We start from the raw sequence: 72,089 nt of genomic DNA on the forward strand, positions 1-72,089 counted from the left end.
TACAATGCAGCGCTAGTAATCAGAGCGCGATTATATACTGGCGAGGGGTGGGCGTGGCCAACAGGAGTGGGCGTGTCCCGTGGCTCCTCGAGGTCAGTGATGGCGGCATGCAAGCGATTCCTGCCCCTGACAGCGTTTAGATCGGCTGTTTGGGGACTAAGAGGTGCGCGCTAAGGAGTAGGTGCAGAGTGAATTAAAATACACAAATACAGTTTTTAAAAGCAGTGAATTTCAGTTTTTGGCAAGCAAGACTCCCGGCTTCCGCCTCAGGAGGATCAGGTACAATGCAGCGCTAGTAATCAGAGCGCGATTATATACTGGCGAGGGGTGGGCGTGGCCAACAGGAGTGGGCGTGTCCCGTGGCTCCTCGAGGTCAGTGATGGCGGCGTGCAAGCGATTCCTGCCCCTGACAGCGTTTAGATCGGCTGTTTGGGGACTAAGAGGTGAGCGCTAAGGAGTAGGTGCAGAGTGAATTAAAATACACAAATACAGTTTTTAAAAGCAGTGAATTTCAGTTTTTGGCAAGCAAGACTCCCGGCTTCCGCCTCAGGAGGATCATGTACAATGCAGCGCTAGTAATCAGAGCGCGATTATATACTGGCGAGGGGTGGGCGTGGCCAACAGGAGTGGGCGTGTCCCGTGGCTCCTCGAGGTCAGTGATGGCAGCGTGCAAGCGATTCCTGCCCCTGACAGCGTTTAGATCGGCTGTTTGGGGACTAAGAGGTGAGCGCTAAGGAGTAGGTGCAGAGTGAATTAAAATACACAAATACAGTTTTTAAAAGCAGTGAATTTCAGTTTTTGGCAAGCAAGACTCCCGGCTTCCGCCTCAGGAGGATCAGGTACAATGCAGCGCTAGTAATCAGAGCGCGATTATATACTGGCGAGGGGTGGGCGTGGCCAACAGGAGTGGGCGTGTCCCGTGGCTCCTTGAGGTCAGTGATGGCGGCGTGCAAGCGATTCCTGCCCCTGACAGCGTTTAGATCGGCTGTTTGGGGACTAAGAGGTGTGCGCTAAGGAGTAGGTGCAGAGTGAATTAAAATACACAAATATAGTTTTTAAAAGCAGTGAATTTCAGTTTTTGGCAAGCAAGACTCCCGGCTTCCGCCTCAGGAGGATCAGGTACATTGCAGCGCTAGTAATCAGAGCGCGATTATATACTGGCGAGGGGTGGGCGTGGCCAACAGGAGTGGGCGTGTCCCGTGGCTCCTCGAGGTCAGTGATGGCGGCGTGCAAGCGATTCCTGCCCCTGACAGCGTTTAGATCGGCTGTTTGGGGACTAAGAGGTGAGCGCTAAGGAGTAGGTGCAGAGTGAATTAAAATACACAAATACAGTTTTTAAAAGCAGTGAATTTCAGTTTTTGGCAAGCAAGACTCCCGGCTTCCGCCTCCTATCTTCACTCTCCCCGCTCTCCCTACTCTCCCCTCTCACCACTCTCACCACTCTCCCCACTCTTCCCACTCTTCCCACTCTCCCTACTCTCCCCACTCTCCCCACTCCCCACTCTCACCACTCTTCCCACTCTCCCCTCTCACCACTCACACCACTCACCACTCACACCATTCACCACTCTCCCCACTTTCACCGCTCTCCCCAATCACCACCCTTCCCTCTCCCCTCTCACCACTCGCCCATCTCACCACTCGCTCCTCTCACCACTCCCCTCTCACCACTCTCCTCTCTCCCCCCTCTCCCCTCTCACCACTCTCACCACTCTACCCTCTTACCACTATCTCTCCCCTCTCACCCCTCTCCCCTCTCACCCCTTGCCCCTCTCAGCACTCCCCCCTCTCTCCCCTCTCACCCCTCTACCCACTACCCACTCTACCCTCTCACCACTCTACCCTCTCACCACTCTACCCTTTCACCATTCTACACTCTACCCTCTCAACACTCTACCCTCCCAACACTCTTCCCTTTCAACACTCTACCCTCTCAACACTCTCCTCTCTCAACACTCTCCCCTCTCACCCCTCTCCCCTCTCACCCCTCTCCCCACTCTCCCCCTCTCACCACTCTCCCCTCTCACCACTCTCCCCTCTCACCACACTCCCCTTTCACCACTCTGCCCTGTCACCACTCCTCCTCTCACCACTCTCCCCTCTCACCACTCTTCCCTCTCACCACTCTCCTCTCTTACCACTTTCCCCTTTCTTCTCCTCTCCTTCCTCTCCCCTCTATTCACTTTCCCCCTCCTCTCTACCCTCTCTCCTCTACCCTCTCTCCTCTCCCCTCTCTCCTCTCTCCTTCTCTCCTCAGTCTCCCCACTCTCCCCACTCTCCCCACTCTCCCCACTCCCCACTCTCCCCACTCTCCCCACTCTCCCCACTCTCCCCACTCTCCCCACTCACCTCTCTCCCCACTCTCCCCAATCACCACCCTCCCCTCTCCCCTCTCACCACTCCCCCCTCTCACCACTCTCCCCTCTCATCACTCTCCCCTCTCACCACTCTCCCCTCTACTCTCTTACCATTCTACCCTCTCACCACTCTCTCTCTCCTCTCACCCCTCTCTCTCCCCTCTCACCCCTCTCCCCTTTCACCCCTCTCACCACTCTCCCCTCTCACCACTCTATCCTCTCACCACTCTACCCTCTCACCACTCTCCCCTCTCACCACTCTTCCCTCTCACCACTCCCCTCTTACCACTCTACCCTCTCACCACTCTACCCTCTCACCACTCTACCCACTCTACCCTCTCACCACACTCCCATCTCACCACTCTACCCTCTCACACTCTCCCCTCTCATGCCACTCTCCCCTCTCACACTACTCTCCCCTCTCACACCACTCTCTCCCCTCTCACACCACTCTCTCCCCTCTCACACCACTCTCTACCCTCTCACCACTCTCCCCTCTCACCACTCTCTTCTCTGTCCCCTCTTCCCTCTCTCCCCTCTCCTCACTCTCCTCACTCTCCTCACTCTCCTCTCTCTCCTCTCTTCACTCTCCCCACTCTCCCTACTCTCCCCACTCACCACTCTCACCACTCTCCCCACTCTTCCCACTCTCCCTACTCTCCCCACTCACCACTCTCACCACTCTCCACACTCTCCCCTCTCACCACTCACACCACTCACACCACTCACCACTCACACCACTCACCACTCTCCCCACTCTCACCGCTCTCCCCAATCCCCACCCTCCCCTCTCCCCTTTCACCACTCACCCCTCTCATCACTCTCACCACTCCCCTCTCACCACTCCCCTCTCACCACTCTCCCCACTCTCCCCTCTCACCACTCTCACCACTCTACCCTCTCACTACTATCTCTACCCTCTCACCCCTCTCCACTCTCACCCCTTGCCCCTCTCACCACTCTCCCCTCTCACCTCTCTACTCTCTACCCACTCTACCCTCTCACCACTCTACCCTCTCACCACTCTACCCTCTCACCACTCTACCCTCTCAACACTCCACCCTCCAAACACTCTACCCTCTCAACACTCTTCCCTCTCAACACTCTACTCTCTCAACACTCTCCTCTCTCAATACTCTCCCCTCTAACCCCTCTCCCCTCTCACCCCACTCACCACTCTCCCCTGTCACCACTCTCCCCTGTCACCACTCCTCCTCTCACCACTCTCCCCTCTTACCACTCTTCCCTCTCACCACTCTCCTCTCTTACCACTTTCCCCTCTCTTCTCCTCTCCTTCCTCGCCCCTCTATTCACTTTCCCCCTCCTCTCTACCCTCTCTCCTCTACCCTCTCTCCTCTCCCCTCTCTCCTCTCTCCTTCTCTCCTCAGTCTCCCCACTCTACCCACTCTTCCCACTCACCACTCTCCCCACTCTCCCCACTCTCCCCACTCTCACCACTCTCCCCAATCACCACCCTCCCCTCTCTCCTCTCATCACTCTCCCCACTCTCCCCCCTCTCACCAGGGCCGGACTGATAACAGAAACCGGCCTGGCAAACTGCTCAGCTGCCTCCCCTGGGGTGAGGGGGAGTGCAGCCGAGCAGTTTGCGAGGGCCGTTTTCGGGCAATTTTGGTACCGGGGGCCGATATTGCCGACCCCCGGTAACAAAAACGGCCGCCAAGGGCTCAAAACCGGCCCCCACCCTAGCGGCCTACCAGGGAAACGCCTGGTGCCCGCTATGGCCAATCCGGCCCTGCCTCTCACCACTCACCACTTTGCCCTCTCACCACTCTCCCCTCTCACCACTCTCCCCTTTCACCCCTCTAACCACTCTACCATTTCATCATTCTTCCCTTTCACCACTCTGCCCTATCACCACTATCCTTTCACCCCTCTGCCCTTTCACCACTCTCCCCTCTCACCACTCTCCCCTATCACCACTCTCCCCTCTCACCACTCTCCACTCTCACCTCTCTCACCCCTCTCACCACTCTCCCCACTCTCCCCACTCAATACTCTCCCCACACTCACCACTCTCCCCAATCACCACCCTCCCCTCTCCCCTCTCACCACTCGCCCCTCTCACCACTCTACCCTCTCATCACTCTCCCCTCTCACCACTCTCCCCTCTCACCACTCTACTCTCTTACCATTCTACCCTATCACCCCTCTCTCTCTCCTCTCACCCCTCTCTCCCCCCTCTCACCCCTCTAACCCCTCTCCCCTCTCACCCCTCTCACCACTCTTCCCTCTCACCACTCCCTTCTCACCACTCTACCCTCTCACCACTTTACCCTCTCACCACTCTACCCACTCTACCCTCTCACCTCTCTTCCCACTCTACCCTCTCACCACTCAACCTTCTCCCCACTCAACCGTCTCACCACTCTACCCTCTCACCACTCTACCCTCTCAACACTCTACCCTCTCAACACTCTATCCTCTCAACACTCTACTCTCTCAACACTCTCCCCTCTAACCCCTCTCTCCTCTCACCCCTCTCCCCACTCTCCTCCCTCTCACCAGGGCCGAACTGATAACAGAAACCGGCCCTGGCAAACTGCTCAGCTGCCTCCCCTGGGGTGAGGGGGAGTGCAGCCGAGCAGTTTGCGAGGGCCGTTTTCGGGCAATTTTGGTACCGGGGGCCGATATTGCTGACCCCCGGTAACAAAAACGGCCCCCAAGGGCTCAAAACTGGCCCCCATCCTAGCGGCCTTCCAGGGAAACGCCTGGCGCCCGCTATGGCCAGTCCGGCCCTGCCTCTCACCACTCACCACTTTCCCCTCTCACCACTCTCCCCTCTCACCACTCTCCCCTCTCACCACTCTCCCCTTTCACCCCTCTAACCACTCTACCATTTCATCACTCTCCCCTTTCACCACTCACCCCTCTCACCACTCTCCCCTCTCACCACTCTCCCCTCTCACCACTCTCCACTCTCCACTCTCACCTCTCTATCCCCTCTCACCACTCTCCCCACTCAACACTCTCCCCTCTACACTATCACCACCCTCCCCTCTCACCACTCTCCCCTCTCACCACTCTCCCCTCTCACCACTCTCCTCTCTTACCACTTTCCCCTCTCTTCTCCTCTCCTTCCTCTCTCTCCTTCCTCTCCCCTCTACTCACTCTCCCCTCTCCTCTCTACCCTCTCTCCTCTCTCCTCTCCCCTCTCTCCTCTCCCCTCTCCCCTCTCCCCTCTCTCCTCCCCCCTCTCTCCTCTCCCCTCTCTCCTCTCTCCTCTCCCCTCTCTCCTCTCTCCTCTCCCCGCTCTCCTCTCTCCTCCCCTCTCTCCCTCTCTCCTCACTCTCCCTTCTCTCCCCTTCCCTCTCCCATCTCTCTCCTCTCTCCTCACTCTCCCTTCTCTCCCCTCTCCTCTCCCATCTCTCCTCAAGTGCACACAATTGTCAATGAGCAATTACACTGCACTCTATGCGACATACACTCCAAATACAACTCAGTGCCACATATTTACATGCTACATATTTACACTGTGGTCAACGCAACATACACTCCAAATACCACTCAGTGCCACATAATTACACTGCACTCAATGCAACATACACTCCAAGTACCACTCAGTGCCACATAATTACAGGCCACATAATTACACTGCCCTCAATGCAACATACACTCAAAATACCACATAGTTCCACATAGTTACACGCCACATAATTACACTGCACTCAATGCAACATACACTCCAAATACCACTCAGTTCCACATAACTACATGCCATATAATTACACTGCACTCAATCCAACATGCACTCCAAATAGCACTCAGTGACACATAATTACAGGCCACATAATTACACTATACTGAATATACTATACACTCCAGAAAATACTACTCAGTGCCACATATTTATATGCTACATAATTACACTGCGCTCAATGCAACATACACTCCAAATACCACTCAGTGCCACATAATTACACACCCCATAATTACACTGCACTCAATGCCACATACACTCCAAATACCACTCAGTGCCGCCACATAATTACATGCCATATAATTACACTCTACTGAATGCAACACACACTCCACACAATACCACTCAGTGCCACATAATTATATGCTACATAATTACACTGCACTCAATGTAACATACACTCCAAACAATACCACTCAGTGCCACATAATTACACACCACACAATTACTCTACTGAATACAACATACACTCAACACAATACCACTCAGTGCCACATAATTATATGCTACATAATTACACTGCGCTCAACGCAACATACACCCCAAATACCACTCAGTGCCACATAATTACACACCACATAATTACACTCTATGGAATGCAACACACACTCCACACAATACCACTCAGTGCCACATAATTATATGCTACATAATTACAATGCAACATACACTCAAATACCACTCCAATCCAATATCTTTATTTCGGCATGAATACCATAAAAGAACAATACATTACAACAATAAAAACATTCCATTAAGATACATAACATACTATAAAATTCATTCAGTTTTCATGTCGATTCTAAAATCAAGATTAAGAAATCTGAAGATCATGGTAATTACTCTAAGTCAATAAAAACAATTGTGGGTGACAGAAAATAAATTTCATCAAGTACAGGCGACAGAAATGAGAGATCATCAGTTGTCCCTCAATTAGAACAAAAATCAATTATAACATGTCTACAACACTTTTGGTACATTGTATTTTACAGTTTATGGCCCAATTTTTTCCTTTGAAAAAAGATACTGTGCAAGAATCTACTAACACTAAATACGATAGGTTGACTACTATCGGTCAAGAGGATCCTTAGGGCCTGTGAGCATGTTCTTACACCTAATCTTAAACATATGGGCTTAATCCATCTTCTTCTCGCCTTGGTGTATGTTGGGCAGAAGAAGAGGATATGTAGCTCATTTTCCTGTTGGTTGCCGCCACACAGGGTACAAAATTCACCCTCTGCATGATTCGCCGAGTTTACACCATCAGACCAACGAACCAGTGTTGAACCGATTTGGAGGTTTCCATATCTGAATTTCAGATATAAGGTCTTTGCTAGCGGTGGTTCTATTTCATCCAGAAACAACTCGAAAAATGGATCATCCTTGAAGTTGAGGAATCTTTGTACAAGTGACCCATTAGAAGGAGCGTTTGTGATCATACCTGAGATATACGACCAAAAACACCTTTTAACCATGATTTTTGAATTTGGTGGAAGTATATCTGGTTGTTCCCAATAATGTGACAATCCTATTAAGGTGAACCAGAATTTAACATGTTTAAACCAGGGTATCACATTAAAGGTATCAAGCTCCATGATTTCTACTAGCCCATTTTTATAAGCTTGCAACTCCGGTACACGCCACAGCCTGATCCATAACAATAGAGGGCGTAGGATAATGTGGTGGTCCGTTCTACGAAAGTTTAGATCAAGCTGGAGCGGAACCAGAGGAGTGCTCCTAGGGACTCTGACCAGACTTCTCAGGAAGTTGTTGTCCATGACCCTAAAAACGTCTTTTGATCCTGGGCCCCAAATTTCCGAGCCGTACAATACAGCAGATTGGACCTTGTATTTAAAGAGTTCAACCGCTGGAGACACGGCTTTGCTGGTGCTAAGTCCTTGTTCTCTTAAAATAGGTTTAGTGTTCTGTCTAAACAGCATCTTACATTTTTCTAATTGGGCTTTCCATGTAAAGTTGGAGTCTAATATTACCCCCAAATAACCAAAATGCGGGACTGATTCCAATTTAGATCCATTTAAGGTTAGACAGCCCTTGTCGCTCTTGGTTGGATTTAGGACCATACACTTTGTCTTTTTCCCGTTAATCTCCAGTCCTTTCTTGTTGCAGTAATCGTAAAAGGAGTTTAAAAGAGACTGGAGGCCTTTTTTTGTCTGGGAAATGAGTATAGTGTCGTCCGCAAACAACAGGGAAGTAACTTTTTCACCATTCAACTTGGGAGAATCGTTGTTACATTCTTCCAAGTATGACGGAATGTCATTCACGAATAGCGAAAACAGTGTAGGGGCTAGTACGCACCCCTGGCGCACACCTCGTTCTATTGGTATTTTAGGGGTTAGTTCGCCTTTTGGGCCCCACCGTACTCTGGCGAAGTTCCCTCTATGTAGCTCTTTTATATGCGCTATCAGGGATGATGGCATCCCTACTGAACTTAGTGTTTCCCACAGTAAATTGCGTGGAACTAAATCAAACGCCGCCCTTAGGTCGACGAACGCAACATGTAATTGACCCTTTTTAAACTTAATGTATTTCCAATAAAGGCAACAAAAGCGAAAAATTTGATCGATTGTACTAACTTTGGGTCTAAAACCCGCTTGGTATGTAGACAAAATTGCCTTTTCGTCCAGCCAATCATTGACACGGAATAAGATGTGTCTAGTGTAGATTTTTTGCAGTATGTCCATTAAGCTTATCGGACGGTAATTAGAGGGGTCCATCCTGTCACCTTTCTTGTAAATTAGAACAATTTCAGCCCCCTTCCAGCTTTCTGGGAAGTCTAGAGTTCGGGATAACTCGTTACACAAATGGTTAATGTATGGAACCCAAATTTTTAGTTCGTGTTTATACAAGTCTCCCGGAATCTTGTCTAACCCAGGGGCTTTGCCAGATTTGATCTGGTTTATCGCCAATTCTGTCTCACCTGGGGTGAACTCCAAGGTTTCACCCGGAATGACATGGCTAGGAGTACTATCAGTACTGGGTTCCTCATATGCCTTGTAAAGTCCAGAAAAATGATTTACCCAAGTCCGTTCGTCTAAATAGACATCCTTTACCACTCTACCTTGGTGATTTCCGTTTGCTATCAGCCTCCAGAAGGCTACACTATCTCGTGTTTTTGCTGCTTGTAACAGGTCAGCCCATTTTGCTTCTTCCCATGCAATTTTGCATGCCTTTTGGACCATTTTATAACTATTCCTGGCTGATATGACATCCATTTGGATCTTGGATTTGATTGCTATCAGGAGTGCCCTCTTGGACTCCCTACAGTCCTTATTGTACCAGGGTTTGCTATGGAGCAAATTGTGTGTCTTCTGCTGGCTTTTTTTCGGCATCTTTGTGACTAGGGGCCTTAGTGCGTTAAAAAATTTATGGTGTAATTCCATAAAATGACTGTCGTGGCCTTCAGTTGGGATGACATTTGGATATACTCCAAAGATACTAGCAAAAAGCCCATAAATTTCTGTTATGATTTCACTATCGCCCAATATTAGTGGCCATTTGAGAGAACGTCTGTTGTTACTGATGTGTAACTCAATTTGGTCACCACTATTTCTGTCTACTATTGATGGGGACACTGTATCTCCAAATAGGGAGTCCTCGACATGGAGGGCCAGAGGGAAATGGTCACTCTCTAGCCTTTCAGTTACCTCCATGTCCAAAAGGAATTCCCATGAAGACACAGAGGCTATTATGAAATCTATATTGCTTTTGTAGTTCCCTCTATAGAACGTGGGCTTCCTCTTGATGTCTGATGGTAGCCTTCCATTACACGCTCTAATGCAATGATCTGTACATAGTCTCGTCAATTGAAGGGCCAACGGAGAACATTTTACTGGTTTTGTAATTTCTAAAGCAGGGATCCCATTGGCCTCGTCTTCTTCTAGGAAGATGTCGCTAAGCCCCACAATAGGCTCATAGTTACAGTTGAAGTCGCCTGATATGATGACGTAGTTTGCTCTAGTATCTAGATTACCCAATAAAAGGTCAAGGGATGTTAGAGTGTAAGATTCCCTAGTAATGGGGGTTGGTCTGTTATAGACATTAACTAGGTACAATTTTTTCTCTTTACGAGCATCAATTTTCAAAATCAGAATATCAGGGGAGTTGGTATCCACCACTTCAATGTTCGCTTTTAGGTCTACCTTTACCCAGGTCAGTAACCCTCCCGAGGGTCTTCCACTCCTCGAGGGAATTGCATTGACACCATAAGATTTATATCCTAGCCTGTGTATAGTTTCAACCGCCCAGGTCTCTTGCAACATACAAAAATCAAAAGAGTCAATGAAACTCGCCCAGTCCGGGTCAATTAGTTTTTTGGATAGCCCGGCTATGTTCCAGGAAACAAGCTTTAAAGTTTGTCGAGGTTCCAAGACTTTTTGCATCAGAACATTTCCCCCCTCTGCAACCACTGGAAAATGACCTTCTCGATTAATTGCATCATGCTCTATAGACATTGGCTCATTTTGGGGAGCAACACTTCCCAATGGTATTGAACTATCCCCAATTATTGGAGCTAACACAGACGATAAGCTTACATTCCCCTCAATTTCGGCTTCATAAATATTATCACCAACTGACTGTAAACGGAGAACTCCCCTTTCCCCCAACAAGTTGGCATCCAACAACAATTCATTTCCGTTAACCCCCCTAGACACATGGCATCAATCACAATCGTCGAGCCCACTGAAGATGTCAAATCTGTTGGTGGTTTCTAAGGGGGTGAACGGTTTTAAATGGTCCATTCTTCTATTATTAGTGTTAGTTTGCCTATATGGGACACAGTTCCAGCCAAAAGCATTAGGTGCTGGGGCATGATTTGGGGGAAAGAAAGGCTCCGTGGGATTAGGCCTAGTAAATGGTGGTATCATTTGGTGTATGTTACCAGCCCTCTGCGTAACTGGTGGATAAGAGCAGGACATAGTTTGAGTTGTAATGTAAGAGGCTGGTTGTTGTTGGGAGGGAAAGACCACAGACCTAGGATAGAAAAAAGTCAAGGGTCTGGGTATTATGCAGTTGCTTGTGGTACCTGGGGGCCAGTTTAATACAAATTGGACTGCATTGGGATCCCTAAAGTTTACAACCACCACGTCCCCCTCGATGTTTTTTGGTCTGCTTCCCAACCATTGGAGGCGTCGGACATGGACAATTTCACCATTTATATGGGGTGCTATTGGTCTGTATAAACTTAACCAATGCATGATCTTATTTTTTAATTGTGCAAAGCCCTCCCTCTTGCTAGTAGGTAGCACTGGGACTCCAGTTAGAACTACTACAAAGGGCACTGCCTCTGGAGGTAATTCTGGGTTTGGCACCTGTTTGGACCTTCCCCATGTTGGTTTTTGTCCCGTTGCGTCAATTAATTGGCCTTCATTGGAAAAGCTAACTACCTTATTAGATGGATTAGTTTTGGTAGTAGCTGGCTTAGGGGCCAAGTTATTTGATGAATTTGTTGGTGATGGAGTTGGTTTAGGAGTAATTATAGCATTCCCTTTGGGCACCGAGGTAGTAGGGATCGCCAACAGGATAGGGTTGGCTGTTGTTGCTTGAGAGGCTGAATTGGACTTAGACACACTAGATACTTTGTGTGTTACTAAATTCGATGATTTGGGATTTGCCTCGCCCTTATTCCCTAATGCACGCTCGAGTAGATTTAGCCTTGACTCTATTTCAATCAGCCTTTCCAAGATTGATGCTGAATGGGTGTTAATTAAGTTTACTATCGAGTCTAAAGTGGCAGATGCGTGAGCAGTGGTGAGCGATTTGGGCAGCTCAGAGACTTCCATCATGTCCTCTACGACTATGGGTAGGATGGGGGGCGAAGGAGATGTAATAGGAGCTGGCCCTTCTGTGGCAGCAGAAGTAGTAATAACACTAGCTTCAGGGGTCTTGGCTTTTTTACCAAAATCAGAGTGGCTTATTTTTGGTTGCAGTGAAATCCCCCCTTTCCGTCTTTTTTTACATGGCGGAGGTCCATGTACCCTTGGAACTGGTATGGATTTCTTTGCTCTGCTTCGCACTATCTTGGATGGTAATAGGGAAATAGGTTTTAAAGCATTAGGAGTACTTGTATGTGTTGTAACGTCGGGACCTATGATATCCAGATGGGGGGAATGATTTACACAAGGGTTGGAAACATCTAATACCACAGGTTGGTTATCAATTAAATCAGTTGAATGTACAATGACATCATTTAACTGGGTATTTACACTAAGATTCACTGAAGGTGTGGATGTTGGCGACAAGCGCCGATGCTTTAAACTTTCAACAGAGCGACGACGCTCGGCACGGCGCTCTGCCAAAACGATATCTAATGGCATATCCGGGGAAGCTTTGGTGAAATAATCATCAAGGGTTTTGTTCAACAGTACACCCTGTTTTTCGGCCATAGTAAATACAGGTAAAGTCCCACAGCAATAGGTTACAAGGGCACGCAAAGAAACAGTTATGGTAACAACGGGTCACAAAATGAATACCAGGGATTTGGGTCCAGTCCGGTCTCCTCGGTTCTCGGAGGGTCTCAGAGGGTCCGCCCTTAGTCCGGTCTTTGTCCCGGAATGAGTCCCGCACACGCGTCCCGCTAACGCGCGAGTCTTCTGTTGATAAATCCTTGGGGGCGGAGTCACGGGAAGAGGCGGCAGGTGTGCTAGCTGGAACGCGCACAGCCTGCTGGCACTCGCAGTCCCGTCCTCGTTGCTGACGACTTCCCCACGGTGATTCCAACGCCCAGCGGGGCTCCAGGCACACAATAGCTTTGCCCTGCGGGGCTCCAATAACCAACACGGAAACAGGCAGCAAGGACTCCTTCACGAGCGGCTCCCGCGGAGCGGGGGCCGCGAGGAGTTTTCACAGTCCAGCGGGGGGCGGAGACACGGGAAGAGGCGGCAGGTGTGCTAGCTGGAACGCGCACAGCCTGCTGGCACTCGCAGTCCCGTCCTCGTTGCTGACGACTTCCCCATGGTGATTCCAACGCCCAGCGGGGCTCCAGGCACACAATAGCTTTGCCCTGCGGGGCTCCAATAACCAACACGGAAACAGGCAGCAAGGACTCCTTCACGAGCGGCTCCCGCGGAGCGGGGGCCGCGAGGAGTTTTCACAGTCCAGCGGGGGGCGGAGACACGGGAAGAGGCGGCAGGTGTGCTAGCTGGAACGCGCACAGCCTGCTGGCACTCGCAGTCCCGTCCTCGTTGCTGACGACTTCCCCACGGTGATTCCAACGCCCAGCGGGGCTCCAGGCACACAATAGCTTTGCCCTGCGGGGCTCCAATAACCAACACGGAAACAGGCAGCAAGGACTCCTTCACGAGCGGCTCCCGCGGAGCGGGGGCCGCGAGCAGTTTTCACAGTCCAGCGGGGGGCGGAGACACGGGAAGAGGCGGCAGGTGTGCTAGCTGGAACGCGCACAGCCTGCTGGCACTCGCAGTCCCGTCCTCGTTGCTGACGACTTCCCCACGGTGATTCCAACGCCCAGCGGGGCTCCAGGCACACAATAGCTTTGCCCTGCGGGGCTCCAATAACCAACACGGAAACAGGCAGCAAGGACTCCTTCATGAGTTTACAATGCAACATACACTCAAATACCACTCAGTGCCACATAATTACACGCCACATAATTACACTATCTATCTATCTATCGTCCTCACTCTATCTATCTATCTATCTATCGCCCTTTATCTATCTATCTATCTATCTATCTATCTATCTATCTATCTATCTATCTATCTATCTATCTATCTATCTATCTATCTATCTATCTATCTATCTATCTATCTATCTATCTATCTATCTATCTATCTATCTATCTATCTATCGCCCTCTATCTATCTATTTATTGCCCTCACTCTATCTATCTATCTATCGCCCTCGCTCTATCTATCTATCGCCCTCACTCTATCTATCTATCACCCTCACTCTATCTATCTATCGATCGCCCTAACTCTATCTATGTCTATCTATCTATCGCCCTCACTCTATCTATCTATCTATCTATCACCCTCACTCTATCTATCTATCGATCGCCCTAACTCTATCTATGTCTATCTATCTATCGCCCTCACTCTATCTACCTGTCTATCTATCTATTGTCATGGAAATGGAGCTGCTGAAAATGAGAGAGAGCATCAGCTTCCACGTCCTTGACCCCCTCAATGTGTCTCGCCCTGAACTCAACTATGTTGTGCAGACAAGCCCCGACAAGCTCCCTTAGCAAACAAAGAACCAGGGGGCACTTAGCTGTCTGCCAGTTGATGGCCTGCACCACTGCCATGTTGTCCGACAAAACAGGACTCTCCTAGAGCTAAAGCCTCAGGCAATAAATGCAGGGCAGCCACTATCGGAAACAACTCAAGTACAGTGACATTCGCTGTGAACTTCTTTTTGCACCAGGCATTCCGCCACTTTTCAGCACACCACTAGCTGCCCATTATTGCCCCAAAGTCCTCCCTGCCGATGCATCAGTGAATAGGCAAAGTTCTGGGCTACCTGCCCACAGGGATCTCCATATCACAGTACCATTGAAATTCAACAAAAACTCGGCCCACATTAGTAAGTCCTCCCTCAAACCTTTACTCAGTCTGACCATGTGATGCTTCTTCTTCACATTTGCTGTGGCCCTGGCTACGCTTCTTGCAAAAACTCTCCCCACTAGAATCACCCTGGCTGCAAAATTTAGTTTGCCTAAGAGGCTCTGGATAACACCCAGGGGAGCCTTGTCCTTACCCAAGAAAGCCTGAATATCCTGACACAAGGCCTGCACTTTTCTGCTGGAAGCCTGGACACACCCTCAACTGTGTTCAACTCAATGTCCAGTAAAGTGAGAACCTGCGCCGGACCCTCAGTCTTCCCAGGCACCAAGGGGACCCCTAGGTGCCCAGTCAGCACCTGAAAGCACAATAATGTCTTGCTGCAGTTCTGCGTCCCTTCTCCCCCAATGAATAGGAAGTCGTCTAAGTAGTGAGTTACCCTTTCTATGCTGTGTGACCAAGTGAGCGCCCATTGTAGAAAACAGCTGAGGGCCACAAAGTACGTGCAGGACACCGCGCAACCCATTGGCATACACCTGTTGAAGAAAAAACGATCCTGTCACTTGAAACCCAGCAGGTGGTGACTCTCTGGGTGGACCGGCAGCAGGCAGAAGGCCGACTCAATGTACGCCTTGGCCAACCAGGCCCCTTTACCTCCTCTCCTCACCATGTCGACATCAAACAAGCAGTAAGAAACAGAACATGTTCTGTCCTCCAGCTAGTAGTTCACCAAATTGCCCTCAGGGTAAGACAGATGGTGGATCAAAGGGAAAGTCCCCAGGTCTTTCTTATGGACCACCCCTAAGGGGGAAACCAAAAAGTTATCAAGCGGGGGCTGAGCAAAAGGCCCTGCCATCCTACCCAAGGCTACTTCCTTCATAACCATCTCTTGTACCACCTTTGGGAGTTCCTTTGCTGACCTGAGGGTATCAGCGTCACTGCATCCTAGCAGGCCTAGATATGGGATCCTGAAACCTTACATGAAGCCATCAGCCAAGAGCGTGCCATCTTTAGTATTGCGGTATGCCCTGAGCAGGCAGAGGATGTTGTCAATGATTATTGGCAAGGGGCCTTTCTCTGCACAGTCCCTAGCAGAGGAAGTATTCAGGAATAGGGCTTGTTGTGTGCCAAGGCCGTTGGATGATGGAGTGCAAGGGGGAGACAGGGGTGAACTCGCTACGTGATGCTGGCTAACTGTCCTGTCTATTGGTGGGTGTGGAGGGAGCCTCCAGATTGACACTGCAAGACACTGCTGGGTGAGGGTCCCAGTAATTGCTACAGCTGTGGGCAAACTTGCATGCTTTCCCCAAGAGCAGGACCCTGCTTTGAATAACCTGCACGTACCAACATTAAACCGTTTTCCACCCGGTCACTGGCCATTACTTCCCTGTACACCCCGAAAGGGCTGTTTGAAGAAGCACCTCCCTTGCTGGCCCTGTCCTTTGAAAGGAGCCTGGCCTTTCTGACTTTAAGTCAAGTTGACTTTTTGATATGAGGTAAACCTGGCTGGACCTCCTTCTGGTCCCATCCCAGCTCAAGACACATGGCAATTTTCTTCCTGAATTCTCTGTCGTAATTGTACCACCCAATCCCACTTGACTTCAAGGCCTCATTGAGGATAGAACGAGAATGCTGAAAAAGCATAGGGTCCTGATCTGGATATTTCTCCATTACCACTGCTGACAGTATGGATAAAGCCTCCAACCAGTTCTCAATGATCTTCCTTGGCCAAGCCTGGTTTTTCACTTTTTCTCATCCTTTTTACCACCCATCTTCCTGTTATCAAGCCCATCCAACCCATGCATCAATAATGCGAAAATGTCCACGAATTGTCGCCTACAGCTCCCCTCTTTAGCTGCCAATGGTACCTGCCATGCAAGGGAGCATTGGCCCGATACTAAGGGTGGGACTGGACAAAAGGTGGCAGCACTGCTGCCAAAGGAATAGCTTTGGCTGCCTCAATCAGCATACAAGGGGGGCCTCCTGGGGGTTGACCGGGGGGGGGGGGTCGTTAACAAGCCTTGCGCACTGGGGCCTGGATTGCCTGCTGGGGGGACCAGAGGGTGGGTGCTGGGAAGGGTTGCCCGATCGGTGTTTGGGCGCTGCTGCTTGTTGTGTGCAATAATGTTGGCTTGCGCTTGTGTTGCCTGACCCTGCTTCTCTGGCTGTGTCGCTGGGGCTACCTCAATGATGGGTGAGCCAACTACACTGCGTGTGCGTGCCACTGACCTGATCACCCCATACCTTTGAAATAACTTGTGCCCCCTCCCCACAAGAGCAGAGTCCACGTCAGGGTGTTGTGGCCCAGGGTTAACAAAATGGGCTCTGAAGTCCGCCACAATGCTCAACATTGAGTCCAATAGCTTACCCATTTTGTCAATGTTGTTACCGCTGGCTGCGGCCGTGCTCACTGAGCATGCCGGCACCTCCACAGGCACTGCTTCTAGGTGTGGAAGAGTGACTTTGACTTTCGGTACGGGGGCTCTGCAGAGAACTCCTTATTTTTGGGCCCGTGAGCCCGTTTGGGCCTAGTAAGTCCAGCCTCCGCTGGTCCTTACTGGGATGCCCGTGGCAAGTCCGATACTACCCCGGAGTATTCTGGATCTCAAGTGTGGAGTATGCCTCTTGTCCACTCTAGTCCTTTTGTCTTCAGCCATTAACATAAAACTCGCCCAAACTGCCTCTTGTGACATGCTAGGCTGGGAATCATCGACCATGGTGATTTGAGAAAACAGAGGAGGGTGATCTTTGGTTATCCATGCCCTTGGCCTGTCAAGCAGAAACCTCTGGGCAGGTTCTGCAAAGATAGAGAAGCGTAATAAAGGATTATCCCTACTGCCACTACACTGCTGATCTGAGGAGATCCGATAAACTAGTGCAGCCCCAGTGAATGTCGCTTTCACCCGGCGTTTGCCAATACTTACTTTCTCCCTTGATTTAAGACCAACAATGCCTGCTGAAGCGAATTCTGAAGAGGTGTGAGAGATAAGCACCGGTTATTATAATGTATGTCAGGTTTGCATGCGCTAAGCCGGGCACTTGTGCCTGGATCCTCACCCCCTTACTTTTTGGAAAACAATGGTTCAGTGGTGGCCTAAAAAAAGGTCCTCAGAAAGGAAAAGTATAGCGAACAATTAATTAACGCTAGGGAGCTTTCGGAGTAGGTTTATATGAAAATAATTTTTATTTTCTCTTAGTATATACAATTTTTTAACGTTTTTCAGGTGCTCAAAATAAGTGATAGGGTGCAGAACGTGACATAAGTGAACATAGTGAAAAAACAGACTCTCACACAACAACAAGGTTAAAAAAACCACATTAATATATACAATGAAGTGGGGTTATTTCCTTGGTTAGGTCGACGTTTCGATCTGTATGAATTTCAGATCATCATCAGGACGAAAAAATGAGCTTCCTGAAACTGTAAGCATTAATTGAAATTAATAATAGCATATAAACCTACAGGACAAGTGCTATTGGTGCTCCCGGTTATAAAATTAATTCACATGCACTTTTTTGCAGAAAAGAATTCGAGCGCACAGCAATGTCACCACTTATGTGCTGCGCATTATTGATTAGTTTAAGACGAACGATTGGCATGTGCACTTGTATAAACGAATGATTGAAATTTTGAGTGACTTATTTCAAAAATTAATTCACATGCACATTTGTGCTTGAAGAAGGTTGTGGGCGTGCAGCAGTATCACCAATTGTGTGCTGCGCATTACTTATTTGAGGCGAACCAGAGAATTCCCATGCACATTGTGTTTAGAAAGGGATGTGGGCGCGCAGTTTGCATGTGCAGTTGCATGCAACAGTTTGGCCTTGTTCAGGATTAAACTTGTACTATGATAGTACTACTGCTCCACTCATAATTTGCTTTATCTTAGGCTTCACTTAACCCTGATGTATAATTTTCTACAGAAAACGCCTCAATAACCCAGCCAACTTCCCCTGTCGTGTTGCATTAAATTATATGTACCAAGTGAGTTACTGAAATCCAAAAATAAACTGTTGCATGCAACTGCACATGCCAACTGCGCGCCCACATCCCTTTCTAAACACAATGTGCATGGGAATTCTCTGGTTGCGCCGCATTAATTACATGTTCCACAGTGAGTCACCTGTAATCTTAACTATTATTGCATGTAATGGCACATACCTGCCATTCGTTCGCCTCAAATAAGTAATGCGCAGCACACAATTGGTGATACTGCTGCACGCCCACAACCTTCTTCAAGCACAAATGTGCATGTGAATTAATTTTTGAAATAAGTCACTCAAAATTTCAATCATTCGTTTATACAAGTGCACATGCCAATCGTTCGTCTTAAACTAATCAATAATGCGCAGCACATAAGTGGTGACATTGCTGTGCGCTCGAATTATTTTCTGCAAAAAAGTGCATGTGAATTAATTTTATAACCGGGAGCACCAATAGCACTTGTCCTGTAGGTCTATATGCTATTATTAATTTCAATTAATGCTTACAGTTTCAGGAAGCTCATTTTTTCGTCCTGATGATGATCTGAAATTCATACAGATCGAAACGTCGACCTAACCAAGGAAATAACCCCACTTCATTGTATATATTAATGTGTTTTTTTTTAACCTAGTTGTTGTGTGAGAGTCTGTTTTTTCACTATGTTCACTTATGTCACGTTCTGCACCCTATCACTTATTTTGAGCACCTGAAAAACGTTAAAAAATTGTATATACTAAGAGAAAATACAAATTATGTTCATATAAACCTACTCCGAAAGCTCCCTAGCGTTAATTAATTGTTCGCTATACTTTTCCTTTCTGAGGACCTTTTTTTAGGCCACCACTGAACCATTGTTTTCCAAAAAGTACGTTCCTACCCCAGGTTCACTTTATGGGGTTCCCTTCTTCTCCTAAAAACACTGGATCCTCACCCCAGCCTTCCCCCCTGCAAGCGACCTAACTTACCCTGTCTGTCCTCGTCCTGTGGGTCACTGTTGAAGCGGGGACCTGTGCTTGGAGCCGTCGGGACTCTCTACCTTGCTGTAATATAAATAGTGGTGGTTAGAAAACTTATTTCTTCTTCGAGTCCGTGCCTGCCCCATTGTGGGCGGCGGCAAAGGCGCCCGCTTGGGATGGGGGCAGAGGTAATTGAGGCCCACCATAGTAAAGCATATGTGTGGGGGGAGATAAAGTTACCTGTGTCATTAATCCTGACCAGAAGCTATCTGTGTTCAATCTGACCGTCTTCCTGGCATCCGAGTGGCTATCTGAAAAATGACAATGATTAGCAGGACCAGACAGCGACTTACGTAGCACCAACCATGACCAACTTCCTCCATTCAATGACTTACATATGTCCACGTGGCCCGGTGGCCAAGTCGTCTTAGTTCACTTGTCGACTGTAGTGCAAGACTACTACATAACTCTCATTCAGTGGTGCGAGTGTATCATCTGTTAGTGTATCTCTGGTTGGAAACAACAATCAACTGTTTGACAAGTGCAAGTGCAAGAGCAAGGACATGATCATAGGAAGCACCCTTTACTGGCACACACCAGCTGCACCATACTTACACCACCTGGAAGAGCTGGGCCCAGCCCACCTGGGAGTAGAGCATCTCTGACGGATGCCACTGAGCAGTGGACCAATGGCCTCCCAACTAGGCAACCCTCAGCCCTGGCGGACTATCACCTATAGCGAGATTAATTACAGCGCTCACCCCCTACATATGACGAAGACGCTAACACACCCCTGGGAGAGCCAAGATAGACATCAGCTTTTTGTCCAGCATGAAAGCTGGGTGGAGACCTGGGAATTTGTTTTAACACCCCTCCAGCTAATGACACGGGTGGACTGTGGAGCCCAGTACAGGAGCGTGGGAGCATTTAGACCAGGGATCATGTGCGTGCAGCAGTGGTGAAAGGGGGTGCAAATACTGAAGATGCTCCTCCTTTTGACTGTATGGCTCCTTTTCCCCTTTTGTTCTTCCTCTGTTGGGTCGACTCCCTGGTTTTCTTTAGACTTGGCCCTCGTAACTTTTGGACTGGAACTTGTGTGCGCCCCGCCATTTTGAGACCCTCTCCTGTTGTCGCTCTTGCCCTGGGTGCATCTTGCCATGTTGAGATGGTTTCCATCGATGCCCACGACCCGGGTCCACCATTTTGTTGATTCCTGTCCTTTCCTTTGATCCCTTGGATTCCATCCTGCTGACCTTCAGACGTTTCTCTTACGCTAGACTGCCTTATCTCTTTCTCCCCCTCAGGTCACCCTCTCTCCTCTCACCAACCTCAGCCTCCAACTCTTCTCCCCCACATACCGCTCTCTACCCCTTTTTATTTTAATTTAATTTTATTTATTTTTATTTCTATTTCTCTTTCCACTCTGTAAATATGTGATATATACTTGTCCAAGCCGAATCACTGGTAAAATGCAATCCTGAGAAAATCTACTATCTATACTACTATTATAAAGGAAGAACTTTGAGGCTTTGAGGCGGGTAAATTCGGGAACCACAGCGCCAATCCACACACCCGATACATCGTTGTAATCCTCAGGGTGTACAGATGGACATAGGCTATATAAATTAAAAATAAATACGTTATTTAAAAAATTTAACATAAAAAAAAAGTAGTCCCTTGCAAGTAGCGCCAGCCGCGACATGCGTGGTGACATCAGGAGCGCAGGGAGGAGCGGCGTGAGGAAGAGCGGAGGACATCAGCGGTGGGAGGAGCAGAGGAGCAGCGAAAATGATTGCGGGGAGGAGCGGTAAGGAGCGGCGGATAGACGGGGAGGAAAGGTGAGAAGCGGCGAGGAGCGGCGGACAGGACGGGAGGAGCAGGTAGGTCAAGCAGCCGGGCGGGAGGGGGCCCTGAACACTTGCTCCGAACTCAGCAAAAGTCACCCTGTTAATGCCTATACAATGCCAAAAATAAAAGAAGCGCCCACGACCCAGATCCTCCGGACTTTTCTTAGCTTTCGCAAATGCCTGTGTTCACCGAACACACAGCGAGGAACAAGCGATTGAAGGGCAGCCAAAACAGCTGGAAATTCACCATGTAAAGTTCTCAAAGATCACAAACAATGTGCCGGAATCAAATGTGAACTAGGGGGTGGTGCAGGGAACAGACGCTTGGCACAAAAAGGTATTCAGTAAAAAGCAGCCAAAACAGCGGGAAATTGACCATGTGAAGTTCTCAAACATCACAAACAATGTGCCGGGAATCAAACTTGCACTAGGGGGTGGTGCAGGGAACAGACGCTTGGCACAAAAAGGTATTCAGTAAAAAGCAGCCAAAACAGCGGGAAATTGACCATGTGAAGTTCTCAAACATCACAAACAATGTGATTTTTAGCAAAGCTGATCCAGCACACAAACTGTTATTTTATAAACATGTACAGTAGTAATCAAAGTTAATGAATCACAATGAAAAAACATTCGGTAGCAGAATCTTGGATAGTTTTGGAAGTTCAATCTTTATTTGGTTCTTCACAATTGTAGCCAACGCGTTTCGTCCTCCACGGACTTCTTTAGGGCAAATAGAATGAATTCTTCCTACAATTAAATATGGGTGTATTCTTCCATCCAGACAAAGACCGTTATAATTAAAATTTATTTTCTTTTTTTGAGTGAAAGACACTTCTATTTCACAACCAGGGTCATGCAGGTCAGATAGCCCGATGTGACAGAAATTTGTAAAGGTAGTTTAAGCCGGATCCATCGCGTGGCCACAACGGGAGACGCCACGCGATGGAGGTGCAATTTTGCTTAAAACCCCTTTCCCCAGTTCTCTTGCTCTCAAATCACAAATAAAGTGCCGGGAATCAAACGTGCACTAGGGGGTGGTGCAGGGAACAGACGCTTGGCACAAAAAGGTACTCAGTAAAAAAATGGGCGGGCGGGGGCCCTGAAGCCTGAGTGCTCCCGGGCAACGTCGGGACGGGCTGCTAGTTTTGTATATATATGTATATTGGGCCCGATTCACAGAACTAACTTAAGACAAAATCCTAAACTTACTACTTTTGGTATTCACAGAAGTTAGGATTTTGTCTTAAGTTTGTCTTAAGACAAACTTAAGACAGACTTAAGACAGACTTAAGTTAGGATTTTGTCTTAAGTCTGTCTTAAGACAAACTTAAGACAAAATCCTAACTTTTGTGAATACCAAAAGTAGTAAGTTTAGGATTTTGTCTTAAGTTACTTCTGTGAATCGGCCCCATAGAGATAACTCTAACCACTAGTATATGTAGTAGACCTATGTACTAACTACCATTCCTATGTGATTCTTAGAGTTTATCCATTTGTATTAAGCATGGGCGAATTTTGCGAATTCGCGATCCGCGGATTTGCGAATTCGCGATCCGCAAAATTCGCGAATTTGCAGATTTTTTTTTCGTGTTCGCGGGGCGCTTGGCGTGTTCGCGGGGCACTTAGCATGTTTGCGGGGTTTTTTTTGTGCGAGACCGCGTTGCACCCTCTGGTTCATCACTGCCACCCTCTCGTTTTTTGTGCCCTTCTGCCCTCTGCCCCACTCGTTTTTGTGCCATTCTGCCCCTTGCCCCACTCGTTGTTGTGCCCTTCTGCCCTCTGCCCCAGTCGTTGTTGTGACCTTCTGCCCTCTGCCCCACTCGTTGCTGTGCCCTTTTGCCCTCTGCCCCACTCTGTGACCTTCTGCCCTCTGCCCCACTCCTGTTCTATTTTAGAACGGCGTCAGCAAGCTGCCAGCACCATTCTAAAATAGTTACTAAGTGTTAGCTTCATCAGGAAGCACTAATAGATAAAATAATGCAGGTGTTCAAGCTAACTTAGTAACTATTTTAGAATGGTGCTGGCAGCTTGCTGGCGCCGTTCTAAAATAGTTACAAGCTTGAAGCTTTAACTTTTGCCCCCCGGATCTGTTCCGCTCGCGGATTCGCGGATTTTTGGCAAATTCGCGGGAATTCGCGGATCGCGAATTTGCCGAAAATCCGCAAAATGCACGAGCGGAACGGATTTTGCGCCCATGCTTAATTTGTATCTCTTCCTTGACTTTACAACTTGTACATTTTCAATGTTTTCTATTTGTATCTCTTCCCTGTGTGACTCTACAACTTGTACATTTGCAAGTTTTTTTTCCTGTTTGTATCTTTTATGTAGCTCATGTAATCCTAAATCCTTATGTATCGCACCTGGTTCTTTTGTAAAGCACTCTGATAACTTCGGGTAATGTTCGGCCATTGAAACACCAGGATTTAAAACATATTCTTTGGAGTGATGGATAAAGACCCTCACCACGAGGCCACACTGACTCATATCCCATGACCTCGGAGGCGCGTCCATGGCCTCTGGGGAAGGTTGCGCACGTGTTCACACGCCCCCCTTCCCCCCACGGGGCACGGCGAGACCCACGAGAATGCACACCTAATCCAGCTCCCTGCATTTTTTTTCAATGAAGAGTTCACTTTTCGATGTAGGCACCCTGCATGGCCCGGCATTGCACCCACAGGAGGTGCCTGATAATGCTTGCTGAAGGATACACCTGTGTTACACGCCGGGGACCACGCAACATGAACTGCGCAGCATCAGGGGAAGGTCATGCATGTGGTCAAAGCCCCCCCCCAGGGACGGCGAGCCCCGCGAGAAAGCACACCCAATCCGGCTCCATGTGATCCTACTCACATTGACGGATTTAACTTTTGATGTTGGAACCCTGCATTGCCTACCCCCATTGGGCCCACATAGAGGTGCCTGGGAGAGCTTGCAGTGGGATCTGCCTGTATTACACCTCGGGATGCCTATGCAACGTGCACCGCGCAGCCGGGAACAGCAGCAGGACAGTCGCGATAAACACCAGGCACACTGCCTCTGACAGGGCCCACATTTGCCGCGCATTTCGACAGGTACATGCACCCTCGCTACAAGGTGATGAGTGGTCCGACTGAGCTCTAAACCCACACCTTAACGTAAAGGGCAAGGCACATCCCACTAACGAGCATAGCTACAATCGCACCGGAGAGTGCACAGAGGGGTGACGCACGTAGCCCTCACCGGAAGGGATAATCTTGCCCAAAAGGCATCCCTCCCTCTACCAGACAGCACGACATGCCCCACCCCAGCAAATGCCCCTAATACCGCTCTCCTCATTTAGGTCACCGAGTATATAACCCCTGTAGTGCCTATGGATCCAAAATGCCCCGGCCATGCCCTGCAAGCGCGCCTCTAAGTCCCTCACTCCATCCCCCTAAGTACCAAGTTAAAGAGAGGGGGGTGGGGAATGGCTGCACCATGGAGTGGCGCCTGCCGCTATAGCAGGGAAAAGGGGAGCACAGCAGGGAGACCCGAGGAGGGCCCACACAACGGGCCTCTACCCGAGCGTTGGGGGCAAGAGCTCACAAGAAATAGGCTTGCTGTTGCTGCCCCGCAACTGACATGCTGGTAGGATCCCCCTCCCTGTACCGGGCCGCAGGGCTTTAAGTGGGCCGGGTCTCAAGGGGTCTGAGCACCGGCAGTTTTTTAAAGGGGGCCTCGAAACTGGTCTCTATCGGGCTCTGTTTTGAGTCCTGGCACAGGTGGTCTGTTTTTTTTCCGGACTGCAGAGACAGCAGTTTGCTGTCACTGCGGTGGAGTGGTGTGGCTCACTGGTAGTGGAGTGGTGTGGCTCACTGGTTAGAGGCGGCAGACCCGGAAGCAGAGAACGGCCAGGACCAGGGTTCAATTCCCGACGCGGCAGGGTCGGGGACCAGGGTCAGTGGACTCGATAATTCTCGCCTCTGTACCTACTCTAACCAGGGATCACACTCTGCAACTCTGGGCATTAGCTTGCCTCATCTCTACAACGGCCCCCCACATTTGCCGGGGATGCCTGGTTTCACCTTGGAGATACCCAGTAGGGACCATCTCACAGGGATAGCCAGGACGGGTTCCCCAGCGGTCTACAGCGCCACAATGCCTCAGGGCAGCAGTGTGCTTTACAAGACCACATACATTACATTACATTACTGCAGTCCGGAAAAAAGTGCCAGGGCGCAAAACAGCCCGATAGAGACCCATTTTGAGACAGCCGGCACTTGATGTGCGCTGCCCACACTGCTTACTTCTCACTACTGGACAAGTTACGGCATGACGTCATGCCAGGTGAGCGTTGTGGGGGAAAGGGAAATCCTTTAAAGAGTCATTTTCTTTCTGGATTTCCCTTCTCTTTCTGAAACGCAAGAGCAGCAACATTGTGGTAGGGGCACCAGGGCTTTAAGCTGAAGCTTCTTCAATATTATATGTAACAAGCCATAGTTGCAGCTTATTTATCTTATGCAACTAATAACCATTGACAAAGCCAATAGTCCTTACTTGTTGTAGGTATGATGTTACTTGTTGTATCACATATCTGGATGCAATGACAGAAACAGCAAAATATAAGTGGGACGGCACACTTTGCTAAAAACAGATTTTTAGCGAAAGTATTTTAAAGCCACGCCCCTAATTACACTGGCCACGCCCCTTCGAGAGACCGGCCCCCCCCAGTTTTTTCATCCCACTTAAAGCCCTGCCGGGCCGCTAAGCCAGCTGGCAAAGCGCGCTGACCCGCAGTGGATTGGCCTAAAGATCCCGCGCCCCTGAGTCAACCAGGCGGTAAACTGTTGACTCCCCTGGTGAAGTGGGCCCGGATCGAGGGCTCCAAGCAAAAGCCTGCAGCCCCCCACTGGATAACGAGGCCGCAGAGCCCACTGGCTGGCCATCCAGAGCCTGTGCACTGAAGAACCGGGTTTTTAGAACCCAGCGGTGCAAGGGACACGCCCAAATTCTTCGGGTTATCCTGTCTTGGCAAACAGAGACACAGAATACTTCTAGGTGGCGTCAGAGATCAAATTTATTAGCTGCAGCTAGTAACAGTAATCCCAGCAATACAACACGGTGTACAACTCAAGAAACTGTTCAATTTTGTAGAGCAAGACTTCAGTATTTATACACAATATTCACATTACAAATGGACACCCACTGCAGCAAATTCTGATCAATAGAAACACATTTCTATACATTATCACATTCCAAAAAGGCTCACTTTACATTGTACCAACCCCACAAGTTAATTATTAGGATGTTCCAAATTCAATCTCCACAAGCCGGACAAACCCATAATTGAAAGTACAATGCATATAACGAAGGAACATAAAAAGGAAACAATGATAGATAATGAGCAAGATAAGGCATGTGTAGAAAAGCTAAAAGTCAACGATGTCCTGAACTTTGACTCGCAATCTCAGACAAGGATCAACTAAGGAAATTGGCCTCACAAAGGGTCAGTTTCAGATAAAGAGGTCAGTTCCTTACAATGCACCTTAGAGTCAAGAAAAGGCCTAGTTAATAAGTACATGAACAACGAAGCCCATGCAGCTGCGTTCGTCTAGTTACCTCCATGGGCCTACGTGATGGCAACACCAAAATGGAGGCACGAACAAAATGGAACCCATATTCGAGACAAAGTCTCTGAATACATAATGAACTCGCTAGTTAACATGACGAATTCACTCCATATTGGTCATACTTGCTAAATACGGTACAACATCACCAAAATCGTGATGGAACCATAATATCACAGGACGAGGCAGATTTTACAGAACCTCAGACCCTCCTTTTGCCATTACGTAGGCAATAACCTAAACTCACGTCAATCTGAATCTTGGTCTATGTCTATTCTCATCAGATCATCAAGGTGTTGCTGTAACATCATCTTATTACCTCTCACTTCTCTCGGGACAGGTCTTCTCACACAGATTGTAGCACAAAGACTACAAATAGCGGGACCACACTGGTGGCATAGGGAACACGAGAAAAGGATAGCTAACGCCTTACCAAGGAACATCAGAATCTTCCATCCCCATTTGGACAGCAATTCCCATAACCATCCCATCAACGACCAGTTACCTTCGTCTACATGTATAGATTCAGCAGACTTACGCAACTTCTGGATGGCTTGGTACACTGTTGTGGCATTATCTGGTATGAAAACGCAGCAACTAGATCCAATCAATTTGCATACCCCACCTCTATTTGCAAGTATAATATCTAGAACAAAGCGGTTTTGTAATGTCATAAGGCGATCCGCTTGAAGCTCAGCTGTAATATTGCTAAGGGCACCTGCAGTTTCACTTATGGTGGCCTCAACCACTCTCGTAAGCCGACGAATATTCCTACTATTAACCATGGGACCCCAAAAGGGTAAAAAACCCTTAAAGAAGTCTCCAACTTCTTGTGCGACAGTATCTTCCGCATCAATGACACCTCTACCATATCTTGTCTTGTGGTAATCGAAAACAGCAGTGTATGTAGGGGGAAGCAAAAATGCCACATAACATGTGCCTGAAAAATCAGATGGCAACCACGTGTATGCTCTGTCGTGACAAACAAAATATGTGCCTTTAGCTGGCACGAACGGTGGAGAATTCTGGGACGTATAGACATATGTGTGAACACACACACTCTTACCAAGCTGAGTTCTCAGATTCTGACCATTACCTTGCAGACAGAAATGACCTCGGTGGGGTACAATCCAAATAGGGGGAGACCTTTTTCGTCTCTCCTTCTCTGTCAGACTAATGCTATACTCTGTCTTGTTCCAACCAACATATGCTCGTACTTCATCCTTGGGGATAGCATTGTATGCATCAATATCTCTAATCATATCAACTATTCCCCGTGTCAAGGCATTATTACTCGCATTATCTTTGAGGGAACGTACAGGTGATGCTTCATTCGCATAGATAAACATTGATTGGAGTGCCCAAACTGACCCATTAGGCGAAAAAGGCAAAACCAGATATGGCATTCCCTTATCTGTAGTATGTGGCATAAGACCACATACCCAGCAATTCGTGGTATTTATGACTTACTGATGCTGATGCAACATCTGTATAAACAAATTGCTCACAAATTCTGATCTTCGTGTCTGTTCATGTTCAGGCAAATTATGAAACTCAAGTGGAGAATCAGTAAAGGAAGAAAGAGTAGGTTGGGACGTAAACGTAGGCGTATGTTGTATGGTATAGAAAATCCAACCCACACAACCCAGCATAATATTCAGAAGCATTAAGAAACACAATATTAAAAAACATTTCCTACGAATCAATATACATATTCTCACTTTTGGATCAACTTTTCTAACACTCTTGTCAGACTAAAAAGACTCCATCCTCTAACGTGCTGCTCACGGCTATTACCTTCTTCACTTAAGTCTGTGTCAAGATCATACTAACGACCATGAACCACAGACCTTTCGTCAATTCGCAGCTCACCCCTTAAGAACTTCCCACCGTGACCCTGCAGCTGAGTCCGGATGGTAACTCGAAAAAGGAAAAAGCAAAAAAAAAAAGTCTCTTGATCTGACAAGGTGTAATTCACTATATAAAAAAATATCTTTTTATTTGTCCATAGCAACAGGCTTTCTTGGCTTCAAATCGTAGCGTTCTTTATCAGGTACAGTTGGATCCTTAAATAAAAGTTCCGGATTGGTGGTGTCAATCTTTAGATGACGAGGCACAGCAGCTTGCAGAACATCATCATCCTCGCGTTCTGACCGTGTCCATGTCAAATGAGCATCACTAAAGGGCGCAAATGTGGGGACTCTCTCTCAATATATGTCAGCTATACCATCCCTCACCCACTGATCATACGGTAAAGGCAAAGGAACTTTTTTACAGTGGGTGGCATGCACCCAGTTCTTTTTGCCAGCTACTCTAACAGTGGTTCTAGTAACCAAAAGGACTAAGTAAGGACCAGTCCATCTAGGTTCCAAATTCTTGGTACGCTGAAAGTTCTTGACCAGGACGTAGTGACCAGGTAGGATTGAATGTCCTGGATCTGTAGTAGCTGTCGGCAAACTGTCATAGACCTGTTGGTGGAGAACACGTAATTTAGCAGTCAAGTCATGTAAGTAATCCACCAACATAGGGTATTCAATACTGCTGTATTCTTTAGGACGAGGCACACCCCAAACATTGGCCGGACGACCAAACACAATTTCATATGGGCTAAGTCCCATACGAGAATGTACTGTCGTCCTCGTTGACAAAAGAGCCAATGGCAAGGCATCTGGCCATGTTAGACCAGAGCTCGCTTGTATCTTAGCTAGCTTCAGCTTTAACGTGCCATTGTAGCACTCGACAAGACCAGCTGACTGGGGGTGATTCGCAGCGTGGAACTTTTGATTGATACCCAATCCCGGACACACTCTCTTCATGATCTGGCCCACAAATTCACTCCCATTGTCCGACCATACAATTCTGGGCAAACCATACCTAGGGAAATATTCTTTGAGCAAAACCTTGGCTGTAGACAAGGCAGTATTATCCTTTAGGGGGTAAGCCTCTATCCACCTGGAAAAGGCGCAAACAACCACAAGGACATACTTCAAATTATTGCATTTCTCCATGTGAATGTAGTCTAACTGTATCACTTCAAACGGATACGTTGGAGGAGCAAAATGACCAGCTGGAGTTGGAGTTCCCTTACCAGGATTATACTTCAGACAAATCATACAATGCTTCACCACGTTCTCTGCACATTTCGGAATACCAGCATTCTGCCAAACAGGAGCCAACAACTTGCATATACCCTTCGAACTTATGTGAGCCATTCCATGAGCCATTGTGACCACTGGGAGCACATACGCATCAGGCAACAACCATCGCTGGTGTTCTGACAACTCAACTAAGGGTGGGCATAAAATCCGTTTTGCGGGCGAATTTGCGGATTTTCCGCGATTACGCGATCCGCGAATCTCGCAAAATCGCGGTAAAATCCGCGAATCAGCGGGGACGAATTTTCAGCCAAGCAAGGGTTACAGCAGCAGGTGCAAAAGTTGAACCTAATTTCTTTGTAACCTTTTACAAAAGGGTTACAAACAAATTAACTTCAACTTGGACACCTGATGCTAATTGCTTCCTGGCGCCTCGTTGCCTACTTGCAACTATTCTCTGACCCTTGAAGCAGGGTCAGAGAATAGTTACAAGTAGGCAACGAGGCACCTGTCCAAGGAATTAAACCTCATCAGGAAGCACTTACAGATATAAAAAACAGGAAGAAGGGAGAGGATGGCAAATACACCCATTTTGAGTTGTCAGGAGGGGCTAAACTAAAAGAGACTTTTACAGCACAATTTTCATATGTATTTTGCTAAAAATAAAAAGCTGTATGTTCTGTAGGGGCAACTCAGGAATCTGGCCCTTCAGAGATCCGGCCTCTCTTTCTTTCTCTTGTTCTCTCCCTCCCTCTCTCTTTCCCTCTCTTTCTCTCTATCTATCTATCTATCTATCTATCTATCTATCTATCTATCTATCTATCTATCTATCTATCTATCTATCTATCTATCTATCTATCTATCTATCTCTCTCTCCCTCTCCCATAAACGACTGCATGGGTAACTTCGCTATGCAAGCGGCTCGCGAAGACGCAAAAAGCCCCGCGAACACGCAAAAAACCCCGCGAACACGCAAAAAAACAAAAATCCACAAATTCGCGAATTTTGCGGATCGGGAATTCGCAAATCCGCAAATTCGCGGATCGCAAATTCGCAAAATTCGCCCATGCTTAAACTCAACCCAACAACCTGTAGGATCCAACATACCCGTAGTCTCTCTCCACGTACTTACTTCCTTCTCTGTAGCTTCAGCCTGAATCATTTTCACACTTTCTATTGTGTCTTCACACATTCCACCAGCCATAACCCAATTAGCTGGGCCTGCAACATACATACGACTCATCATGTCTTTCGCCGTTTCCTTCGCAACTTCATCCACAAACGCATTCCCTCGACCAACATCGTCCACAACTTTCTTATGCGCACTACACTTCACAATTGCAATCTGCTTTGGGAGAGTGAGAGATTCCAAAAGTTCATTCACCAACTGCCCATGCTGTATTTTTGTCCCATGCGAAGTAAGGAACCCACGCTCTCTCCACAAACGCCCAAAACTATGGGCAACACCAAACGCATACTGGCTATCGGTGTAAACATTCACTCGCTTTCCTTCTGACAACACGCATGCCCTAGTCAATGCAATCAACTCTGCTGCTTGCGCAGAATTCTGTGGTATGCGTGCTGTCTCAACAACCATATGTAAAGTTGTAATAGCATACGCTGCAGTCGTTTCACCATTCGAAAGCTTAAAACACGAACCATCTACCCATAGGGTACCATCAACATCCGTAAGGGGAGTATCCCTCAGGTCAACTCTAGCTTTCGTTTCTTCCTCTGTACGAAGAAAAGAGGGGTTTGGGGGCAGCCGATCCGCGAAGTCTGCCCCCCGGGCAGTTTTGAGAGGGGGAGGGAGCGAAGCATGGGCGCGGCCATTTTGCCGTTGGGCTGCTTTGGTTTATAGCCCTAAAGCAGCCCAAGCCCAATGTTTCTCAGCCCAGGTATAAATTGGGCTCCCCATGTGACCCAGCTACCATTTTAGGTATCTGAACCTGGTGGCTGGGAGTGGAGCGAGGTTTTTTGTGGCGTTTTGTGGCAGTTGGATTAAGACGGTCTTTTTATTAATGACATTGCGGTGCGGCGATTACAGGAAGCGAACATGGCTGTCACCGGCGATTTCAGGGTGCTGGAGGCCATCCGCCTGCTGGGCGAGGCGGGGCGGATGGACTTCCTGGTAGGCACGGTGCCGTCTGCGCACCCGTCGAGGCGCGCCGCGCCGCGGCGGGAGTGGCGGCAGCAAATCTTGCTTGTTCGCCACCGCGCAAGTCGCCTAAACTGCAGGTGGGTGCTGGGGGCCGCTCTGATGCCAGGAGCGCGGCCCGCGTGGTGGCAGGGGGGGCGGGACAGCTAACGGGTGGCAAGCGGGCGGCTAAGGGCGTGCCGCTGTCGGGAGTGCCGGGACGCGAGAGGAGGGGCAGGTCAGGGGGACGGGCCGAGAGGGAAAAAAACCCAGAGTAAGCAGACGGAGCTGCAGGCGGATCTCCCCAGCACGTCGGCTGGCGGCGGGGAGACCCGGGCGGAATCGGACCTGGGTGAGGGGCGGGCAGAGAGAGGACAGGGGAAGAAGGCAGGGGGGGCGGGGAAAAGGGGGGGAGAGTTTTCCGCCGGGCTTGGCAGGCACAGGGCGAGGAGGGAAGAAGGCCCAGAAGAGAGCAGGCCGTCCCGACAGGGGGCAGGTAGGGGAGCCCCAACGGGGGGGAGGAGGGGGAGCCCGTCACCAGCAGACCGGGGAGGCCCAGTGGATGGGAGGGGTAGGCAGGGGGCAAGGTCGGAGACCGGAAATGGGGTACCTGGGGTTTTGAGGCCGGGGGGGCAGGCAGGCAGAAGGTAGGGGAGAGGAGGGGCACGGGGGGTGTAGGGAGGAGCTGAGTGGGAGCGGTTGGGTGTCCCCACTACTGATATAAGCGGGGGAGGGAGAACAGGACTGGGTGGGCTTGGATGTGCTCGAGTCCTGGGAGGAGGGGTTGCGGGAGGGCCGGGGGGCGGTAGGGGGCAGGACAGGGGCACCCCGGGTTGGGCAAGCGGAGGAGCGGGGTGCAGGGGAGGAGGGAGGTATCCCCGGGGGCAGAGGGGGCCGGGGTGGGGGGACTGGCATGGAGCGACGAGGAGGTGGAGGGTGAGGCCCGGGGGTTGCGAGACAGGCGGCAGGACGGTGGGGGGGCCGCGCAGTGGCAGGGACCCAGCACATCAGCAGTGCCATTTTTATTGCAGAGGGATGGTCAGCGCAGGGTTGCAGACTTGGCCAGGCTTGGTGCGGCGGATCGGCGCCAAGGTGAAGGAAGGGCCGTGTTTCTTGCAACAGGCCCGGAGACTGCGAGGGAACTCGACATGGCTGGCACACTAAGGCCCCTGGCGGGCTCGCTGGCCCATCACTCCACAGGGCCCCCACGGCTTGGGGTCCAGCGGCGGAAAGAGAGCAGCATGGAGGAGGACTGTTTTGTGTGGTCTGGTGGTAGCGGCTGAGAGAGGGTTGTTAATAGGGTGCAGTCGGCGCCTCCGCTGGCTCGCCAAGTGTATAGATGGGGTGGGGTAGAGTTACGTCAGGGTGATGATGAGAGTTTGGAGGAGGGAGAGTTACGGGAGGGCGAGGGCGGACGGGGGTCCGTTAATGGTTTGAGCTCTTTTTTACAGGTGTCACGGGGCCTGGGTGCGACAGCGGCCCGGACACAAACCAGGGACGGGTCAACGATGGAGCGGAGAGGTGTGGAGCGACACGGGGAGGCGTTGGTTCCAGGTAAAAGCAGTGCGGCGCGCACGGTGTCAGTGGAGGTGGGGGATGGGGGCGCGGAGTAAGCATGGGCGAATTTTGCGAATCTCGCGTTCGCGAATTTTGCGGATTTGCGAACTCGCAATCCGCAAAATCCGCGAATTCTCGCGAATTTGCGGATTTTTTTTTTTGTGTTTGCGCGGGTTTCTGCCAGTTCGTGAGGGTTTTGTACAATGTCGCAAATTGCGAACTTACCTGTCGGGTCGCAAGTTTCGCGAACTTGTTGTTTCTACGTGTCCAGCCTGTTTGGGACACTCTTCTTCATCACTGCCACTCTCTGTCACCACTGCCACTCTCTGACTACTCATGCCACCCTCTGGCCCACCCATGCCACCCTCTGTTTCATCACAGCACCCTCTGGTTGTCCAGTCAGTGTACATTATTGTGGCAACGCAAGCACACCTTCCCTGCCTCAAGTGACCTGAATTAATTTGGGGCTGATTAATGTGTCACAGAATATTTTTTTAGCTGGCACCTGCTTCCTTAGTGCTTCCTGATTAGTGAACTTTTGCACTTGCTAAGTGCTTTCATTGTTGCAAAATTAGTTACAACACCTGCCCTGCCCCAACTGACAATAATGAATTAGGGGCTGATTAATGGATTTGAACTGCCAGCCTGGCTCCTGCTTGTCTCCCTTAGCTGTAATTCAGGACCTTTGTGGCATATGTGTAACTATTCTGAGGTTCAGAGCAGGGTCACATAATAGTTGCAACTGGCAACTGAACTCTGGAGGGGCCCCTCAGCAAGCACTACAGGAAATGGCTACGTAATGATGAGCCTGAACTTTTGAACCTGGTAAGTAGTTTCAGTTTTGATTAGATCGTATTTCTGCAATTTTGCACTTATTCGCGGGGCGCGAAGTTGTACTGGGAAGCCGCGAACTCACGCGAACAGTGCGAGCAGTGCTCGCGGATTTGCGGATTTTGCGGGAGATTCGCGAATCTCGCGGATTGCGAATTTCCCGAAAATCCGCAAAATCCGCGAGCGAAACGGATTTTCCGCCCACACCTAGCGCGGAGGGAGGAGACCGGTTTTGCAAAGGCAAGTATGTGACAGATAAAGGGGTGGGTTCCGAGGAGCTGTTGTTGGCACCGGCCGGGTGCGGTGGGGGCGGCGGCCGGGGAAACGCCCGGGACGTCGGGAAGTGCGGCGGGTGACTCAGGGGCGGTTGGCAGCGGAGACAAGGTAGAGAGTAAGGAGCTGAAGATAAAGCGGCTCCCTTAAATGGGGGTCACGAAGCCGCTGGGGGCGCACTTAATGGCGTCCACTAAGGAAAGGATTTGGAAAGGGGAGTATGTGGAGCTGTTGAAATTGCTGCACCGCGAGGTCAGGTCAAAGGAAGGGTCAAAGGAGGAGGAATATGAGCTGCAGAAGCGACCAAGGGTTCCCTTGACCATTGAGAATTGGACGGCGGCGTTTCTGATTTTCGTGAGCGTCTTTTGCGAGAAGTACCCGGAGGGGTCGGTGTCCATGTTCATTACATGGACGTTGTACGGAAGGCGCAGATCACAGGGGGGGGGGTTTGCGTGGGCTCAGTACGACGAGGAGTTTCAGGCTCGGATGGCGTGGGATCCAGAGGCAAAGTGGGGTGTCCTGGACTGCGACCTCTGGCAGTACACAATGGGGCTGGCGGGGTCGGGGAAGGCTATCTTCACCGCCAGCGGTTTGCCAATAGTGTACCAGCCCTTTCAGGGGCGCCCCACCCATGGGGGGGTGGGGGCAGGGGACAAGGGCCAACCCGGAGCGGCAGGCGCCTGCTGGGACTTTAACCGGGGGGCGTGTGCCAGGGAGCATTGCCGCTTTAAGCACGAAAGCTCGGGTTGCGGCAGGTATGGACACCCAGTGGTGCGTTGCTGGGGCCCCACACGTGGGGGAGCCCAGGCGCCGGGAGGAGGCGCGCGTCCGGGACCCGCCCCGCAGGCGGGCGGGGGCGAGGGGGTAGGGGCACTGGGACCCAGGGCTCGTACTCCGGTTAAGTTGGAACGACTGTCGGCGGCCCTGAGTACCTAACCGGACGTGGGGCCGCTGAGTGCTTGCGAGACGGTTTCTGGGTGGGGTTTCGATTAGGTTATGCGGGGCCACGTCAGAGGCATTGGGCGGACAATCTGCGTTCAGCAAGGGAATACCCAGAGGTGGTGCAAGGCAAGTTGGACAGGGAAGTGCAGGAGGGCCGCATGGCAGGTCCGTTTTCGGAGTGGCCGTTGGAACACTTGATAGTGTCCCCCATCGGGGTGGTGCCCAAGAAAGAGGTAGGGCAGTTTCGCCTCATACAACATTTCTCCTGGCCGGAGGGGGGGGTCGGTGAACGACTTTATTGCTGAAGAGGAGGCCACGGTGTTGTACTCCTTGGTGGAGGCGGCGATGGAATTGGTGGTGCAGGCCGGCCCCGGCGCGAGAATGGCTAAGTGCGATATCAAATGGGCTTTCCGGCTGTTGCCGGTTCACCCAGACGACTGGTGCCTACTGGGGATCCAGTTTCGCGGCCGCTGGTATGTGGACAAGGCGCTGCCGATGGGCTGCTCAATGTCTTGTTCCCTTTTTGAGTGTTTTAGCACGTTCCTCCAAGGTTTTTTTACAGAACGCATGGGTCACCAGGGAGTGACTCACTACCTGGATGACTTTTTCTTGGTCGGGGCCCCAGACTCCACGGACTGCCAGGTGGCACTGGACAGGTTTCAGGAGCTCATGGAGGTCCTAGGGGTGCCTTTGGTGCCGGAAAAGACAGTGGGACCAGGCACGGCGCTGTCGTTTTTGGGCATTGAGCTCGACTCAGTGCGGCTGGAGGCACGGTTGCCCAAAGACAAAAAGAGGAAGATGTTGGGGTTGCTGGAAGTGATGGTGGCCAAGAACAAGGTGGCAGTACGGGGCATTCAGGTGCTGTTGGGTCACTTGAATTTTGCATGCAGAGTGGTGCGCGTGGGGAGGAGATTCTGTAGGCGGTTGAGTAGGGCGCTGGTGGGCAATAGGCCACCACACCACCGCGTGCGTTTGTCGGCAGGCGTGCGGGAGGATTAGCGGATGTGGCGATTTTTATTGAACAAGTTCAACGGTGTGCCCTTACAGCGGGACGTGGACATGGTTTGGGAAGTACAGATCTTCTCGGATGCGGCGGACAGCGACGGGTTCCGTTTGTACTGGAACGGAAAATGGTGTGCGGAGAGTTGGCCCGTAGAGTGGCGAGGAGGGGGCCGGAGCATCGCTTTTCTGGAGCTTTTTCCTCTGGTGGTGGCAATTTGGTTGTGGGGAGAGGTGCTTGCACACCGGCGGGTGACGTTTCATGTGGACAATATGGCCATGGTACAGGTGGTGAACCGTCAGTCGGCCAGGGACGAGCAAGTGTTGAAGCTGTTGCGTGTGTTTATTCTTGGCTGCTTGCGTCATGACATTGCCTTTCGCGCGGTGCACGTCCCGGGAGTCGACAATGACATTGCGGATGCCTTGTCTCGTTCGCAGTGGGGGAGATTCCGTGGGTTGCCCGAGGATGCGGAACAGGACCCGACGCCCATGCCGGCGATGCTGTGGCAAGTGGGCAACACCGGATGTTACAGCTGGTTCTAGGATCATTGGCGGATTCGACCAGGGCACTGTATGTTGCGGCTTGGGGGGAGTTTCTGGCATCCGGGGCGCGCTGGAGGCTGCCGGGAGCTGCAAGGCATGAAGATGTGGTTCGATTTATGCTCTCATTGATAGATAAGGGCCTCAGAAGGGTGACCAATGCGGGCAAGTTGGCAGGGATAGCGTTCATGGGGAAGCTGTACTGGGGCTACGCACCATCCGCGGGAGAGCTCGGGTCAAGGATGTTGGAAGGTTGGGCCCAGTAATGCGGGCGGGCAGGGGCATTGCGGCGGCTGTTGTCGGAGGACCTGTTGGGGAGAGTGCTGGAGGTGTTACATTGGGTGTGCTTGGACGAACGGGAGAAGTGCTGATGGTGTGGATGTTTGCGGGGGCTTTTCGGGTGTCGGAGCTGGTAGGGGGTAGAGGGGCCAGGGACTGGATTGGGCAGAGGTGCATTTGGGGCACCGGGACGTGCGCATTTGGCTGCGGCAGTCGAAAACGGACCAGCTTGGGGTGGGCGCCTGGGTGACGTTGCAGGGGGGGTGGATTGGCGTGCCCGGTGCGCTGGGGGTGGACCTGGAACAGCTTTCGGCTGGTGGACGGTTTGGTCTTTCAGCATGCGGATGGCGCTCGAGCGACGGGGGCGCAGTTGCTGGGGGTGTTGAGGAAGGCTCTGGATAGGCTGGGGGTCGATGGCGGTCAGTATGGAACTAACTCGTTCAGAATTGGGGCGGTGTTGGAAGCGCATAGGCGAGGTTGCCGGAGAGGGGCCATCATGCGCTTGGGGAGGTGGTCCTCGGCTTGCTACAGGCGGTATGTGCGTAGCGCTGAGTTAGCGTAAATGTGCGCTAGATTTTGAGGGGGACAATGTGACTTACATCTTTTTTTTGTTTCAGGTTCAGTGGCGGGCCCGGCGACACAGGGGATGTTGATTTTGACTGTGGGCCATTCTTTTGTGAAGAGGGCGAAGTTACAGACCCAGGATAGCTATTTCGGGGAGAACTTAGGCTTTAACCCGACCCTGTTTCAGGTGGTGTGGCTGGGGAGGGGGGGCATGCGTTGGAAAGAACTGATGTCCACGTTGAACGGCATGGTGCAAGGGGGTCGGTGCCCAGATGTTTTGGTTCTCCATTTGGGGGAGAACGACATGGTTCGGGAGACTGGTCTTGTTTTGATGAGTGCGATGCGGCGTGATCTGGCAGAATAGCGGAGAAGTTGGGCCGGTGTTCGTGGTGTGGACAGAGCTGGTTCCGCGGAGGGTTTGGCGCGGGGTGAGCCGGCCGCAGGCGGTGGACAAGGCAAGGAAAAAGATCAACGTCGAAATGGTACGTTTCTGTCGGCATTTGGGGTTTGCGAGAATTTGGCACAGAGATATCCATTATGACGCACTGGAAATGTTCAGGGGTGACGGGGTGCACCTCTCGAGGATGGGGATGGACTTGTACCTGTTGGAACTACGAGAAGTGTTGTCTCGCCTGTTAGGTGTGTGCCGGGATTAGGAGCTGGTTGTAAGGTTTTTGTGCTGCGGCGCGGGTCGGAGTGGGGGTTTTTGGGGGGGCAGGGAAAGGGGGAGGCGGTGTATTCACCTGCACTCCACCTTTCCCTGGGTGGCGGAGTTTGGTTGGGATATTGGCCAAGTTTGGCTGGAGTTCGGTATTTTGGCGTTAAGTTTGGGGACTTGGGGACCGGGAGCGGGGAAAGGGGTAAATAGTTTGGGGGTTACATTAGAGGGTAGTTTGGTTACAGTTGCAAGAGGACAGACAGGAATGTAGCTATTGTGAGGGCTTGGAGTTAATAGGTAGGGGAGAAATTTGGATATTCATAGGATGTAATGCTGTTATATATATTGTTATGTTGCGGGGTGGAGGGATATTATCATGTGGGATCGTAGGGGTGGAGGGAGAAAAACAAAAAGAGGGACCAGGTAACTCGATGTTTAGAGAGGTTATAGTTTTGTAAGGCGGTTTGCCAGTTTGGGAAATAATGTGATGTGCACCTGTTTCAATAAAGCGGTCGTGCTTGCCTCCCTCTCTCCCTCCGAACAGTCATGCTGTTCCTGAGGATCCGTCTCTGTAGAGATCGGTAACAATGTAGCTGGATTCAGCACATTACATCTTTTAATGTGAACATGGCTAGCCAAAAGCGTCAACTAGTAACCTGACAAACGAGCACTAGTAAGGTGCTGTGTCTTGGTCCTGTTTAATAAGGTATCCACTGCATGTGGGACCATCACAATCAATGTATTATCCAATACCAAACCAGCAGACTGTCGGATAGAAACAGCAGCGGCCGCTGTAGCTCTCAAACAACTCGGCAACGCTCTAACTACCGGATCTAACGTCGATGAAAAATCCGCACATGGACGCTGCTTATCGCCAAATTGCTGTGTCAGAACTGACAACGCACAACCTTCTCTCTCATGAACATACAATGTAAAAGGTTTACTGTAGTCCGGAGTACCCAACACCGGAGCAGAACACAATGCGTCACGGAATTCAGAAAAACTTTTATGACATTCATCAGACCAAGGGAGAGGATGCGGAGTATCTTTCAGAGTCAATGCTAACAGAGGTTTCGCCAACAGTGAAAAATTGGGAATCCACTGTCTACAATACAATGTAATACCTAAAAAGGCATGCACTTCTCTCTGTGTGGATGGCACACTCATTTGCGCAATCGCTTCAATTTGTTCTGGGGTCAATCTCCTTCCCTCCTTCGACAAGAGATGACCTAAGTAGGCCACTTCTTGGCGGCAATATTGCAACTTTGAAGGTGACACTTTATGATGAAGGTCAGACAAATACCGCAACAAAGAAAGAGTAGCCTCTTTACAAATCTTCTCATCATCAGCAGTAATCAACAAATCATCGACGTACTGAATAAGAGTAGCACCAACAGGTAACACAAAACAGTCAAGCTGAGTTTTCAACGCTTGACTATAGATGGAGGGACTTTCACAATAACCTTGGGGAGCTCTCTTAAACCGGATGCTTCGGCCTCCTAATGAGAAGCCAAAAACATCCCTGCTCTCCTCAGCAATAGAAATACTGAAGAAAGCATTCTTCAAATCGATGACAGAAAACCAAACTGCCGAAGCAGGAATCAAAGTCAAGAAAGCAGTGATATCAGGCACCACATGAAACTGTGGCACGACAATTTTGTTGACCTCTCGGAGGTCGATCACAAACTGGTACACAGGTGGCTGAGAAGCATCAGTACGTTTAAGGACAGGCAAAACAGGACTGTTACACACATTACCTCTCGTTTCCTCTACTACACCCTTCTCAACCAGATCATAGACAATCGCTAAAAGAGCTCTCTCACCATCGCTCGAGATCTTGTATTGTGGAATACGAGGCAGCCTAGCATTCGACTTAAGGGTAACAACATACGGAGGAATCTGCAAAAGACCATCATCATTTGGACCTGTAGCCCAAAGCGTATCAGGAAGCGAACGCAATTCCAGTGGCAGACAATCCTTAGACAAATACATTGGAGAAATCACTTTCTTACAGAGGGTAAGTTGTACTCCAGAAGGAGAACAATGCAATGTTGCATACAATCTTTTCAGCAAGTCCAAACCCAACAGATTCTCACCACAACCAGTCGTTAGAATAAGTGGAGCTTCCAATTCACAAGGACCAATGGAAAGGGACAAAGGACTAGAAACCGGGTTACGAACTGGGGCGCCTGAAAATCCTACTGAAACATTGGTCAAGCCAGACAAAGGTGCGCCAGGAAGTTTAGAGTGCATAATAGAACTCTTCATCGCACCAGTATCCAAAAGAAAAGGTTCTACCACACCTGATGTACTCACTTCAACATAAGGTCCACTGTGGTCTACTGGAACTGACACTACTCCCTCACTTTGTCCTTGGCTGTCCTAGTGATCATTATAACCAGAACTCTCACGTTCGACATAGTAATCCTCAACATAGTACTGGGCGGACTGACCACTCAGAACATTCTGTCTGTCAAAATAACCACTCAGAACATTCTGTCTGTCAAAATAATTCGCAGAATTCTGTAGGGAAGAGGAACTTTCATTCTGGGGGATCACACCACGTCCCCTACCCCTAGGTGTCTGCTAAAAACTACCACGACCTCTCTGACCAGATAGACCATTTGCACGCTGTAACAAAGCCGGGCAACTATTCTTATAATGACCTTCCTCTCTGCAATAAGCACACTGATTAGGGCCAGGAAAGAATCGCGGAGCATAGGGCTCAGGCTTCTGTGACAATCTCTGAAATTGTGGAGGTTGCTGAAACTGATGCTGATTCTGACGAGGCGGATAAGCTTGCTGCAAAAGAACTTTCGTCTTTAACTCTTTAGTTTCTTCTCTACTGTATCCTTCTCATCTTTATCCCTATTCTCGTAATATTGTGCAGTAGCCAATATCTGGGCCGACGAAGAAACAGCCCATGAACTCTTGGAGTCCTTCAACTTATTAGAAAGTTCGGGAAGCAAATTAAAGACAAATTTATCCACAAACAACCTTCCGTACTCATATCCTGACCACTATGATCAATAAACGTCTCTTCAAGCCTAGCGAAGAAATCAGATACACTCTCGTCTTTCTTCTGCTTACATGCTGCTAACTTATCCCAATTCACTCGTAAAGCGGGCATCATCGTTTTCATCAATTTAATAATTCTACCTCGTAATTCTGAAACTAGAGGTTCAGGTTTAGCACCTCCCTCCTGTCTACCGTTCTGCAGCAACAATATTCGCCCAGGTTTCACCTAATTTAGCAGCATGATTCTCATGACGAATCTTCGCCCACAAGGGTTGGAGGACTACATTACCCATCAATATATCGATGTCAGTTAAATTCATAATACACGCTTCAACTGTCTGGGACAACTCCTTGTAATAACCAGCAGGATTCTTACGAGGATCAGGTAATGTCTGCTTAAGAGCCAAGACCTCTGCTCTCTTCCAAGGGACATGTACCCATACTTGCTGAAAATGTGCCGGAGCGGCAACAATACCCTGATTTACATTAGCCTGAACTGCGTCTTTCCATACAGGAGGAACTTCTCTCTTAGGGTACTGTTTCACTTTCCTCCTAACAGAGGAATCGGGTTCATATAATGTCTGAGGCGAAAGTCTAGATCTGAAAGCAAGTATCGTCTCTACGGCATCTGTAACATCAGATTCCACTATCATCCCTTTAGCAAACTCTAACTCAACATCGAGCACATCCTGGGGAATCGGACCCAACTCATTATCTTCCCATTCCTGACGCAGAAAAGTACACATCATATCAAACACATACCTTTGCTTAGGCGGTTCCCACTGAAAGAAAACATCCATAACTGCTGGCAAATCATACCTCGGAGCATTTAAAATCCACCTACGAGCCAACAAATCCAACACTGTCCGTTCTTCAGAACTAGGAAGCTGACTACGACTCTGCTTACGTTCCGAAACAGGGGTCATATTCAGTGACCCAAACAATGGTGACAATAGATTAACAACAGTCTCGGTCATTCATTTTCGATCAGAAGTGGAGGAAGTAGACATAAGTACGGGAGAATAAGTATTCTGAGGCAAAGAAGGTGTTATGTTATGTTAGGGGGGTACTTTTAAAGCGCACTGACACCGTGAGTTTCCTGGCGCTGATTGGGAAATCAGTGGGATAGCAGATAGAAATTAGCCGGATTGGGGGAAAAGCCAAGTTTTAAGAGATTTACGGAAAAGAATAAGAGAGTTAGCAGATTTAAGAGACAGGGGAAAGGAATTCCAGAGTGTGGGGGCAAGATGTGAGAAACTCCGACCTCCCATCCTCGCAAGTTTGAAAGAAGGAGTGGCAAGAAGATGAAGGTGGGAAGATCTGAGATTGCGAGTGGGGCAATATGGAGTGATGAGGGATTTCAGGAACCTAGGAGAGGGGCCGGTCAAGGATTTAAATACTATGCAGCCGATCTTGAAGGCTGCCCTAAGATTGACCGGGAGCCAGTGCAGTTTGGCCTGTAAAGCAGAGTTTTTGGCAGACCATGATACAAAGAGTTGGAAAAGTCCAAGCGGGAAAGGACCAGGGCCATGGTGACTTGAAGCAGAACTTCGGGGGACAGGAGATAAGCAACCTTCCTAATCCTGCGAAGCTGATGCATACAGGAGGAGACCACAGCCCCCACCTGGGCTTTGAGTGAGAGTTCGGAGTCAATAATAACTCCCAAACTCTTTACAGACGCCACAGGGGCGGGAGGGGGGCCGAGCCCTGAGGGCCAGAAGTGGGGACCCCAATGGATGGAGCTCTTGCCTGGAAGAAGGAGCTCCGTCTTTCCAGGATTTAGTTTGAGCTGATTTTGACTCATCCAGAGGAGGATGTGGGACATGACAGCATGAAAGTTAGAAACAGCAGAGGGGGTAGAAAGAGGAAAGATGAGTTGTAGGTCGTCAGCGTAGTTAAAGACGATGACGTCCCACTGCCTCAGAGAAAGAAGAAGAGGGCGAAGATAAAGATTGAAAAGAAGGGGGGACAGAGAGGAGCCTTGAGGGACACCGCAGGTGGAAGGTACTTTGGGTCCACGGAAGGGGCCCAAACTGACCGACTGAGCCCTACCGGACAGGAAGGAGTGGACCCAGGCCAACGCCGGGCCCTGGAGGCCGGCTTGTTCGACACGGCGAAGGAGGATGTTATGGTCCACCGTGTCGAACGCGGCGGACAGATCAAGTAATACCAGGGCCTGGGGGGTGCCCCTGTCCACATTGCCTCTCAGAGTGTCGAGCACGGCCAGGATGACTGCCTCCGTGGAGTGGCCGGGCCTAAAGCCGGCCTGATTACCCTCCAGGAAGTTCGAGCTTTCGACAAACTGTGAGAGGCAAGCAGTGACATGGGCTTCTAGAATTTTAGAGAAGTAAGGGAGGAGAGAGATGGGTCGGTAGTTAGCTGGGACCGAAGGATCAGCCCCAGGCTTCTTCAAAAGGGGCACGAGAACGGCCTCCTTGAAAGAGTCAGGTACCGTACCCGAAGAAAGAGAAGAGTTTAGCAGAGGGAGGATACAGTCAGGGAGGGACAGGCAGATGTTACGTAACATCGAAGGGGGACAGCAATTATCCGGCGAGCCAGACTTGACTCGGGTGGCGAGTTTTGCTAGGGTGGCGGAGTCAAGAATAGGAAAGTTAGAAAGAGAGGAAATATTGTGAGGGACGGGAGTGATGTCAGCGTCAGGAAGAGGGGCAGAGATGGAATCCTTAATAATGGCGATTTTATCCACAAAGAAAGAACTAAGGGTATTGCAGGATTCCTGAGTGGGGGCTTGAGTGGGAAGGGTCCTGGTGTCAGTGGTAAGTTCCCCCATGACTCTAAAAATCTCCTTAGATTTAATAGGTGCGGAGAGGATTCTGTCGGTGATGTGTGCAGATTTGGCCGCAATAATTGCTTTCTTATACTTCTTGCGCGCAGTCAAGTAGGTATCTCTGCTCGTGGCGCAGTAATCTCTTCTCCACCTGCGCTCAAGTTGGCGGAGTTCAAGGTGTTGCTGTTTCAGACTAGAATTATACCACTTGTGGGAGTGACTGTGCCGGGACCGAGGGAGTTTTGTTAAGGGGGCCAGGGCATCAGTGGCTGATAACAGCCAGTGGCAGATGTCATTGGCCAGCTTGCCAGTGCTGAGGTCAGGCGTGAGGGGGGGACGCGATTTTGAGAGGAGATCGAGAAAGCCCTGAGTGTCTACGGTCTTCCATTTTCGCGCCATGCCACCCTCTGAAGGGGAGACCTTGATATGGCCAGTGATGGTGAGAGTGGTCTCGACCAAAAAATGGTCGGACCAGATGCAGGGGGTAACCACTGGGTGCGAGAGCTTAATCCCGAGGGTCCATATGTGGTCAAGAATGTGACCTCCGGTGTGTGTGGGGGCATCTATGTGTTGTTGCAGATTGAGGGATAATAAGGTCTCGAAAAGCTCAGTGGCCTGGGGGCCAGCATCCTTATGCTGGAACCAATAATTAAAGTCCCCAAAGATGGCCACACGGGTGGAGGAAGTAGTGAGGTTGGCCAGCTGTTCAGACAAAGAGGAAGGAAAGAGAGGCATAGGGTAGGGAGGGCGGTAAAGTACCACGAGCGAGATGGCACCCTCGTTCGTGCCCAGGTTGATCACAATATTATCAACTGCTGGGAGGGTAAGCGACGAGGAGGAAATGAGTTGTAAGTTTTTCCTAATTACTGCTGCTGGTGTAGGGACAAGAACAGTAGAAGTCGAAGATGCAGAAGCAGAAGGCAAAGGTGTTTGAGGTAAGGCTGGTAGCAAGGCTGGCGACCCTAGAATGGGTTGCGCAGGAGGAGGCAAAGCCATCTGTGGAGCACCGGGTGGCTGAACAACAGCAGGAGGTTGAATAACAAAGGGTGGAACAACCGGGGGTAATGGAGGCGCAGTAGCACCCTGCACATAAGGAGGTGGTAATCTCAGTAAATGAGAGATCAAAGGATCTTTTTCAGGGTCTTCATTCACTTTTGAAAGGGAAGGCGGCAAGGCCGGATAACATTTAATCGATAGCCATGCAACGCTGTCTATCTAAGTCTTCACTCGCACGCTCTTCTCCATCTTCCTTAAACTGCCTAGCAGCTTGTAGCACTGACATATTCTTATCTTTCCTATCTCTCTTTGCTTGCTTAATTTCTCGCTGTTTGGCTTCCTTACGCCAAAGGCGGAAAGAATCAAACATCGCCGGCCGGGCTTTCTTCTTAAATAGGGCAACTTCCAAATTATCTAAAACATCTGATTCAAAACTACCATGTTGTGGCCATTTTAAGACACCATCTTTACGTGTATAGCGGACCCATACTTCATTATACGTAATGGGACCCACTCCGTGTTTTGAATAGAGCTCATAAGTTGGAGTTCCAACCGGAGGTATCGGACACGAATCCTCCAATCGGGAATCCCTGTTGCAACCACAACCAAACCATTTCCCAAATTTGCTAAGACCAGGCATCTTATAGCTCACTAATCTAGCTTCAAACTTCAAGGGGTTATCAACTATTGATACACTCGTAAATATACGAGCCCCTCGGCTTCAGCTATTGCAATATCGGAATCAAAACCAAGGACCAAAACAAAGATCGTGGGAGCGACCCACTTATACTTAACCAAAGGATCCGTCACGCCACCAGAAGACCGTCTATCGTCTCGCTCTACAAAGGTTCTATCGAGGGTCCAAGACAGGGCGACAGTCAGGGCAGCAGTCCTTCGTAGCCGTTGGAAAGCGGGAAGCCTTGCAGCAAAAACCTTCGGACCACGACGACATACAGGGGTCGATGAAGTGGTTGGCCTTCCTCCAGAATTTTCTTACGTGGCTCCTCACGATCCTCGGGCTTGGACCGGTACCGCTGAAGTCGCCCCACGTTGGGCGCCAACTGAAGAACCGGGTTTTTAGAACCCAGTGGCGCCAGGGACACGCCCAAAGCCTTCGGGTTCTCCTGTCTTGGCAAACAGAGACACGGAATACTTCTAAGTGGCGTCAGAGATCAAATTTATTAGCTGCAGCTAGTAACAGTAATCCCAGCAACACAACACGGTGTACAACTCAAGAAACTGTTCAATTTTGTAGAGCAAGACTTCAGTATTTATACACAAAATTCACATTACAAATGGACACCCACTGCAGCAAATTCTGACCAATAGAAACACATTTCTATACATTATCACATTCCAAAAAGGCTCACTTTACATTGTACCAGCCCCACAAGTTAATAATTAGGACGTTCCAAATTCAATCTCCACAAGCCGGACAAACCCATAATTGAAAGTACAATGCATATAACGAAGGAACATAAAAAGGAAACAATGATAGATAACGAGCAAGATAAGGCATGTGTAGAAAAGCTAAAAGTCAACGATGTCCTGAACTTTGACTGGCAATCTCAGACAAGGATCAACTAAGGAAATTGGCCTCACAAAGGGTCAGTTTCAGATAAAGAGGTTAGTTCCTTACAATGCACCTTAGAGTCAAGAAAAGGCTTAGTTAATAAGTACATGAACAACGAAGCCCATGCAGCTGCGTTCGTCTAGTTACCTCCATGGGTCTACGTGATGGCAACACCAAAATGGAGGCACGAACAAAATGGAACCCATATTCGAGACAAAGTCTCTGAATACGCAATGAACTCGCTAGTTAACATGACAAATTCACTCCATATTGGTCATACTTGCTAAATACGGTACAACATCACCAAAATTGTGATGGAACCATAATATTACAGGACAAGGCAGATTTTACAGAACCTCAGCCCCCTATGGCCCAGGCATTCGCCGGTGACTCCTGGGATTGAAAAAAGCCAGGGGCGGGGGTACGTGGAGGAGGGGGCGGGGTACACATGGCCACACAAGACGACTAACCGTCAATATCCAAAGCGAGTAACTCAGGCCTGAACGATGCGAGACGGCAGAAAAGAGGGCGTCAGAAAGGCTGGGGAGGTATAAGTACCTTCCCCCAAACCTCTGTGTGCCAGAAATGACACAGCCAGCACGACGGGCTGTGGGACTCCTCCGCAGGGTCCCAAGACTAGAGGGGTGGGGGTGGGCCTAGGTGGCAGTAAGGTGGCCGCCCTTTTAGGTGGCCCACTGCGTGAGACGTGGGCAGCTGTAAAATTTAGACAAGCATTTGCAATGCAATAGGTCACGCATTAGGAAAGTTTGAGCTATTGGTATTGTAAATGACAAATTTTTTATTTATGTGTTGGGTTTGAAAATAGCGAAATTAATAGCTTTATCTTTTACAATGCCAATAGTTGTAACTTTCGCAAATGAGACACCTGTAGAATTTGTAATGCACTATGTGTTGTATTTACGTGACTTAGATGTATTGATATTACAAATAACAAAGGGCCAGATGTAGGTGGCCATTTACTGGCCGGTAATGGCCGATATCGGCCGTTACCGACCGGTAAATGGGTTTTTGGGATGTAGGGGGCCTATTTTACCGATTCGGTAAATTTAGCGAATCGGTAAAATACCGAATCGGTATTCTTACCGATTCGGTAACTTCTAGATGTAGGTGGGACTCTTCTGAGTCCCAAAGGCCTTTCAGATTCGGTATTTTACCACCCAATCCAATTGGGTGATAAAATACCGAATCCAGGTGTGCATGCACATGTGTGTATTTGAGGTGCTAGAGCGTGTCAAAGTGACACCCCCTGCACCCTTGCTGGAATCGGTATTTACCGAATCTGTAAATACCGATTCGGTAATGCCCATTGAATCCTATGGGCTTCAATGCCCATAGGAATCAATGGGCATTACCGAATCGGTATTTACAGAATCGGTAAATACCGAATATTAACGATTCGGTATTTACCAATTCTATAATACCTACATCCCCCCCTCTATTTTACCACTTCTTAAATACCAAATCGGTAAAATTCGGTATTTAAGAAGTGGTAAAATAAAATTACCTACATCTTGGCCAAAGGCTTTTATTTTTTTTAAATAATTAATACTTAAATCAAAGTTATTGTAATTTATAATGGCAATAGCTTAAACTTTTGTAAATAACTTTTGTGAAGATTACCCTCACTCTATCTATCTATCTATCGCCCTCCCTCTATCTATCTATCGCAGTCACTCTAGCTATGGCATCACCACAGCATCACTCAGCACCACCACAGCATCACTCAGGGGCACCACAACATCACTATATGCTACCACAGCATCACTGAACGCCACAGCATATGTTCAGTGTATTTTATTGTGACGAAAATCCAAGAACAGAAGTGAAATATTAACGTCACGAGCGAGAGCAGAGATGACCCCCTTCCTGGCACACCTCTGGCATATTCTATGGTGGAACAGCACTTAAAGAAAATGGGTTAACATTCCCTCGCACCTGAGAACAGGAAGCAGTACAAGGTCCATGTTGCCACTTTTTGGAAAGTCACTTTGGTGTAATTGCAGGATTAGACTCCGATGGAGCACAGAGTTCAATATTTTGTACTATGGACAGAGGAACATGAGAAGAGCCACTTGTGGGTCCCAAGCCACTTTGCAGCTGTAAGTCACAATGCAATATGCATGGGGTTGCAGGATCCAGCTAAGACCATCATCATTCGGGCTGCTCTCAAGGGGTGGGCTAGAGGAGAGATCGAGGTACCAGACACTAGAGCACCCATCGATTTCAACACACTGCAGGGCATGTTAGAGGTGGTTGGCAAGGCCACCAATTCCTAATTTGAGGCCAATCTCTTTGCAGCGGCATTCTGCCTTGCATTTTTTGGGGCATTTAGGATAAGTGAATTAGTAGCTAGATCAAAAAAGGATGAGTCGGGAGACGCTTTATGCAGCCAGGATGTCCAGCTGACTAGTACCTCCGAAAAATACACATCAGAAAGTCCAAAACTGACCAGGCAGGACGAAGGACAGAAGTAGATTTACAGTCACTCGGGCACAAGCGGTACTACCCAGTCGCTCGGGTCAGCGATTATTTAGCTGTCCGCCCGAATGCAGCAGGCTATGTTTTAATTCATGCTGATCTGGTGCCACTCACAAAATTTCAGGTGGACCAGATCATGATGGCTTGCTTTGCGTTGTCAGGACATGCTCACCCAGACAAGATGTTTGCTAATTGTTCATTTAGAATTGGGGTGCCCACAGAGGCTTTTAGGGTTTGCCTCTCACTAGAGCCAATAAAAAAGGTGGGGCGCTTGGAGTCACGTTGTTATGAGAGCTACATCCGCCCTTGAAGGGTTTCAATGGGCTCTAAAGGATTGGCGAGGCACCAACAGAAGGATATGCCCTGAAGTATCATTAAGTTGTTTATGTATATTGTACAGTTTTGCATGCAGTGTGATATGGTTTGCTACTAGATTCGCCGTGTGTAATATGTACCATCATTAAATAGTGTGTGAAAATGAGCATCCATTTATTTTGCCAGGCTTCAAGGTGTGGGTGATCAGCCACTCGTGCGTCGCCAGGTTGGCACAATGGCCGGAATACAGGACTTGGAAGCACGGGGTCTCCCAGGCACAGATTGTCTGGCTGGGGTACCCTGGCATGAGATGGCACAGCTTGCTCAACAAACTGCAGCAGAGACTGGCGGGGGGACGTCCCCTGAACATCTTGGTCATCCCCCTTGGAGGCAACGATCTCACGATTATGGGCAGAGAGGCACTGTTGCAGGCAATAAAGGCAGATTTGGGAGAAATCAGCAAATACATTGGGCAATGCGAATTATGGTGGTCGGAAATAGTCCAGCGAAGGGTCTGGCAAGGTGCCAGGTCATGTGAGGCAGTTGAACATAGCGAGGCCCTGGAATTAGCAGGTTGCAGGTGAGGAGATTGTCAGTCTTGGTGGGGGGCTCTGGAGGCAACATGGCCACCGCCATAGCTTTGGTGGAGTTACAGGGCGATCTGGAGGCGGAAGGGTACAGAAGGGTACCTCTTCAGGAGCACAATAGGAGTGTCGGTGCCAAATCCCAGGAGTCTTTATGGCAGCAGGCCCCTGGAAGAAAATCGTCGGCACCCCACTAGTCCTTAGGGAGGCTCTAAGCCTGAACAACTGGGGCTGGCTTTGCAACGCTCCGTTCGGAAAAGGGGCGTGGGTAAGATGGTGGACCAGTGTTCCACTGGATCCAAGGGAGGGGGATCCCATCATAACTGGTAGCACTGATTGGGTTGGTCACAGTGCAATTTGGCTCATCAGGCGCGCAGGGCAGCATAAGTCAGTCACAGCTGCCTGCCCTTGGATTGCCCGTAAGATAATCCACCATGTTGCAAACTTTTGTATGGAATAACCTGCAGCAATCTTTATCCCAACCAAACATTGTGTTGTGTATTTATTTATTCCATTGAGCATGCTAACTTGGCAAAGGGTGGGGAGTGTTGCCTACATAGGCACTATGTAACATTGTAAATGATGAGTTCTATCAACATTTATGGTTTACTGGTAGACAAATTATCAGCATCACACTGTTGAAAAACAGATTCTGCACATACACAACAAACACAATCAATCACAAACACGTACACAAATATTTTATCGATCTATTTGAACAGCTTACCTTTGGGAACAGTGGCGTAGGAAGAGGGTGCATTGGGTGCGAGCCACCCCGGGTGTCATCACTGAGGGGGGTGACAAAATGGCAAAAATGTGTGCTTTTGTGTCAAGCCGGGCAGAAGTCGCAAGGCATGTCAGTGGGCACAGTATTACATGCCTTCCTATCGTCAGGTGTACGCCAGGGGGCCGAGCCCCCTCCGCAGCATGCAGTTTCAGCGTCCGCCACCAGTATGTACAAAATCAAGAAGCGAGAGATGTGCGAGGCAGTAGAGTCGGCATCACGCAGAGCCAGGCATATCGGCAAAGGCACTAGGAGACGCGCGTGGCTACGTAGCGTGCTGCAGAAAGCATGCGCTACACTGCCCGGTGCTGCCCAAGGAGCGGGAGGTGGTAGTAACACCAGCCTGCTTGCTGAACAATGAGCAGGACATTTGCATGCCTCAGATCACCTCTTCAATGGAGGACTGAGGAGCCCGGATACCCCTCACTTGTGTCGCTCTATCAGGCTCCAGTGCCGGTGAGTGCACGCAGAGGTCGGTGATCTCCTTGGGACGCTGACACCTTCCGATCGTCCTCTTCCACACTGCCTAGGACCTGTTGGACGTGTTTGGGCCAGTGAGAGTTTCTAAGGATTGTCCGCGTACCCTATTGGCGGCGGCACCTGCTGACGGAAGGAGAACAGTCCGTGCCTCGGAGAGGACAGCCTGGTGACAAGAAATTTCCCATACTGGGTACCACCTGACCTTCCTACGCCACTGTTTGGGATTGGCATTTGTTATTTTCACTAGCACCTCAGGAATGGAAGACTGAGACACCTTCACCCAGAAGGAGTTCAGAGAGCCCCCCACTATGTCATTATAGCTTTCAAATTGGAAGACAATTTTGCCAGAATTCAATTGAACACAATCTAACTTATATTTATGGTTGGTAGAAACTGCTGCAAGCAAATAATGACAATTTTGTGATCAACTTGGATGTGTGGGCGTCTTTTTACCTCACAGAGGCTGACAAGCGAATGTTAGAAGACAGGAAGGTCTACGTCCAATGTGCAAGTGAAATTGCCACTGCATAAGGTCCTACAGAATGTGACTTGTCAAGTAAATTTTTTTCTCTAGACTAGCAAAGAGCCCTGGCTGGGGAGGGGCCAGGAAGCGGAGGGACGTTAGCTCCTTGCCAATGCGTTAGCAAAAATAATGGAGGCGGAATATGTAACAAAGGACAGTAGCGGCGCTAATGTCAGGGCTTTAAGTGGGCCAGGCTTGAAGAACCGGGTTTTAGAACCCAGCGGCGCCAGGGGCACGCCCAAAGTCTTCGGGTTCACCTGTCTTAGAATACAGAGACACGGGATACTTCTTGGTGGCGTCAAAGATCGAGTTTATTGGCTGCAGCCAGAACCAGAAGTCCACGAAGTACAACACAGCGTATATTCGTAGGAGACTGCTCAAATTCGAAAGGCAAGTCATCCTCTTTTATGCCAAAAATCACATTCTGGACAAACACCCACTATTTACGATTTGTCCAATCATAGGTAACATTACAAAAGGTATCGCATGACGTCAAACCCACTTTTCAGTTTTCCCGCCCACCATTAATTATACAGGAAAGCCCAACATTCCTTTTTGCACAAGCTGGACAAACCCATAATAAAAGACCACAACCCATATCATAAAGAGGCCATAAAAGAAGAAACCGAAACAGATAAGGAGCAGGATAAGGTGTGTGTGTGTGTGTGTGTGTGTAATAAACTTTACAATATCCTGTGCTCTGATCCTCAATCTTGATAAGCTACCGGGCAAGGAACTGGCTTAGCAAGGTCAGCTTCAGGGAACGAGGTCAGTTCACTCGGGTCATCCAGAAGTCAGCTAACGTGTACGTGCACTAAAGACTCGCTCGGCCGCAGTCATCGGCCTATGTGAGGGCAACCACAAAATGGCTGCAATGCACAAAATGGAATCCATGGTTCGAAACGAAATCCCCAAATACATAGTGAATTCATCGGTCTAACATGACGAAATCACTCGTACTTGCCGCACTAACTAGTTACGGTTCGCTACTGTCAAATTCGTGACGAAACCATGACATTTATAAAACGGGTTCAGAATTCACAGAACCTCAGACCCTCCTTTTGCCCTTACATAGGCAATCATTCAGTCTATGTCTGAATCGATATCAATATTCATCAGATCATCAAGATGCTGCTGGAGCATTATCCTATTACTCAATACTTCTCTCGAGACAGGTCTCCTGACACACGTAGTAGCACAAAGACCACATATGGCAGGACCACACTGTATACAAAGACAACACGAGAAAAGAATCGCTAAAGCCATCCCAATGATCATCAGAATCTTCCATCCCCAAGTGGATAACAGTCCCAAAAACCATCCAGTCAACGACCAATCTCCTTTGTCCACATGTATAGATTTGGAGATCTTATGTAGCTTGGAAATGGCTTGGTATACTGTAGGAGCATTATCTGGTATGAAAATGCAACAACTCAATTGGATCAATTTACATACCCCACCTCGATCTGCAAGTATGACATCTAAAACCATACGATTCTGTAATGTCATAAGGCGATCCGCTTGAAGCTCAGCGGTCAAATTACTAAGGGCACCGGCTGTTTCTTTTATGGTGGACTCAACCACTCTCGTTAATTGCCGTATGTTTCTACTATTAGCTATAGGTCCCCAAAACGGTAGAAAACTCTTGAGAAAGTCTCCCAATTCTTGTCCCGCGGTATCTTCGTGATCAAAGACACCTCTAACAACTCTCGTTCTGTAGTAATCTGCAGCAGCAGTGTACGTAGGGGGTAACAAATATGCAACATAACAGGTTCCCGAAAAATCAGGGGGCAACCATGTGTATGCTCTGTCATAGCAAACAAAATACGTGCCCTTAGCTGCTAAAAACGGTTGGGAAGTCTGGGACGCAAAGACATACGTCTGAGTACAAACACTCTTCCCTAACTGAGCTCTCTGATTCTTGCCATTTCCTTGAAAACAGAAATGACCACGATGGGGTACGATCCAAATCGAAGATGACCTTTTCCGTCTGCTTATTACTCAGACTAACACTATATCCAGTCACGTTCCATCCGATATAAGCTAATGCCTCATCCTTAGGAATAGTCTCATATGTATCAATATCTCTGATCATATCTGTTATTCCCTTCACTAAGGCACTATTACTCAAGTTATCTTTCATGGAACGCAGGGGATAGACTTCGTTGGATAAATAAACATCGTCTGATATGCCCATACAGACCCATTGTAACTAAATGGCAGAACCAAATAGGGAATACCTCTATCCGTGGTATGTGGCATAAGACCACACACCCAACAATTAGTGGTGTTCACTACTAACTGGTGTTGATGCAGAAGCTGTACAAAGGAATTATTAGTAAACTCTGACCTCCTAACCAGTTCATGTTCAGGTAAAGTATGGAAAGAATGCAAAGAAGTAGCAGTAGGAAAAGACATAGGTTGGGAGGTGGGTACAGATGTCAATTGGGTAGCAAAAACAATCCAACCCACAAAAGACAATGTCATGCTTAAAAACACTGGAAGGCACGTTATTAAAAAACATTTGCTATGAATCAATTTACACAATTTCGTCTTAAAGTTCATTTCTGCAACAACTCTCTCAATCTCAAAAAACTCCATCCTCTAACCGTGCTGTTCGCGGCAGTTGGTTTTCTTCACTTAGGTGTGTATCTATAAGTCCAAGGAACGCCCTAGAACAAACCAGAACCGTCGACCTTGCGTCTACACGGTTTGCCACTCCAAGCCTTGATACCGCGACCCTACAGCTGAACCCGGATGGCAGTTCGAAAAAAGAAAAATAAAACAAAACAGCTTTTTGGATGAGAGAATGCAGTTTTCAAACACAGAAAGGAATTATTTTTTTATTAGTCCATTGTTTCTTGGTCGCAGATTATAGCGGCCTTTACCAGGCACCGTCTGATCTCAGAACAACAATTCAGGCTCAGTGGTGTCCAATCTCAAAGGCGGAGGCACAGCCGCTTGCAAGATATCGTCGTCCTCTCGCTCAGACCTTGTCCATACCAAATGGGCTTCACTAAACGGCATAAATTTCGGCACTCTTTCTGTCTCCGAATCACCAATACCTTCACGGATCCGCTGGTCATACGGCAGAGGTAAAGGTACCCTCTTACAATGTACACCGTGGATCCAATTCTTCTTGCCATGGACTCTTACTGCTGTTCGTGTTGATAAAAGTACTTGATATGGGCCAGTCCAACGGGGCTGAGCGTTCTTGGTCTGCTGAAAGTTGCGCACTAGGATTAATAGTGTGACCTGGATCTTCAGATGCTTGTGGGAGATTATCAGGAACCTGTTGATGTAGGACATGCAATTTAGCCGTCAAGTCATATAAGTAATCAACCAACACAGGATATTTGATATCGCTAAACTTCGTTGGTCTCGGCACTCCCCACACATTTGCCGGGCGACCAAACACAATCTCATATGGACTAAGTCCTATTCGAGAATGCACTGTAGTTCTAGTTGACAAAAGTGCCAATGGCAATGCATCAGGCCATTGGAGACCAGAACTTGCCTGAATCTTGGCTAACTTAAGCTTCAGGGTGCCATTATAGCACTCGACTAAACCAGCTGATTGGGGGTGATTCGCAGCATGGAATTTCTGCCTTATGCCCAAACCCTCACACACTCTTTTCATGACCTGGCCCACAAACTCACTTCCATTGTCACTCCACACCATCCTTGGCAAACCAAACCTAGGGAAAAATTCCTTGAGCAAACCTTTAGCTGTGGGTAGAGCAGTGTTATCTTTTAAGGGGTAAGCTTCTACCCATCTTGAAAAGGCACAAACAACCACAAGGACGTATTTCTGATTGTTACATCTCTCCATGTGGATAAAATCCAATTGCAGCACCTCGAACGGGTACGTTGGAGGTGCAAAGTGACCAGTTGGAGTTGGGGTTCCCTTGCCAGGATTATGCATCAAACAAACCATGCAATTCTTGACCAGATTCTCCGCACACTTAGGAATTTCACCATTCTCCCATACTGGAGCCAACAACTTACAAATCCCTTTTGCACTAATGTGAGCCATTCCATGTGCCATTGTAACCACTGGAAGCACATACGCATCAGGCAACAACCATCGCTGGTGTTCTGACAACTCAATCCAACAACCAGTCGAGTCCAACATTCCCGTACTCTCTCTCCACACACTCAATTCTTTCTCAGTAGCTTCAGCCTGAATCAATTTCACACTCTCTATTGTATTTTCACACATTCCTCTATCCGAAACCCATCTCGCTGGACCTGCAACATACATTCGACTCCTCACAACTTTCGCCGTTTCCCTCGCAACTTCATCCGCAAATGCATTACCACGACCAATATCATCTGTAACCTTCTTATGTGCACTGCATTTCACGATCGCGACTTGCGTCGGCAACGTAAGTGACTCAAGAAGTTTATTCACCAATTGTCCATGCTGAATCTTCGTACCATGGGAAGTAAGGAATCCACGTTCCTTCCACAAACACCCACAGCTATGGGCAACACCAAACGCATATTGACTATCAGTATACACAGTCACTCTCTTTCCTTTCGACAACACACACGCTCTTGTCAGTGCAATCAGCTCTGCTGCTTGAGCTGAATTCTGTGGAATACGTGAAGCTTCAACAATCGTACACAAAGTCGTAACCACATACGCTGCAGTTGTATCGCCATTCGGAAGCTTAAAGCATGAACCATCCACCCATAAGTTACCATGAGATTTCGAAAGAGGAGTATCTTTCAAATCAATTCTACCCTTCGTTTCTTCCTCTGTCCTGAGAAAGCAATCATGCTGCTCTTGAACATGTGTCTCTACAGAAATCGGCAACAACGTAGCTGGATTCAACGTGTTGCATCGCTTTATGTGCACATGACTCGCCAAAAGCGTCAACTCATAACCTGACAACCATGCACTAGTCAAATGCTGAGTCTTCGTTCTATTCAATAATGTATCCACTGCATGTGGAACCATCACAACCAACGTATTATCCATCACCAAACCCGCAGATTGTCGAATAGAAACAGCCGCTGCCGCTGTAGCTCTCAAGCAACTCGGCAACGCTCTGGCTACCGGATCCAAAGTCGACGAGAAATACGCACATGTACGCTGCTTATCACCAAACTGTTGTGTCAAAACTGACAATGCACAACCCTCTCTCTCGTGAACATAGAGTGTAAAAGGCTTACTGTAGTCGGGAGTACCCAACATCGGAGCAGAACACAATGCATCACGTAATTCAGAAAAACTCTTCTGACATTCGTCAGACCAAGGAAGAGGATTCGGAGTATCCTTAAGAGTAAGTGCCAACAGAGGTTTCGCAAGTAACGAAAAATTCGGAATCCATTGTCTACAGTACGAGGTGATACCCAAGAAAGCACGCACTTCTCTCTGTGTGGTTGGCACAGTCATTTGCGCAATCGCTTGAATTCGTTCTAGGGTCAACCTTCTTCCCTCCTTCGATAAGAGATGACCTAAATAGGTCACTTCTTGTCGACAATATTGCAACTTCGAAGTAAGCATGGGCGGAAAATCCGTTTCGCTCGCGGATTTTGCGGATTTTCGGTAAATTCGCAATCCGCGAGATTCGCGAATCTCCCGCAAAATCCGCAAATCCGCGAGCAGCGGATTTTGCTCGCACTGCTCGCACTGTTCGCGTGAGTTCGCGGCTTCCCAGTACAACTTCGCGCCCCGCGAATAAGTGCAAAATTGCAGAAATACGATTTTAGCAAAACTGAAACTACTTACCAGGTTCAAAAGTTCAGGCTCATCATTAGTAGCCATTTCCTGTAGTGCTTCCTGAGGGGCCCCTCCAGAGTTCAGTTGCCAGTTGCAACTATTATGTGACCCTGCTCTGAACCTCAGAATAGTTACACATATGCCACAAAGGTCCTGAATTACAGCTAAGGGAGACAAGCAGGAGCCAGGCTGGAAGTTCAAATCCATTAATCAGCCCCTAATTCATTATTGTCAGTTGGGGTAGGGCAGGTGTTGTAACTAATTTTGCAACAATGAAAGCACTTAGCAAGTACAAAAGATCACTAATCAGGAAGCACTAAGGAAGCAGGTGCCAGCTAAAAAAATATTCTGTGACACATTAATCAGCCCCAAATTAATTCAGGTCACTTGAGGCAGGGAAGGTGTGCTTGCGTTGCCACAATAATGTACACTGACTGGACAACCAGAGGGTGCTGTGATGAAACAGAGGGTGGCATGGGTGGGCCAGAGGGTGGCATGAGTAGTCAGAGAGTGGCAGTGGTGACAGAGAGTGGCAGTGATGAAGAAGAGTGTCCCAAACAGGCTGGACACGTAGAAACAACAAGTTCGCGAAACTTGCGACCCGACAGGTAAGTTCGCAACTTGCGAAAGTGTACAAAACCCTCGCGAACTGGCAGAAACCCGCGCAAACACAAAAAAAAAAAAATCCGCAAATTTGCGAGAATTCGCGGATTTTGCGGATTGCGAGTTCGCAAATCCGCAAAATTCGCGAACGCGAGATTCGCAAAATTCGCCCATGCTTACTTCGAAGGCGACACTTTATGATGAAGGTCAGACAAATATCGCAACAAAGAAAGAGTAGCTTCTTTACAAGTTTCCTCATCATCAGCAGCAACTAACAGGTCATCCACATACTGACCAAGAGCAGCACCGGTGGGCAAGACAATCGTATCAAGCTGTGTTTTCAAAGCCTGACTATAGATGGAGGGACTTTCACAATGACCTTGAGGAGCGCGTTTAAACCGGAAACTTCGGCCTCCGAAAGAGAAGCCAAAAATATCTCTACTCTCCTCGGCAATTGGGATACTGAAGAAAGCATTCTTCAGATCGATAACCGAAAACCAGGCAGCTGAAGCAGGAATCATAGTCAGCAAAGCAGTAATGTCCGGAACAACAGGAAACTGTGGCACAACAATCTTATTAACCTCTCGAAGGTCAATCACAAACCTATACACAGGCGGCTGAGAAGAGTCAGTACGCTTCAGAACAGGCAATGCAGGACTGTTACACACATTACCTCTCGTTTCTTCAATCACACCTTTCTCAATCAGATAATAGATGATCGCTAAAAGCGCTCTTTCACCATCGCTAGAAATCCTATATTGGGGAATACGTGGCAATTTAGCATTCGCTTTAAGCGTCACAACATAAGGTGGAATCTCCAAAAGACCCACGTCATTAGGACCAGAAGCCCAAAGAGTATCAGGGAGAGAACACAATTCCGGTGGAAGCCGATATTTAGACAAATACATCGGAGAGATCAATTTCTTGCCCAATGTAAGCTGCACTCCGGAAGGAGAACAATACAATGTCGCATGCAATCTTTTCAACAAATCCAAACCCAACAAATTCTCACCATAACCTGTCGTTAAAATAAGAGGTGCTTCCAATTCACAAGGCCCGATAGAAAGAGGCAAGGGACTAGAAACTGGATTACGAACTGGGGCGCCAGAGAATCCTACCAAAACATTTGTTAAGCCGGACAAAGGTGCGCCAGGGAGTTTAGAGTGTATGATAGAACTCTTCGCTGCACCAGTATCCAAAAGAAAAGGCTCTACCACAACCGATGTAACTACTGCAACATAAGGTCCACTCTGGTCTACTGGAACTGACACTACTCCCTCTCTTTGTCCATGGCTATCCTAACAATCACTACAATCAGCATTCTCAATCTCAATATAGTAATCATCAGTATAGTATTGAGTCAACTGACCAGGCGCAACATTCTGTTGATCAAAGTAATTCATAGAATTCTGTGGGGGAAAGGAACGTCCATTCTGGGGGAACACACCACGTCCTCTACCTCTAGGTACTTGCTGAACACCTCAACCTCGCACACCAGACACACCATTCGCACGCTGTAACAAAATCGGGCAACTATTCTTGAAGTGGCCCTTTTCCTTACAATACGCACACTGATTAGGGCCTACCAGAATACGCTGCTGAAAAGACTCGGGCTTCTGCAACAATCTCTGAAACTGCTGAGGTTGCTGAAACTCACGCTGATTCAAGCGAGGTGGATACGCCTGTTGCAAAAGATCCTTCGTCTTTAATTCTTTAGTCTTTTTCTCTACTTTATCTTTCTCATCTTTATCTCTATTCTCGTAATATTGTGCAGTAGCCAATATCTGGGCCGAAGAAGAAACGGCCCATGAGCTCTCAGAGTCCTTCAACTTATTACACAATTCGGGAAGCAAATTATGAACACATTTATCCACAAACAACCTTTGGCCACCTTCCGTACTCATATCTTGACCACTGTGATCAAGAAAGGTCTCCTCAAACCTAGTGAAGAAATCAGACACACTTTCGTCCTTCTTCTGCTTGCATGCTGCTAACTTATCCCAATTCACTCGCATAGCAGGCATCAAAGTCTTCATAAAAGTAATAATCCTGCCAGGAAGTTCCGCAACTAAAGGCTCAGGTTTAGCCCCTCCACCTTGACGACCATCTGCAGCAGTAATATTAACCCATGTATCTCCTAATTCTATTGCATGATCCTCGTGGCGGATCTTCGCCCACAAAGTTTGAGGGACAACATTCCCCAACAACATATCTATGTCAGCTAAATTCATCACACACGCATCAACTGTCTGGGACAACTCCTTATAATATCCTGCAGGATTCTTACGAGGGTCAGGTAGAGTCTGCTTAAGAGCCAGAACATCAGCTCTCTTCCATGGAACACGTACCCAGACACGCTGAAAATGAGCTGGTACACCCAAGATACCCTGATTAGGATTAGCCACAACTTCCTCTTTCCATACCGGAGGAACTTCTCTCATGGGATACTGCTTCGCCTTTCTCCTAACAGAAGGATCAGGTTCAAACAATGGCTGAGAAGGTAGTCTACACCTGAACACAAGAAGCGTCTCTACCGCTTCTTCAACATCAGGACCCACTATCATCCCTTTAGCAAAATCGGACTGAACATTCAATAACTTCGACGGAATAGGACCCATTTCAATATCATCCCACTCTTCACGAAGAAAAGTACACATAACATCAAAAACATACCTTTGCTTCGGCGGTTCCCACTGTAGAAAAACATCCATAACCGCTTGCAAATCATACCTGGAAGCATTCAAAATCCATCTACGAGCAAGGAGATCTAACACTGCTCGCTCCTCGAAACTCGGGAGCTGACTACGCGTTTGTGTCCTCACCGAAACTGGGGTCATATTAATTGACCCAAAAAGAGGAGACAAAAGGCTACTGACAGTTTCAACCATTTGCTGTCGAGTAGAAGGAGAAGAAGTCGACACGAGAACAGGAGACAAAGTATTCTGAGAAAACGAAGACATAGGGTCAGTAGAAAAAGAAGTTAAAGGCAAAGGAGTAGAAGGCGAAGGAGTCTGAGGCAAAAGAGTGAAAGGCAAAGCCGGCGGCCCTAGAGAAGGCTGCGCCGGAGGTGGGAGAACCAACTGTGGAAGAACCGGTGGCTGAACAACAGCAGGAGGCACAACAACTGGAAGTTGCGCAACTGGGGGTTGCGGAGGTGCCGTAGCACTCTGCATATAAGGGGGCGGTGAACTCAACAAATGCGACATCAAAGGATCCTTTTCAGAGTCCTTTGTCACATTCGAGACAGGGGATGGCAAAGCCGGATAACACTTATCAATAGCCATGCAATGCTGTCTTTCTGACACCTCAATCTCACGATCTTCTTCATCTTCTTTGAACTGCCTAGCAGCTTGCATTATTGACATATTCCTACCTTTCCTATCTCTTTTAGCTTGCTTAATTTCTCTTTGTTTGGCTTCCTTACGCCAGAGGCGCAAAGAATCAAACATCGCCGGCCGGGCTTTCTTCTTAAATAGCTTAACTTCCAATTTATCTAAGATATCTGATTCGAAACTACCATGATGTGGCCATTTTAGGACACCATCTTTTCTTGTATAGCGGACCCATAATTCATTATACGTAATGGGGCCTACGCCATGTTAAGAATAGAGCTCATAAGTCGGAGTTCCAACCGGAGGTATCGGACACGAGTCCTCCAATCAGGAATCCCTGTTACAACTACAACAAAACAAATTCCTAATTTTGCTAAGACCAGGCATCTTCGCTCACTAATCTAGCTTCAAACTTCAAGGGGTTATCAAAAATGATAGTCTCGTAAATATATGAGTCCTTCGGCTTTGGTAATTGCAAGTACCAAATCAAAGACCCAAAGAGAAACCCAAAACAAAGGACTGGGAGCGACCCACTTATACTTAACTAAGGTATCAGTCACGTCACCAGAAGACCCGTCTATCGTCTCGCCATACAAATCGTCACAAAGGGTCCAAGACAGGGCGACAGTCAGGGCAGCAGTCCTTCGTAGCCGTCGGAAAGCGGGAAGCCTCGCAGCAAAAACCTTCAGTCCACGTTCGACATGCCGGGGTCGATGAAGTGGGGGCCCTCTTCCAGAATTTCCTCACAAAGCTCCTCACGATCTTCAGGCTTGGACCGGTACCCCTGAAGTCGCCCCGCGTTGGGTGCCAACTGAAGAACCGGGTTTTAGAACCCAGTTGTGCCAGGGGCACGCCCAAAGTCTTCGGGTTCACCTGTCTTAGAATACAGAGACACGGGATACTTCTTGGTGGCGTCAAAGATCGAGTTTATTGGCTGCAGCCAGAAACAGAAGTCCACGAAGTACAACACTCCGTATATTCGTAGGAGACTGCTCAAATTCGCAAGGCAAGTCATCCTCTTTTATGCCAAAAATCACATTCTGGACAAACACCCACTATTTACGATTTGTCCACTCATAGGTAACATTACAAAAGGTATCGCATGACAACAAATCCACTTTTCAGTTGTCCGGCCCACCCTTAATTATACAGGAAAGCCCAACATTCCTTTTTGCACAAGCTGGACAAACCCATAATAAAAGACCACAACCCATATCATAAAGAGGCCATAAAAGAAGAAACTGAAACAGATAAGGAGCAGGATAAGGTGTGTGTGTGTGTGTAATAAACTTTACAATATCCTGTGCTCTGATCCTCATTCTTGATCAGCTACCGGGCAAGGAACTGGCTTAGCAAGGTCAACTTCAGGGAACGAGGTCAGTTCACTCGGGTCATCCAGAAGTCAGCTAACGTGTACGTGTACTAAAGACTCGCTCGGTCGCAGTCATCGGCCTATGTGAGGGCAACCACAAAATGGCTGCCATGCACAAAATGGAACCCATGGTTCGAAACAAAATCCCCAAATACATAGTGAATTCATCGGTCTAACATGACGAAATCACTCGTACTTGCCGCACTAACTAGTTACAGTTCGCTACTGTCAAATTCGTAACAAAACCATGACATTTATAAAACGGGTTCAGAATTCACAGAACCTCAGGTCTCACTGTGGTGCTGAGCACCAGCAGTTTTTTACAGGGGGCCTCGAGACGGGTCTCTATAGGGCTCTGTTTTGTGCCCTGGCACAGGTGGTCCCTTTTTTCCGGACTGCAGAGACAGAGGGCACATCAGTGTGCAAGTTCTCACACTGCTTACTTCTCACTACTGGAGATGTTACGGCATGACGTCATGGCAAGTGAGTGTTCTAGGGGAAGGGAAATCCTTTAAAGAGTCCTTTTCTCTCTGGATTTCCCTTCTCTTTTTGAAACTCAGGAGCAGCAACATTGTCATGGTGTTACCAGGGCTGTAAGTGGAAGCTTTTTCAATATTATATACAAGCCATAGTTGTTGCTTATTTATCTTATGCAACTAACATTAATTGACAAAGCCAATAGTCCTGACTTGTTGTAGGTATGATGTTACTTGTTCTATCATATAACTGGATGTAATGTCAGAAACAGTAAAATACAAGTCGGGCAGCACACTATGCTAAGTAAGCACAGATTTTTAGCGGCGTATTTTAAGCCACGCCCTTAATTACATTTGCCACGCTCCTTTGAGAGACCCCTCCGTTTTTTCATCCCACTTAAAGCCCTGGTCAATGTTATGAAATGCTGCCTGCTGCCTCTTCCTTGTGGTTGCCCGCTTGCATTTGTCTATAATATTTGATTGTCATTTGTTAAGCTTAGATTAATATTAATATGTTTTCATTGGAAGGGTGCTTGGCATCAGTAGAGCCAGAAGCTCTCCCCATCCTTTGGCGCTGCTTATATTTGCTTCAGGGCCTGTCTGTGGTTTTTATTGCCCTCCAGAGGCTTTATGATAGCACCGTGTGCATCTTGGAGCTATCCCAAAATATTTAGAGGCAGGCCTGAAGAGATGGCCAGTTGTTGACTTGAACGCCTTGGGTTGACTGGAATTTTGCAATACTAACACGATTATTTAGGACAAGGAGCCTTGTTAATGTGAGGCTCCAGGTGCAGTGGAACGAGTGTAATTCATGGTATAAAGAGCACATGCAAATTGCACCACAGAGTATATGTTCAATCCGCAATCCAAAATCAACAAGTCAGACAAAGGAAGGAGTGTGGCTCGCAGGTGGAGAAGTGACCTCATTAAGCACTGAAGTACTTAATTTCCCTCTTTGGTCGTATGCAGTCATGTTTGTGGGTAAAAACATTCCACCATCTCTTTGCCACAGTATTTTGTCTATGTTGAATATATTTGTGTGGCATTCACTAGCTGTGCCCAATCACAATTTAACCTGTGTCAAAGTAGCGTCAAAGTGAACAATCAAACGTTCAGTACGTGATTAGGACGTTGTTGCATACTGAGAAGGTTATTTACAAGCCCCTTGAGCGCTGGTGCGTCACTTTTCACATGGGAAAAAGTCACGTGCCGGCGGCGCAAGGGGTTTGTAAATAAGCCCTGAGAGTTGAAGGCAGGAACTTGCGTGATTTTGCCTCAAACATTGGTGTATATTCACAAAGAAGTGACGGAGCACGGCGTTAGCCTTCTTGGTTTAACACTGCGCTCCACCACTTCTGAAACGCAGAGCTCAACTGTATTTACAACAATACGGTTCAACCCTGCATTTCCCCCTGCTCTGGTTCTAAATATAGCTGCCTAGTACCAACGCAGGCACCCTTGCACCATAGTGGAAGGTTGCCTGTATTGGGACGAATTTTGTGTACGTGCAGGAAGGTATCCCTTCCTGAACATAAACAACCTTAAATGCAGGGGTGACTCCTCAGCTAAGGAGGAGGAGCGTCCCCCCACTGCTCTAAGAAAAGAAAAAATGAAAAAGGAAATTATAATAGCTATGTTATTATCATTTTAAATGTAAATGTAAATGTATTTGAGCTTATATAGCGCACAGCTACCCGCAGTGGGTGTCCCGGCGCTTGCTTAGGGAACCCGTCCTGGTATTCCCCTGTGAGATAGCCCCGGCAGGGTATCCACAAGGTGAATGCCAGGCATCCCGCCGCGAGGGGCCGTTGTGGAGATTAAGCAAGCTATTGCCCAGAGTCGCAGAGTGTGAACCCGTGAGTCGAGAAGGCACCGGAGCGAGAATTATCGAGTCCGTGGAATTTTTAGCCCAAGACCCGCCAGGCGGGGAATTGAACCCTGGTCCAGGGCCGATCTCAGCTTCCGGGTCTGCCGCCTCTAACCCCTGAGCCACACTTTAGTTTTCTTTGCTGTGGGGCTGGGTTAGGGCGGGCTGGAGTCGGAGCTTTGGAGGTAAGTGCACACTCTGTAAGTGCGCATGATTACTTGGCCGGCCATCTTGGCCCGGCCAAAGTATCATGCCCATTTAGAATGTTCCCCACCAGGCTCCATTACACAGCCTGGTGGGGAAAATGCCCAGGCCCCAAGTCCCCATCTGAGTGCCGACCCACGGCGCTCAGACCAATCACAATGTGGCAAGGCAGCGTTGTGATTGGAATAGGAGAGCCCGGGTGACTCCTGGTTCCGAACCTGCCAGTAAGACAAGGAACAGAACGATGGAGACGGAGGGCACCGAAAAAGGTAAGTGGTTTTTTTGTTGGTTTTTTTTGCAATCCTGTCGCCCACCCCATGCCTCTGTTCCCTGCTGGTTGCCACTGCTTAAATGGTGAGTTGTAACTTCTATTTGTGCTGCTTTTCGCAGCACACCTAGAAGTTACAACTTGTAACTTTTTTTAAATTATTGTTTATATGCAGGAAGGTACACATTCCTGCACATAAACAATCATGCATGGCGTTTTGCTGTTATGTGTGCTGCACAATGCAGCACTCATAAAAACGGCAAAAACTAGGAGAAATAAAGCATTTCTCCTATTGAGACCGGTTAAGACCAGGTTTTCCCTGGTCTTAATTTTGGCAGCACTGTCCATATTTACGCCACTCTTGTAAATATAGGCCACATCAAAATTAATGGGTGTTGAGGTAGAACGCCTACCGCAACACCCATTGCCCACCGCTTTCACACTAATTATGAAGTGTGAAAGGGGGCCATATTTACAAATAAGTGGCTTAACACTGCCTTGTAAATAAGTAAAAGCCTGTATCGCCACCACAACATCAAAAAAGTGACGTTCTGGTGGCAATAGGGGCTTGTAAATGTGCCCATTGTGTCATTTTGGCATTTGGTAAATCTGTGCTATTGGTATTTGTGTAAGCTTGAAAAATAATTCATGAGCAACTCGGTCCATATTAGCTTGCTAAAAAACCTAATGTATCACGCCCTGACGGCATATAAAACAATAGTTGGTTGAAAAACGAAATACTGGGCCATATTTACAACGAAATGTCAAAGTACAGAGCTACACCAAATTTGGCAGTACCGTGCTCTGACAGCTCCAAAATGCAAGGATGAGCCGTATTTACAAAATACCGTGGACTCCTGTGTTTTTCCTAGCACTGGCACTAAAATTAACTGGCAAGCACCAACGCAGGCAGCCTTGCACCATAGTGCAACATAGTGCAAGGGTACCTGAGTTGCAGGGAATTATTGTTTATGTACAGGAAGGGACACCTTCAGGTCCTTTCCTGCACATAAACAATCAGGTGAACAGTGTGCCTGCGGCAAGGCTACTGCTAAGGTGTCTACTTGATTAGGGATTGGAATTGGGAAGTAATGGCTGGCGGCATATACTGGTATGATATCGAAAGCTTTGGGCTGATCTCAAAGAAAGCAGCAACTTCATGATGATATCAATATGAGATAATATACAGGATACAAAATGCAACATTGAAAGGAGGAGAAATTCAAGGAATGATTTGTTAGGAATGGGCTGCTACTTGTTTTTCCTTAGCACTGCCGGTTTGGTAGATGGTTACTGTTATGGTTGGGACTGCAGGTTCTATTGTCCAATGTGAGAAAATTTTTAGGCAGGGCCTTTTTTTTGTATCTCTGATTTCTACTCTGGGAAGGCTGAATGATCTCACACTTCATTGTGCCTATATCGCCAGTGCTCCAGATTGGAGGCAGCCCTATTGCTACCCGCTGTGAGAAGCATCACTCTACAGAAAGGCTGCATCTAGAAAGGAGTCTGTGAAGAACAGGCACTGCTTCCTGTCACTTAAATGGCACCCCTTAGCATTCTATTGTTAATTATTTACAAAGGAGTGTCAGTGACTTGCTCCTCAAGTTCTTGATCACTGTTTAAGACAACTATAGTGCTTACCAGAAGTAAAGTTGTCTTTAGTGATTCCCCCATCATTAAGATGTAAACTTTATGTCCCTTTTTTCTTATACTTCACCCTTCATCACTGCATCCGCCATTCCTTGGTTTATCTGCATACCCTTCTTTGCCATGAAGCTGGTCTCATACCTCCAGCACTGCTCAGCCACAGAGCAAGCAGACCTTGGAGGGCAGAATTCCCCATTCTATTCATATAGTTCTAATGTAACCCTACGACGCTAATACCCATATCCCCATACACCTTTGCCATAAGCCCACAAGCACTTGCACAGCACCGCAAACTCTTCATCCCCCGCATATAGGCGGGATCTCCCATTTGAATACCTTTCTCCTGTTGGCTCTCTTCTCTATCACCTTCAGCCTTAATCTCCCATGTTCGACTTTATATAATCTAGTTCCCCCTTTCCTGCTCAGGTAGGTCAATGACACTATCCTTTCCAACTTGTTGATTCTTTCTGCTCTTAACCATCTCCTACTTGCTTTTTGTTTAAACCAGTGCAATCCCTTGTCACACCGCATTCGACTTCTCTGTTAGACTGTTAGAATCAATCTCATTGGTCAGGCATAAACCAGAAACTGCCTTGGTGCTGATCTGAAGAAAGATTTTTATAAGTAATTTTTATTGTGCAGGTGCACACTATGCCAAATTTGCATCAGCTCGTTGGCCAGCCAGAATAATGCATACTTGGAAGGAATTGAGACCCTTATCCAGGGATGTAATTTGATGGTCTGCACTAGAGGACCTTCAGGCTTAATTTTTGTATTCCTCTCCTCCTGCACGCACAGACAATAATACTAAGCCAATGTACAACTATGCCTGGTTAGAAGATCCTTATGAAGTGATCCACGTATTTCAACTAAATAGTGGTAGGTGAGCCTCCTTGCAAAACAAGGCCTTGCTGATTACACCTAAGTGCCCACCCCTCTAAGATGCTGTTTTCCCACTGATCCTGCATTTCATAGTGCCCCCATTTTCCCTCCTTCTCCTTTACATCTTCAGGAAGAGGGATCTCCATTTAGCTGAGTGGTGCAGGCTGCCATTTCATATGCAGACATAGACACAACCACTTGCTCTCGCTAATGTAGTGACGAAGGGTGCACCCTGCTTTACATTAGTGGGTTGTGAAACTAAGCTTGCCCCTAACCCAAGGACATGTAATAAATCCAAAGGCTGCAACACCAGATATCTCAGTCAAAGAGGACATCAGGAAGCTCACCATATCCTGAATCGTCCACAGATTGCCTGATTACTACAAGATACACCAAAGACCTAACAAGGACAGGCTTCAGCCACAGCAAAAGCAGGACCTCACCTCACACATCCCAGTTGAGCCACAACAGCTCCTTTGGTGAGTGGGGGCTACTGACTTCCTGGCCTACGGGGAGCCAGTGTGTACATGCTGTGTCCTGTCATTGGCAGACACCACCAGTGTTTTGGGCTTCTCCATCTCCTTCTCTCAACCCATCCAGGTTGACAAAAGAGATTCAAATAGTTCTGCAGACATTGAGGTGGAGGATGGACCCAGCAGTTCACTAAAGGTCTCTCATGTCCCAGTGGCTCCAATAGCGAAGTTCCCGGCTCAAGGATAATTTATAACTAGAGCTAGACTCTTCATATTACTTTGTTTCAAAAAAATATATATGTTTATTGGCCTTCATGATCATGTACTCTTACATTCACTTAACGTAAGTCAGTATGCATTAACTGTCGAACATCTTTCAAGTATTTTCTACACGTTTGGGCGATAGGAACACTTTAGGCAATATTTTATATTATAAACTAGCAGTAATAAATATACACCAGTCAATCAGATCCCTCCAGCTTTAACTACGATCTAACGTGCATCATATGTGTACAATGTCGTCTTCCACATCTAGCCCATTTGTATCTTATATTCTTCATTCTTCCATTCCTGGGGCCTATCAGGACCTTAATATTAGTGTGACGTCCTGTTTTATTCACTTACAATATCCTATAATACATGTCATTACCTAATAAACAACTAAACTTAAACAATAAAACCAGTGTCAGTCTGTACACGTGGATGCCTCTATTATTATTTCTATCAATATTGGTGGTCAATGCTCCCTTAAATTCTCGGGGGGATGTGTGGTCTTCTACTCTTTAGCGGTGTCGGGTACTTCACAGAACCTACCATCCACTCATACCAATATCGGGAAGGGGGAGGGAGGTAGGTAAGGTGGGGGGATCCCCAAAAGAGAGGAGCAACATACACTTAGGCCCGTCTATCAGATCCAGTTGGGCTATGCCCATCTCCCGCCTCTTCACTATTAGAGCCGCTTGGGTGTTCCCAATTGAATATGACTTACCTCCATGCCTCTGCTATAGGACACCTGTGCAGACCCTTCAGTTCTTCCCTGTACAAAGCTCTGCCCTCCGCTGCCACCCATCTAGTTACCTCTTGAGTCCAAACCCCAATTTGTGGTCCCAGAGCCACTTTCCATGTTATTGCAATTTGTCTTTTTGCTAGGGACAGGGACAGATCCGTATATTAGCTTCCCACCTTGCGTTTAGGTGATCTGGGATATAGCCCCAGTAGGCAGACCTCCTCTGAGTGGAATAGTGTATGACCCAACGTGCTGTTGACTTTAGGCATCACTGCCTCCCATAATCTCTGCACAGTCGGACAGGTCCACGTCATATGGAGGAAATCCGCGTGCAGTTGCTTACATTGTGGACATTTTATGGGTACCCCTCCAAAGGCATCCTGAATGCTGTGTGAGGTCATAGTTAAACTGTAAATATTTAAGGCAGGTATTGCAAGAGATTTTCTTGGGTCATTCCATAACGCGATGCCACTCCGCACCCATAAATGCTTTGTTACCCCCGAAGATCTAACATCGGGGTTAGGGACGCTTCCAAAAGCGACGCATAAAACCATTTTTTTGATGCCCGGCTGTACCCAAAGTTATCAAGGAATGGAGAACCATATGCGCCATCGGCTCCTCCCTTCCTGCACCCCACAACCGCTCAAATGTCCTGACCAATGTTTCATAAAAGAGAAACTGGCCAGCGGAAAGTCCATAGCTCTCCGCCAGGCCTGCAAAGGGGAGCAAGGAGTTGTCCTGAAAGCAGTCCCCAGTCGTATCAATCCCTGCCCCGATCCAGACCCGCAGCTGGTCTGCTCTTAGGATCGTCTCGGGTTCTCGTAGGGAAGCCCTATAAATGGCAGCAGCGGGGTGTACCTCGGGCCCACCGGCAGCCTCCCCGTACATCGTCTCCAACACTGCAAGGCTGTAGTCTGCAGTGTTGATGTATAAGGTACTTTCATGGTCGGGTTCAACAATTTAGCTAGCAATAACCGTGGGTGTTGTCCAGGCTTCACTAAGCATGTTCCCTCTTGGTTCACCCCCTCCAGCCATTGTGCCACCCACAGTATTTGCACAGTTGATACAATTCGAGGTCTGGTACTCCTAAAACTCCCTCTCCCATGGGACGATGTAAGGTCTGCAACGCAACTCTGCGCCTCCCGTCTGCCCAGACCAGGTCCCGCACCTGGGCATCCTGCAGCCTAAAACAGCCCCCCGGCATCATCACTGGTAAGTTAACGAAAAAATATCATAAACGAGGCTGCATGATCATCTTGGTCAGAGAAACTCTGGCCATCAACGGCAGTCGCAGTGAGTTCTAGAAGGGAACGCTAGAGCGCAAGGAGCAGAATGTTGTTCCCAAGTCCTCTCTCATATCGTCCAAAGAATGAAAAATCTGGATACCCAAGTACCGAAAGGGAGTCCAGTTATGCTCATCGGGGAGGTCTCCGGGTCTAGGGAGTGGAACAGCCACTGGGAAAAAATGCATCTTCTGATGATTCACCTGTAAACCAAATAGGCTGACAACTCTCTCCAATAATTTAAAGGCAGAGCTAGCCCCGGTGCAAGCATCATTCAGATAGATCAACAGATCAGCATATAGGAAAATTATGTATGTCCTCCCATTCAACTGTATCCCTAGCCCTTCCCCCCCTTCACAGAAAAGTTCAGCCAGCAGTTCCCCCGCCAGAGCAAACAACAGCGGGCACAGGGGACATCCCTGACGAGTCCCACAGGAAACCGAATATTCGGGGGAGATACTGACACCCGTCTTGACCCTTGCCGTTGGAGCTGTGTATTGTAATTGAACCCATTTCTGCTAGCCC

This window comes from Lissotriton vulgaris, chromosome 7, assembly GCF_964263255.1.
Source record: "Lissotriton vulgaris chromosome 7, aLisVul1.2, whole genome shotgun sequence".
Classification (NCBI taxonomy): Eukaryota; Metazoa; Chordata; class Amphibia; order Caudata; family Salamandridae; genus Lissotriton; species Lissotriton vulgaris.